The sequence below is a fragment of the Triticum aestivum genome, chromosome 4B (assembly GCF_018294505.1).
Source record: "Triticum aestivum cultivar Chinese Spring chromosome 4B, IWGSC CS RefSeq v2.1, whole genome shotgun sequence".
Taxonomy (NCBI): domain Eukaryota; kingdom Viridiplantae; phylum Streptophyta; class Magnoliopsida; order Poales; family Poaceae; genus Triticum; species Triticum aestivum.
Window position 1 is genome coordinate 59,410,576 of NC_057804.1, and position 72,089 is coordinate 59,482,664.

Consider the following 72,089-nt stretch of genomic DNA (forward strand, 5'->3'; position numbering starts at 1 on the left):
CCACGAGATCGATGAGGCTAACCCTAGAAGCTAGCCTATGATTATGATTGTTGTTCTTGGTCCTACGGACTAAACCCTCCAGTTTATATAGACACCGGAGGGTGCTAGGGTTACACAGAGTCGGTTACAAATAAGGAAATCTGTATATCCGAATCGCCATGATTGCCTTCCACGCAAAGGAAAGTCCCATCCGGACACGGGACGAAGTCTTCTATCTTGTATCTTCATAGTCCAACAGTCCGTCCAAAGTATATAATCCGGCTGTCCGAGGACCCCTTAATCCAGGACTCCCTCAGTAGCCCCTGAACCAGGCTTCAATGACGACTGAGTCCGGCGCGCAGATTGTCTTCGTCATTGCAAGGAGGGTTCCTTCTCCGAATACTCCAAAGTAGATCTTGAACACAAGAATCGTGTTCGGCTCTGCAAAAACAAATTCCACATACCACCATAGAGAGTATAATTTTTCACGAATCTAATCTGCTGACAGTTTATTCACAGCATGACATCACAACATGACCCAGTTTTTATCCGAACCATTTTATCAGCCTGCCACGACATGTTTCACGAGGCGGCTTTATTGGCACGTCTTGTCGAAGCAGAGATTGTGTCCCTTTATTATGAGATTCTCATCAATACAGGCGTGGGTAACCCAACAGTTCCACGAATAGGATTCCTTGGGAATAGGCATGTTCCGAAGAGGCCATGCGGGGGACGTTTGGTATTCATCCTCTTTATAAAGAGATCAAGGCCTGTCTTTTCCCTCTACGCTTAACCCCCTCCTTCTCCTACCTCGAGTTCCAACACCCAAGGCTTCAGCCAAAACGCTCCAAACTTCCGACCATGTCCGGATCCAGCCTTCAAGGTCGGTGGACGGCCTCCTCCACCACAGAGGAGGATATCAAGAAGCTTAGGGGGGTGAGGTACTTGACAGCGGAAATTCCCCATAGGCTTCCTGCTCAAGGTCAGGTCATCCCTACTCCCAAGTCCGACGAGAGTGTCGTGTTCATCTCTCACTTCCTCCAAGGGCTAGGCCTCAGTCTTCATCCCTTCATTAGAGGGCTCATGTTTTATTACGGGCTAGATTTTCATGATCTAGCTCCGGATTCCTTCCTTCACATCTCGTCCTTCATCATAGTGTGTGAGGCCTTCCTCCACATTGTTCCGCACTTCGGCCTATGGTAAAAACCTTTAATGTAACACCGAAGATGATCAACGAGAAACACGCGGAGTGTAGAGGGGTTAGAATAAGCAAATGCGCCAATGCTTTATGGCCAAAGGGTTCCTTCCCAGAGGTTTTCGACATGTGGCAATGGGAGTGGTATTACATCACAGCTCCCCGAGGAAAAAGGTGGGCGGCTGCTCCTGCCTTCCACTCCGGCCCTCCGCCACAGCTTGCGTCATGGGTCAACAAGGGGCTGGACTAGGGGTCGGCTGACGATGTACGGACGCTGCAAAGCCGCATCCGAGATCTTATCAAGAAGGATATTGGTCTTGTAAAGGTAATTCAGGTAATGCTAGTTCGATGAGTCCTGCCATGCCAACGCGACCTCTCTGTATGTGGGAGTTCAATCCGGAAGGACCCGAACCGTTCAACACTTCTTCGGCATGACGCTCGAAGGGATGTACAAATCATTCTTCGGATCACGAATAAAGTGTGTGGACACCACGAAAGACGCAGGCCTTGACTGCAACCATCCAGATACCCAGTGAGCACCCCGTAATCGAACATGTTATCATTATATTTATCATGACATTATCCTGAGAAAATTGTCCTCGGCCAGGGTTGGATACGGAAGACAAAGAGGATCAGGTGTTCGGTGCCTCTTCCCGAAGACTCAGCGGATCCGGTGTTAACCAGGATGCTGGCTCGTGTGCCACGTCAAGTGCCATCGGGGGAAGACAAGGAGGGGAGCGGGAAGGTCAAAAGTGGCCTCCACTTAGGTGGTACATTGCGTACTGTATCCGGAGAAATTGGAACTCCCGTGTCGGAGAGTAATCGGAGAGGAGAATCAAATATTCCCTCCCCCCGCGGGAAGAAAAGGGTCGCCCCCAAAGACTTGAAGGCGGAGGCCTCCAAGCAAGGGAAGAAATCCCTGTCAAGGGATCCCATCTCGGGGAGCGACGTCGTTGAACAGCGCCCTCAAGGGGACCAGCCGCTAGCCAATATGTAAGTGAACAAGAGTGTTTTGTGAGCCTACCATGTTCTTCTCCTATTTATTATAGTAATATATGAAACGTATGTTTTGGCAGTCCGGCCTATAACCTTCCGCAGCAATCTTCGTCCTCGGGGGATCTTCTTTCGGAGATGATGGAGAGCGAGCTGCCTCCTCATACTTCCCTGCCCCATAAGGAGGGCGACCCCGAAGTGTCGTCTCGGAGGATCTCTCCCGATCCCCGAAGGAGGACGGGGCCAGAAGGTGAATCTTCGGCCACCCGAAGTCCGGGGTGTTCGACTCCTAAAGAGACCATAGACAAAAACCCCGGACTGTCCGACGTACAACCAGACACATTAATGAGTCTTCTGCGGCAGGCGCCCATTTCAGAGGAACGTCGTACCTTAATGGGTACGGTGATCAAAAGAATTTCGTCCGTGAAAAGCCGACTGGATGAAGCCTTTATGAGCCTGTTAAGAGGCTTCGAGGTACGTAATATGACAATTTTTGTTATTTTTGAATTTGCAGAATGCAAGGTGCACTGTGTGTAGATAGTAGCCCCTGAGACTCTGGTTGCTCTCCGAACGGAGCGATCAGAGGATCAAAAATATCAGTAATCTCAGGAAAGGATTTTGCCAATTTTGTACACAGGCGGCTGCAAGCCCGACAACTGCGCGGCCTGCCGAATTTGCCGAATTGAAGCGGCAACTTGATGTGGCGGATGAGGACATCGCGCTCGTGAATAAGCGTCTTGATGAGGTGGAAGGTATGTCTTCTGGGCGGTCAGTAATTTTTATTACAGTATGACCCTGGGACTTACAATATGCTTTGTCTGCAGATGGTGCAGCCGCCGCGGAGACTCTTCGGGCTGAGCTTGCGCGTGCTAAGGAGCAAGCCAGAGTAAGCGACGCGGCTGCCGAAAAGGCAGCGAGTGAATTGAAAGCCGAACAGGCTGCTCATCACCGAAGTGAGGAAAAAATAGCCAATATGGCTCTTGAGCTGAAGGATGCGGCTAACCGTTATGAGCTGCTCAAGAAGGAGAGCCAAGAAAAAATGGAGGACCTGAAAAGGGCCTTGCAGACGGAAGTTCAGCGATCCGAAGTATGCCCCTCTTGATCAAATGTGGAGTTCTCACGACGCGTATTTAGACTTGTCAAAGAGTGTCGCTGATGCGATGCAGTTCTCCCAGGACCAAGAAGATCATGAAGTGGAAAGACTATTTTGGTCATAGTTCAGCATGCCAAAGCGTCTGCTGCTGTTAAACGAGCAGATGGCCAAATGGGCAGAGCTCCATAGGCTATCCAGACTTGCCATGAAGGCTGTCGTGGACTCCTTGTGGCCGGGGCAACCAAGCCCGAGTAGTTATTTTGGTTTGGTGAAATGATTTATTCGTGCTGTGCCGCGCCACTATCAAGCGGTCGACATGCATAGAGGGTGCGCGGATGGCCCTCGCCCGCGTTAAAATGTACTGGGCGGGAATGGAGGCCACCGGTGTTGCAACACGTGGTCCGACCGGAGGCCAAGACCTGCCGGAGCACTATTTTGAAGAGGTCTTAGAAGGTGCCCGCCTGATAGAGGCTCGGTGCTCGAAGACTATCATGTTCGAATGACATGTGTCTGAATTTGTAAAGACAATGCTTTTGATAATAAAGTCTATATTTATACTTTTGCCCGTAAAGTATTTTAGTGCCTCCTGTGCGGCCGTTTATGTATATATATATATAACATGAAAGATTGCTGTCGTCGGCTTCAACCCCTTTGCGGAGAACGCGTGGGTGTTCGAAAAAATGCACATAGTCACACTTGATCCAACGTCTTGGTCCATTTGAGGAGGTGATAGTGCGGCGAACAAGGCAATCAGACTATAAAGCTTTAACACTTTCACTTAGCCATAGGAGTTTGATGGTGGGGCTACTACATAGCCCCTGGTATGTTCGCGTTTTATCCGAAAATGGTGCATTTACATATGTGACCGGAAAATGGTCCTTCGTTAATGCGGAGGGATCTCAAGGATTCCATTGAGTCATCGAGTGGTTGACCAGTCTCTCGCTGTATCATGACAGTCAGTTTTCGGCTTTCTCTACTAAGGTGCTCGTCCGGATGAACCAGGGCACAATCGCAGTAGTTCTCCCCATGCTTCCTTAGCCGATGGTGCGGAACGTAAGGTAGCAAAACGCGGGAGCCGGGCAAACCCAACATTTGACCAAAGACATGATTCGGAGCTGATGCATATAAGGCCAAACTCGCGACGCCGAACACTCCCGAAGGTATTAGGTCTTTACAAATATACCGGGCTGAATGACAGCCCTTGGTAATAACCCTGGATTTCAAGGTACAGGTCTATTCGGCATGACGATAAAGCCGACATCCTTGTGGGTCATTTTAAGAGCCAGGAGGATATGAAAACAACAAAAGATAGTAAAAAAAGGTTTACGGAGGGGCTTAATCTAAAAAGAAACCTTAGAACAGGGCCCTGCTGCATGTCTACGCCTTTATCTCCATTGCGCCTGTGTCCTTGAGGGTAAAGAGTGATGGTCACCTGAAATAGAGAAAGAACTAGGTGACCGGATCTGGTGTTATCGTTAGTAGGATTCGTTTGTTTTAAAGAACCATGAAGATATATTTTTTGAGTCCGAATAGGGTCAAGCCGAACTATGGACCCTTTATATGCGTGCGGCCCCACACACCAAACAGGGAGTTGTGAAGCCCTATTTTATATACACGGAGACATGTATATTCTTCTTGTTTTTTTGGGGGTATAGCCACTAATCTAGCTCAGGTTTATCAGAGCTGCTACACCTAGGTGTGCGCCGAACACGTCTAACTGTGTCCGTGGTTTCGAGAACCGATGAGTTGCTTGTTTTGCAGAGGTCACTCCATGATTCGGCTGCTAGAGCCGCGACGTATTCTTCCGTTTGAAGGGAACGCTCCGTGTTTCCGTTGATTGTGATGACGCCACGTGGACCGGGCATCTTATGTTTAAGATAAGCGTAATGCGGGACTGCATTGAAGCGGGCGAATGCCGTTCTTCCCAGTAGTGCATGGTAACCGCTACGGAATGGAGCAATATCGAAGATTAGTTCTTCGCTTCAAAAGTTATCGGGAGAACCGAATACAACTTGCAATGTCAGGGAGCCACTGCTGCGGCCTCTACGCCTGGTATCACTCCTTTAAAGGTAGTGCTGCTTTGCTTAATTCTTGATGGGTCTATCCCCATCTTGTGGACAGTGTCCTGATATATCAGATTGAGGACTCGGGTGAGGTGATATCCGTCGATTATCGGGTCGAGCACTAAGGCGGCCGAGCCCCCGTGACGGATACTATTCGGATGATCCCTGCGATCAAAGGTGATCGGACAGGCCGACCATGGGTTGAGTTTGGGGATGGCGGGCTTTATAGCGTATACGTCTCGGAGTGCGCGTTTGCGCTCCCTTTTTGTGATATGAGTGACGTAAATCATGTTCACTTTTTTAACCTCCGGTGGGAATTTTTTCTGTCCACCTGTGTTCGGCTGGCGGGATTCGTCCTCGTCGTCGCTTAGCGACCCCTTCCACTTGTGTTCGGCGTTGACCTTGCCGGCATGTTTAAAGACCCAACATTCTTTGTTGGTGTGGTTAGATGGCTTATCGGGGGTGCCATGCATCTGGTAGGGCCTGTCGAGAATTTTGTCTAAGCTGGATGGACCTTCTCGGCTGCCTTTGAATGTCTTTTTCTGTTGACCGGGTTTGGAGCCCCTGAATCTGGTGTTTACCGCAGTATTTTCTGGGTTGTCTTCATTGTTTCGACGTTTGTTTTTATTGCGTCATGGTTTTCCGTTGCCATCCCTGATTTCGGATGTGCCTGGGTCGCTGGTGCTGCTACGGGCCAACTAGCTATCCTCGCCTGCGCAAAAGTGGGTCATGAGGGTGGTTAGGGATGCCATTGTCCTGTGATTTTCTGGGCCGAGGTGTCTGGTAAGCCATTCATCCCGGATACTGTGTTTGAAAGCTGCTAAGGCTTCGGTATCCGGACAGTTGATGATTTGGTTTTTCTTGGTCAGAAATCTGTTCCAAAGCTTACGGGCGGACTCTGCAGGTTGTTGGGTTATATGGCTGAGATCGTCTGCATCCGGAGGTCGGACATAAGTCCCTTGAAAATTTTCCCTGAAAGCATCCTCGAGCTCCTCCCAGCTTCCGATAGAATTTTCGGGGATGCTTTTCAACCAGTGCCGAGTTGGTCCCTTGTGCTTGAGGGGTAAGTATTTGATGGTGTGGAGGTCATCTCCGCGTGCCATATGGATGTGAAGAATAAAGTCCTCTATCCAGACCGCAGGGTCTGTCATTCCGTCGTATGCCTCGATATTTACGGGTTTAAACCCTGCTGGAAATTCATGATCCAGCACCTCATCGGTGAAGCACAGGGGGTGCACCGTGCCCCTGTATTTGGTTATGCCATGGAGTGAGTCCGATGGTTGTAGTGTTCGGTGTTGGTTCCGAACTGGAGAGCGGCCGGCGTATTTGTTTTGGTGGTCTCAAGATCCATAAATGGACCTTGTTATGCCAGCCCTTCTATCCAAGTCTTCACGTAAATCGTGTTGCTGGTTCTGGGTCGCTACCCTTTCTTTATGGAGCAGGGGTGCAGATTTGTGTGCAGCGTTATTAGATGCTTTGTATCGTCCACGAGGTGGTCGGTCCTGTTGGTCATTTGTACGATTATTCGGCGGTATGGGCGCTATAGCCTCATCGTCGAATTCGGGCAGCAGTTTATGTTTGGGATAGCTCTTTGTTTGGCGATTACCACCGTATTTTTCCTTAGTGTTGAGCACTTCATTCCATTTGTCATCGAGCATATCCTGTGCGGCTTTAAGCCATTGCGTCTGCTTATTCAAGCTCCTAGCAGTGGCGATAAGTCTTTGCTGGAGGCGTTCTCGCTCCACTTGTGTATCAGGGATGATGAATGTGTCGTCATCCGAATTGTCCTCTTCTTTGGAGACAGGTTGATAAGTGGCGTCTTCGGCATCGCTGTGGTCAGACAACGGCCCCGGACTGTGTTTGCCGTCTCCCTGCTCGTCCTGCTTCATGAATGGGTCTTCGGGGTCTTCATTGTTTTCAGCGTTGTCCGGGGTATTATCTCCTGTGCCTGTATTGCTATTTTTACCATGGCGTAGTTTAGAGCGGCGCCGCTGACGTCGGCGCTTCGGCTGCTTCTCAGGAGGCCTATCCTCAACTTGGTCCTTTTTGTCCTCACCATTGTCTTCTTTGGGGGTATCCACCATGTAAATGTCATATGACGAGGTGTCTGTCCAGCGCCCTGTGGGCGGTGATTCCTCTTCTTCTCCCGCATCGTCGTCCATACCGTCGATGTCTTCAGAGTCGAAGTCGAGCATGTCGGTCAAGTCATCAACAGTGGCTATGAAGTGGGTGGTGGGTGGGCAGCAGAATTCTTCGTCGTCCGTTTCCCACTCAAGCCGGACATAGTTTGGCCAAGAATCTCCTGACAAGGAGAGAGATCTTAATGAATTTAACACGTCGCCCAAGGGCGAGTGCTGAAAGATATCCGTGGAGGTAAACTCCAATATCGGCGCCCAATCCGTCTCGACGGGCGCGAACACACGCGGTTCGGAACCCGTATCCGGAGACGCGTCCGGGGGTCCGACGACACATGCCTCGATAGAGGCTAAATCTATGTTCGGCTCCAACGTCGTAGAGTATGCGACCTCCATGGTGCGGTCCATCCCCCCGTCCTCGGATGGTACGATCTGCTTTGGATTTAGAGCCGGGGCAGCCACAGGTGTGATCTCCTGATCGCCGTCTGACGACAGATCTAAGTCATGCTCGTCGCGGCTGTAGGGCGCACGTGTCATGGGCTCGAATTCGTCGAAGATCAAGTCTCCACGGATGTCAGCAGTGTAGTTCAAACTTTCAAACCTGACCTGATGGCCAGGGGAGTAGCTATCGATCTGCTCCAGATGGTCAAGCGAGTTGGCCCACAGTGCAAAGCCGCTGAATATGAAGATCTGTCTGGGGAGGAAAGTCTCACCCTGGACTACATCGTTGTAGATGATCGAGGGAGCCATCAAGCCTTACGATGACGACACAGTGGAACTCTCAATGAAAGCACAATTGTCGGTGTCGAAACCGGCGGATCTCGGGTAGGGGGTGTCGAACTGTGCGTCTAAGGCAAATGGTAACAGGAGGTGGGGGACACGATGTTTACCCAGGTTCGGTCCCTCTCTATGGAGGTATACCCTACTTCCTGCTAGATTGATCTTGATGATATGAGTATTACAAGAGTTTATCTACCACGAGATCGATGAGGCTAACCCTAGAAGCTAGCCTATGATTATGATTGTTGTTCTTGGTCCTACGGACTAAACCCTCCGGTTTATATAGACACCGGAGGGTGCTAGGGTTACACAGAGTCGGTTACAGATAAGGAAATCTGTATATCCGAATCGCCAAGGTTGCCTTCCACGCAAAGGAAAGTCCCATCCAGACACGGGACGAAGTCTTCTATCTTGTATCTTCATAGTCCAACAGTCCGGCCAAAGTATATAATCCGGCTATCCGAGGACCTCTTAATCTAGGACTCCCTCAATGATGGCCTCCTTCTCCTCGACCTCGTCCTTGCACCGCGCGGCCTCAGTCGCAGCACGGTCGGCGACTCTCTTGGCCGCGAAGATGTTGTCCTTGGCGACCGCCCTCGGGTTCCTCCTCTTCACCGATTCCACGTCCAACTTGGCGATCTCCTCCGGCGGCACTCCGACCGCGGTTTCCTTGGCGCCTTGCCCTTCTTCTTCTTGGCCATTCCAGGCGTGGCGACGGCCGGCCGCCGGAGTTCGGCTGGGCATCGGCCATGGATGGGGGAGGGAGTGGGCCGGCGGGACGTGGGAGGGTTTGGGGGAAATGGCGCGAAAGGGGCCGCGGGGGGGTTTTGCTTTGTGTCACCGACAGGTGGGCCAGGGGCGGACAAGCACGCGTGCCCCGCCTGTCCGTGTGATGTCCGTTCCACCCCAAAACCGGCGCAAACTTGGGCCGGGGATGGGTCGAAAGCGGACACAAAACGGATAAAAGTTTGTTTGCTCCCGCGCGCTGGATGATACGTCTCCAACGTATCTACTTTTCCAAAGACTTTTGCCCTTGTTTTGGACTCTAACTTGCATGATTTGAATGAAACTAACCCGGACTGACGCTGTTTTTAGCAGAACTGACATGATGTTGTTTTATGTGTAGAAAACGGAAGTGGAATGACCTGCAAATCCACGGAGGCAAGTTTTGGAAAATATAAAAAATACTGGCGAAAGAATCAAGACCAGGGGGCCCACACCCTGTCCACGAGGGTGGGGGGCGCGCCCACCCCCTCTAGGCACGCCCCCTGTCTCATGGGCCCCCTGAGGCTCCACCGACCTCAACTCCAACTCCATATATTCCGTTTTGCGGAGAGAAAAATAAGTGAGGAAGTTTCATCGCGTTTTACGATATGGAGCCGCTGCCAAGCCCTAATCACTCTCAGGAGGGCTGATCTAGAGTCCGTTCGGGGCTCCGGAGAGGGGGATTCATCGCTGTCGTCATCATCAACCATCCTCCATCACCAATTTCATGATGCTCACCATCGTGCATGAGTAATTCCATCGTAGACTTGCTGGACGGTGATGGGTTGGATGAGATTTATCATGTAATCAAGTTAGTTTTGTTAGGGTTTGATCCCTAGTATCCACTATGTTCTGAGATTGTTGTTGCTACAACTTTGCTATGCTTAATGCTTGTCAGTAGGGCCCGAGTGCCATGATTTCAGATCTGAATCTATTATGTTTTCATGAATATATGTGTGTTGTTGATCCTATCTTGCAAGTCTATAGTCGCCTATTATGTGTTATGATCCGACAATCTCGAAGTGACAATAATCGGGATACTTCTCGGTGATGACCGTAGTTTGAGGAGTTCATGTATTCACTATGTGTTAATGCTTTGGTCCGGTTCTCTATTAAAAGGAGGCCTTAATATCCCTTAGTTTCCGCTAGGACCCCGCTGCCACGGGAGGGTAGGACAAAAGATGTCATGCAAGTTCTTTTCCATAAGCACATATGACTATATTCGGAATACATGCCTACATTACATTGATGAATTGGAGCTAGTTCTATGTCACCCTATGTTATAGCTATTACATGAGGAATCACATCCGACATAATTATCCATCACTGATCCAATGCCTACGAACTTTTCATATATTGTGCTTTGCTTATTTACTTTTCCGTTGCTACTGTTACAATTACTACAAAACTATTATCTTTACTCTTGCCACTGCTACCATTACTATCATACTACTTTGCTACTAAATACTTTGCTGCAGATACTAAGTTATCCAGGTGTGGTTGAATTGACAACTCAACTGCTAATACTTAAGAATATTCTTTGGCTCCCCTTGTGTCGAATCAATAAATTTGGGTTGAATACTCTACCCTCGAAAGTTGTTGCAATCCCCTACACTTGTGGGTTATCATTGGGCCACCCGGTTTGTCCCTTTTACCCCAAACGGACGGGGCCGGACAGGATGGGGTCGTGCGGTGGAGATGGCCTAATGCATGGATGATACCAATGTAGAATCACCCTCGGCGGTTGCAGCATCAGTTGACGCTACCTGCCCGGACGTCACCACGGTACGTCCGGCAACTCTCTGGCTCCGCCTTGCGCTCTATGTGTCTGACACATTGTGTGACCGATTTTTTTTGTGATTTTATTAGGGAAAATTGTGAAATTTGATGCTTTGTTGGACGAGGGGTATGGATCGGTAGAGCTTGATCAAATGATTCAAGATGAGTTCTTCGATTCCTCTGATTTGGACAAAGAAGTGGACATGATCATAGTCATGAGCATGCAAGAGGTAATAGACCGGCAGGGGGAGCATATTCTGAACTTCAAGGGCTCAATCGATGGGAGAAGAGTGATCAGTCGAGATAGGGTGTCTGGAGCACGACTATTGCAGAAGGACTACTTTGCTCCGAACCCAACTTTCATGAATGATCCATGATTTCGTCGCCATCTCCGCATGCGGAGACCAATGTTCTTGTGTATTGTGGAGGGAGTGGAGTCACATGATGACTACTTCAAGCTAAAAAATGATGTTTGTGGCCAACTTTTTTTCTCTGCTGTGAGGATTATAACACCCCGAGAATCATGCTATAGTAATCTCCCCTCTAATCTTGCCAAGTCATCATGTTTCTCAAGCTTAAGTGCCACTTGCTCAAAATCAAACTTAAATTGAAAAGAAAATTTCTATTTCTTTAATTTGTCCAACAAAAATGTTCGCTGGGTTGCAAATACTGAATACTCACTAAGTAATTGTCATGTAGAAACCAATATTATTTGAAATATTAAATTGCCGCTAACCTATTTAAAACTGTGCCCAAATAGCAACATTTAACCCAGTTCTATTTGACAAAATCAAATGGATTCAAACCAGCCTCACACTTTTGACCCAACTCTATATATTGCCAAGTAATTATGTGTCAAGTTCCATCATTTACAAAAATCATTAGTAGCTCAAAATAATGCAAAGCAGTGACTGAAATGTTTGGTAGAAAAGAAAAAGGGAAATGCCAACGCTCTATTGTGCACTTTAGCCGTTGGAGCAGTACAAGGCTTAGCCCACCACATGCCTTTTCCTTCCACTGTACACAGAAGGAAAAAGAGCCATGGCGTTGTCGGCCATCCATGGTGCCTGGGACACCGATGCTCGACGTCTGGCGCTACAGAGTCCTTCTGGGAGCGGACAAGGCCGTCCTCAACCCTAGGGACAAACCCTAGCCTCTCCACACTCTCTCTCCCATTCGCCCCATTCATTTGTTCGCCACACAAAGCATGTAGTCGCCGCTCGTCGATTCATGGGCCACGAGCCTCCCCACAACATGAGAAGATGTCCAGGGGCTCCGCCATCCTCGTCTCCTTCATCTACATCTATAGAATCAAGTTGGGCCTCGCCATATGCTCTGAATCTAGATGGTTTCTCCACCATGGTCGCAGTATCTCGTCGTCGATCTACACCATCACGCCACCTCGGTCGTCGCAAGAATGTCCCCGGCCTTCCTATCGGTGAGCCGCGCCAATTCCCACCTTTCCCAGCTTGATCCACCACCGTAGCCGAGCGCCCCACCTTGCTGCGTGGAAGCGTTCACTGCACCCATGCTGCCGCTGGCTACATGGCCCAGCTGCCCCGTGCACGCTCTGGGCTCCCCTGCCACATTGTGGTCGTGCCCCCGTACGACACTCGCACCCGTCCGCACCTCTACATGCACTGGCCGCGACCCCCGCAGCCACACGCGGGCGACGCCCACCTAATTTCCGCCCCTGCCCTCGCCTCTGCCTGTTGCTACTTCAGATGCTACCATTGCTGTCCGGCGCATGCTGCTGCCCGCGTGATGACCCACAAGTATAGTGGATCAATTGTAGTCCTTCCAATAAGTAAGAGTGTCGAACCCAACAAGGAGCAGAAGGAAATGACAAGTGATTTTCAGCAAGGTATTTCCTCCCGACACTGAAATTATCGGTAACATATAGTTTGATAGCAAGATAATCTGGAACAAGTAACAAGTATTAGTAGTAACAATAGGTGCAGTAAGGTAGCCCAATGCTTTTTGTAGCAAAGGACAGGCCAGAATAGTCTGCTATAATAGGTAAAATATTCTTGAGGACACACGGGAATTTCATCTACTCACTTTCATCATGTTGGTTTGATTTGCGTTCACTACTTTGATAATTTGATATGTGGATGGACCGGTGCTTGGGTGATGTTCTTACTTGAACAAGCCTCGCCCACTTATGATTAACCCCTCTTGCAAACATCTGCAACTATGAACGAAGAATTAAGATAACATTGAACCATAACATTAAACATATGGATCCAAATCAGCCCCTTACGGAATAGCGCATAGATTAGGGTTTAAGCTTCTATCACTCTAGCAACCCATCATCTAATAACTACTCCACAATGCATTCGCTTAGGCAAAAAGATGGTGAAGTGTCATGTAGTCGATGTTCACATAACACCACTAAGGGAATCACAACATACACATCATCGAAATATCGAACGAATATCAAATTCACATGAGTAGTTATGATAAGACTTCTTGCATGTCCTCAAGAACAAAAGCAACTACTAACAAATCATATTCATGTCAATATCAGAGGAGTAATAAATAGCATAATGGATCTGAACATATAGTCTTCCACCAAATAAACCATCTAGCGTCAACTACAAGATGTAATCAACGCTACTAGTCACCCATAGGTACCAATCTGAGGTTTTGATACAAATATTGAACACAAGAGATGAACTAGGGTTGGAGATGACATGGTGCTTGTCATAACCATAGATTAGTCTTTGCTTGCCATTGCCTAATAATTCATGCATCATGTTCAATTTCAGTGAAATTTGAAATGGGGTTGACTAAACCCTAGCACCAAACGCAACTCAAATGGTTCAACTCAAAACATTCTCAATGAAACCAAAATGTCCTTGAAAATGTTCATGATTTATGGATAAAGGTGAGAAACTTAACCAGAGAATATCTACATTTTCCATGGCATTTAAGGACTTTGAATTAACCCATAAGTAGTGGCCCAGTAGGCCCAGCCCATCTGGCCGTTGCCAGTCGTCTTCCTCCTTCGCCTACTGCGCGCGGGCGCCACACCACCTGCTCGCCTGCCTGCCTCCCCCAGGCCATGTTGACGCCGTGGACGTACTCCTCGTTGCCGTCTGGCTCAGGAGGACCTCTCCCTTTCTCCCCCTTCCCTCTCCATCGCTCACCCATTGCCATAGCCGAAGCCTCGAGCTTGCACCACCATGCACTCTCGCGGCTACGGCCACCACCTCGCCTCCCCAACACGTCCACGAGGTCCGCCTCCGTGCCTACACTTTCTCCACCGAGTCAAGCAACGCCAGACACCCTCGAAAACTGCTGACGATGTCATCTTCAACCCTTGGATCTACCATCAGCCGTCGTCGCAGAAGCTTCCCCGAGCCTGCTGAGATGCTGCTCCGACCCCTTGTGAGCCCCCGGTCATTTTCCATCCAGCCCTGCAGCCATTTTCTTCCTCTACCCGTGCTAACCGCTTTAGCTGTGAGCTCCTCGTCACCGGCCTTGATGCCATCATGGCCACAGACGCCGTAGCTCACGGGCGAGCACACCAGCATGCTTAGTGCCTCTCCACGAGACCGTAGCCACCAATAGCTATTGACCCACAAGTATAGGGGATCAATCGTAGTCCTTTCAATAAGTAAGAGTGTTGAACCCAACGAGGAGCAGAAGGAAATGACAAGCGATTTTTAGCAAGGTAATTTCTGCAAGCACTGAAATTGCAGGTAATAATAGTTTGATAGAAAGATAAAATGTAACGAGCAAGAAATAGTAACTATAACAAAAGTGCAGCAAGGTATCCCAATCCTTTTGTGGTAAAGGATGGGCCAAAACTATCTCTTATGATAAGCAAAGCGTTCTTGAGGGCACACATGAATTTCATATAGTCACTTTCATCATGTTGGTTTGATTTGCATTCGCTACTTTGATAATTTGATATGTGGTGGACCGGTGCTTGGGTGCTATTCTTACTTGAACAAACCTCCCACTTATGATTAACCCCCTCGCAAGCATCCGCAACTATAAGAAAAGTATTAAGATAAAATCGAACCATAGCATTAAACATATGGATCCAAATCAGCCCCTTACAGAATAGCACATAAACTAGGGTTTAAGCTTCTGTCACTCTAGCAACCCATCATCTAATAACTAAACCACGATGCATTCGCTTAGGCCCAAAGTAAAGAAAATATGCCCTAGAGGCAACAATAAAGTTATTATTTATTTCCATAATTCATGATAATTTTTTATTATTCATGCTAGAATTGTATTAACCAGAAACTTAGTACATGTTGAATACATAGACAAAACTTATAGTCCCTAGTATGCCTCTACTTGACTAGCTCATTTATCAAAGATGTTTATGTTTCCTAACCATAGACATGTGTTGTCATTTTATGAACGGGATCACATCATTAGGAGAATGATGTGATGGACATGACCCATCCGTTAGCTTAGCATTATGATCGTGTTAGTTTCATTGCTACTTCTTTATTCACGACTTATACAAGTTCCTCAGACTATGAGATTATGCAACTCCCAAATACCAGAGGAACACTTTGGGTGCTACCAAACATCACAACGTAAAAGGGTGATTATAAAGGTGCTCTACAGGTGTCTCCGAAGGTGTTTGTTGGGTTGGCATAGATCGAGATTAGGATTTGTCACTCCATGTTTCAGAGAGGTATCTCTGGGCCCTCTTGGTAATACTCATCACTATAAGCCTTGCAAGTATTGTGACTAATGAGTTAGTTGCCGGATGAAGTATTATTGAATGAGTAAAGAGATTTGCTGCTAACGAAATTGATCTAGGTATTGAGATACCGACGATCGAATCTCGGGCAAGTAACATACCGATTACAAAGGGAACAACGTATGTTGTTATGCGGTTTGACCAATAAAGATCTTCACAAAATATATAGGAACCAATATGAGCATCCAAGTTCCGCTATTGGTTATTGACCGGAGACATGTCTCGGTCATGTCTACATAGTTCTCGAACCCGTAGGGTCCGCACGCTTAACGTTCGATGACGATCGGTATTATGAGTTTATGTGTTTTGATGTACCAAAGGTAGTTTGGAGTCCCGGATATGATCACGGACATGACGAGGAGTCTCGAAATGGTGGAGACATAAAGATGGAAGTCTATGGTTGGACATCGGAGTGGTTCCGGGTGAGTTCAGGCATTTACCGGAGTACCGGGGGGTTACCGGAACCCCCCGAGGAGTGTATGGGCCTTATTGGGCCTTAGTGGGAGAAAGGAGGAGGCGGCCAGGTGGTGGGCGCGCCCCCCAAGCCCAATCCAAATTGGGTTGGGGCGGCCCCCCCATCCTTCCCTCTCTCCCCCCTTCCTTCCTCTCCTACTCCAACTAGGGAAGGGGGAATCCTACACCCACCGGGAGTAGGACTCCCCCCTTGGGCGCGCCATGAGAGGGAAGCCCTCCCCCTCCTCCACTCCTTTATATATGGTGGAGGGGGGCACCCCACACACAAGTTGATTGTTTAGTCGTGTGTTGTGCCCCCCTCCACAGTATATCATTGTAGTCCTTAGGCGAAGCCCTGCGCCGGTAACTTCATCATCATCGTCACCACGCCATCGTGCTGACGGAACTCTCCCTCGACCTCAGATGGATCTAGAATTCGCGGGACGCCACCGAGCTGAATGTGTGCAGATCATGGAGGTGTCATACCTTCGGTGCTAAGATCGGTCGGATCATGAAGACGTACGACTACATCAACCATATTATCATAACGCTTCCGCTTTCGGTCTACGAGGGTATGTAGACAACACTCTCCCCTCTCGTTGCTATGCATCACCTAGTGATAAATCTTGGGTGATCGTAGGAATTTTTTTGAAATTACCGCGTTCTTCAACAGTGGCATCCGAGCCAGGTCTATGCGTAGATGTTATATGCACGAGTAGAACACAAAGAGTTGTGGGCGATAATAGTCATACTACTTACCAGCATGTCATACTTTGCTTCGGCGGTATTGTTGGATGAAGCGGCTCAGACCGACAATATGCGTATGCTTACGCGAGACTGGTTCTACCGATGTGCTTTGCACATAGGTGGCTGGTGAGTGTCTGTTTCTCCAACTTTAGTTGAATCGAGTGTGGCTACGCCCGATCCTTGTTGAAGGTTAGAAAATCATTGTGGTTTTGATGCGTAGAAGCCCTTAGCAGCCACGTAAAACTTGCAACAATAAAGTAGAGGACGTCTAACTTGTTTTTGCAGGGCTTGCTACGATGTGATATGGCCATGGCATGATATGATATAAATTATTGTATGAGATGATCATGTTTTGTAACAAAGTTATCGGCAACTGGCAGGAGGCATATGGTTGTCGCTTTATTGTATGCAATGCAATGACCATGTAATTGTTTTACTTTATCACTAAGCGGTAGCGATAGTCGTAGTAACAATAGTTGGCGAGACGACAACGATGCTACGTTGGAGATCAAGGTGTCGCGCCGGTGACGTTGGAGATCATGATGATGCCTCGATGATGGAGATCATGAGCACAAGATGATGATGGACATATCATGTCACATATTTTGATTGCATGTGATGTTTATCCTTTATGCATCTTATTTTGGTTAGAACATCGGTAGCATTATAAGATGATCCCGTACTAAATTTCAAGGTACAAGTGTTCTCCCTGAGTATGCACCATTTCTACATTTCGTCGTGCCGAGACACCGCGTGATGATCGGGTGTGATAAGCTCTACGTTCACATACAACGGGTGCATGCCAGTTTTATACATGCAGAATACTCAGGTTAAACTTGACGAGCATAGCATATGCAGATATGGCCTCGGAACACTAAGATCGAAAGGTCGAGCATGAATCATATAGTAGATATGATCAACATAGTGATGTTCACCATTGAAAACTACTCCATCTCACGTGATGATCGGACATGGTTTAGTTGATTTGGATCACGTGATCACTTAGATGATTAGAGGGATGTCTATCTAAGTGGGAGTTCTTAAGTAATATGATTAATTGAACTTTAATTTATCATGAACTTAGTACCTAATAGTATTTTGCATGTCTATGTTGTTGTAGATCAATGGCCCGTGCTACTGTTCCTTTGAATTTTAATGCGTTCCTAGAGAAAGCTAAGTTGAAAGATGATGGCAGCAGCTACACAGACTGGGTCCATAACTTGAGGATTATCCTCATTGCTGCACAGAAGAATTACGTCCTGGAAGCACCGTTGGGTGCCAGGCCTGCTGCAGATGCTACTGATGACATTAAAAATGTCTAGCATAGCAAAGCTGATGATAGTTCAGTGTGCCATGCTTTACGGCTTAGAATCGGGACTTCAAAGACGTTTTGAAGGTCATAGAGCATATGAGATGTTCGAAGAGTTGAAGTTAATATTTCAAGCAAATGCTCGAGTTGAGAGATATGAAGTCTCCAACAAGTTCTACAGCTGCAAAATGGACGAGAATAGTTTTGCCAGTTAACACATACTTAAAATGTCTGGGTATCATAATCACTTGACTCAGCTGGGAGTTGATCTTCAAGTTGATTGTGTCATTGACAGAGTTCTTAAATCACCACCACCAAGCTATAAAGGCTTCGTGATGAACTATAATATGCAAGGGATGAACAAGACTATTCCCGAGCTCTTCGCGATGCTAAAGGCCGCAGAGGTAGAAATCAAAAAGGAGCATCAAGTGTTGATGATCAATAAGACCACTAGTTTCAACAAAAAGGGCAAAGGGTAGAAAGGGAACTTCAAGAAGAACGGCAAAAGGTTGCTGCTCACGAGAAGAAACCCAAGTCTGGACCTAAGCCTGAAACTGAGTGCTTCTACTGCAAAGGGACTGGTCACTGGAAGCAGAACTGCCCGAAGTATTTGGCGGATAAGAAGGATGGCAAAGTGAAAGGTATATTTGATATACATGTTATTGATGTGTACTTAACTAATGCTCGCCGTAGCGCCTGGGTATTTGATACTGGTTCTGTTGCTCATATTTGCAACTCAAAATAGGGGCTATAGATTAAGCGAAGATTGGCTCAGGACGAGGTGACGATGCACGTGGGAAATGGTTCCAAAGTCGATGTGATCGCAGTCGGCACGCTACCTCTACATCTACCATCGGGATTAGTTTTAGACCTGAATAATTGTTATTTGGTGCCAGCGTTGAGCATGAACATTATATCTGGATCTTGTTTAATGCGAGATGGTTATTCATTTAAATCAGAGAATAATGGTTGTTCTATTTATATGAGTAATATCTTTTATGGTCATGCACCCCTGCTGAGCAGTCTATTTTTGTTGAATCTCGATAGTAGTAATACACATATTCATAGTGTTGAAGCCAAAAGATTGAAGTTTAATAATGATAGTGCAACTTATTTGTGGCACTGCCATTTGGGTCATATCGGTATAAAGCGCATGAAGAAACTCCATGCTGATGGACTTTTGGAATCACTTGATTATGAATCACTTGGTGCTTGCGAAGCATGCCATATGGGCAAGATGACTAAAACTCTGTTGTCCGAAACAATGGAAAGAGCTACTGACTTGTTGGAAATAATACATACCGATGTATGCGGTCCAATGAGTATTGATGCTCGTGGTGGGTATCGTTATTTTGTTACATTCACAGATGATTTAAGCAGATATGGTTATATCTACTGAATGAAGCATAAGTCTGGAACATTTGAAAAGTTCAAAGAATTTCAGAGTGAAGTGGAAAATCATCATAACAAGAAAATAAAGTTTCTACGATCTGATCGTGGAGGCGAATATTTGAGTTACGAGTTTGGTCTTCATTTGAAACAACATGGGATAGTTTCACAATTAACGCCACCTGGAACACCACAGCAAAATGGTGTGTCCGAATGTCATAACCGTACTTTATTAGATATTTTGCAATCTATGATGTCTCTTACTGATTTACCGCTACCGTTTTGGGGTTATGCTTTAGAGACGGCTGCATTCACTTTAAATAGGGCACCATCAAAATCCGTTGAGACGACGCCTTATGAACTATGGTTTGGCAAGAAACAAAAGTTGTCATTTCTTAAAGTTTGGGGCTGCAATGCTTATGTGAAAAAGCTTCAACCTGATAAGCTCGAACCCAAATCGGAGAAGTGCGTCTTCATACGATACCCATAGGAAATTGTTGGGTACACCTTCTATCACAGATCCGAAGGCAAAATCTTTGTTGCTATGAATGGATCCTTTCTAGAGAAGGAGTTTCTCTCGAAAGAAGTGAGTGGGAGGAAAGTAGATCTTGATGAGGTAATTGTACCTTCTCCCTTATTGGAAAGTAGTTCATCACAAAAATCAGTTCCCGTGATTCCTACACCAATTAGTGAGGAAGTTAATGATGACGATCTTGAAACTTTAGATCAAGTTACTACAGAACCTCGTAGATCTTCCAGAGTAAGATCTGCACCAGAGTGGTACAGTAATCCTATTCTGGAAGTCATGTTACTAGACCATGATGAACCTATGAACTATGAGGAAGCAATGATGAGCCCAGATTCTGCGAAATGGCTAGAGGCCATGAAATCTGAGATGGGATCCATGTATGAGAACAAAGTGTGTACTTTGGTGGACTTGCCCGACGATTGGAAAGCCATAGAAAATAAATGGATCTTTAAGAAGAAGACCAACGCAGACGGTAATGTTACCGTTTACAAAGCTCTACTTATTGCGAAAGGTTTTCGACAAGTTCAAGGAGTTGGCTATGTTGACACTTTCTCACCCGTAGCGATGCTTAAGTCTGTCCAAATCATGTTAGCAATTGCTGCATTTTATGATTATGAAATTTGGCAAATGGATGTCAAAACTGCATTCCTGAATGGATTTCTGGAAGAAGAGTTATATATGATGCCACCAGAAGGTTTTGTTGATCTAAAGGGTGCTAACAAAGTGTGCAAGCTCCAACGATCCATTTATGGACTGGTGCAAGCCTCTCGGAGTTGGAATAAACACTTTGATAGTGTGATCAAAGCATATGGTTTTATATAGAGTTTTGAAGAAGCCTGTATTTACAAGAAAGTGAGTGGGAGCTCTATAGCATTTCTAATCTTATATGTAGATGACATATTGTTGATTGGAAATGATATAGAATTTCTGGATAGCATAAAGGGATACCTGAATAAGAGTTTTTCTACGAAAGACCTCGGAGGAGATGCTTACATATTGGGCATCAAGATCTATAGAGATAGATCAAGACGCTTAATTGGACTTTCACAAAGCACATACCTTGATAAAGTTTGGAAGAAGTTCAAAATAGATCTGTCAAATAAAGGGTTCTTGCCTGTGTTACAAGGTGTGAAGTTGAGTCACACTCAATCCCCGACCACTACAGAAGATAGAGAGAAAATTAAAGTCATTCCCTATGCTTCAGCCATAGGTTCTATCACGTATGCAATGATGTGTACTAGACCTGATGTATGTCTTGCTATAAGCATAGCAGGGAGGTACCAAAGTAATCCCGGAGTGGAACACCAGACATCGGTCAAGAACATCCTGAAATACCTGAAAAGGACTAAGGAGATGTTTCTCGTTTATGGAGGTGAAAAAGAGTTCGTCGTAAATGGTTACGTCGATGCAAGCTTTGACACTGATCCGGATGACTCTAAGTCGCAAACCGGATACGTATTTTTATTGAATGGAGGAGCTGTCAGTTGGTGCAGTTCCAAGCAGAGCGTCGTGGCGGGATCTATGTGTGAAGCGGAGTACATTGCTGCTTCGGAAGCAACAAGTGAAGGAGTTTGGATGAAGGAGTACATATCCGATCTAGGTGTCATACCTAGTGCATCGGGTCCAATGAAAATCTTTTGTGACAATACTGGTGCAATTGCCTTGGCAAAGGAATCCAGATTTCACAAGAGAACCAAGCACATCAAGAGACGCGTCAATTCCATCCGTCATCAAGTGTAGGAAGGGGACATAGATTTTTGCAAGATACACATAGATCTAAATGTTGCAGACCCGTTAACTAAGCCTCTTTGACGAGCAAAACATGATCAGCGCCAAAGCTCCATGGGTGTTAGAATTATTACAGTGTAATCTAGATTATTGACTCTAGTGCAAGTGGGAGACTGAAGGAAATATGCCCTAGAGGCAATAATAAAGTTGTTATTTATTTCCTTGATTCATGATAAATGTTTATTATTCATGCTAGAATTGTATTAACCGAAAACTTAGTACATGTGTGAATACATAGACAAAACTTATAGTCCCTAGTATGCCTCTACTTGACTAGCTCATTTATCAAAGATGTTTATGTTTCCTAACCATAGACATGTGTTGTCATTTTATGAACGGGATCACATCATTAGGAGAATGATGTGATGGACATGACCCATCCATTAGCTTAGCATTATGATCGTGTTAGTTTCATTGCTACTGCTTCCTTCATGACTTATACAAGTTCCTCAGACTATGAGATTATGCAACTCCCGAATACCAGAGGAACACTTTGTGTGCTACCAAACGTCACAACGTAAAGGGTGATTATAAAGGTGCTCTACAAGTGTCTCTGAAGGTGTTTGTTGGGTTGGCATAGATCGAGATTAGGATTTATCGCTCCGTGTCTCGGAGAGGTATCTCTAGGCCCTCTCGGTAATACTCATCACTATAAGCCTTGCAAGCATTGTGACTAATGAGTTAGTTGCGGGATGAAGTATTACGGAACGAGTAAAGAGACTTGACGGTAACGAGATTGAGCTAGGTATTGAGATACCAACGATCGAATCTCGGACAAGTAACATACCGATGACAAAGGGAACAACATATGTTGTTATGCGGTTTGACCGATAAAGATCTTCGTAGGATATATAGGAACCAATATGAGCATCCAGGTTCCGCTATTGGTTATTGACTGGAGACATGTCTTGGTCATGTCTACATAGTTCTCGAACCCGTAGGGTCCGCACGCTTAATGTTCGATGATGATCGGTATTATGAGTTTATGTGTTTGGATGTACCAAAGGTAGTTCGGAGTCCCGGATATGATCACGGACATGACAGGGAGTCTCAAAATGGTCGAGACATAAAAATCGATATATTGGAAGACTATGTTTGGATATCGGAATGGTTTCGGGTGAGTTCGGGCATTTACCGGAGTACCGGGGGGTTACCGAACCCCCCCGGGGAGTGTATGGGTCCTATTGGGCCTTAGTGGGAGAGAGGAGGAGGCGGCCAGGTGGAGGGCGCCCCCCAAGGCTAATCAAAATTGGGTGCCCCCCTTTCCTTCCCTCTCTCTCCCCCTTCCTTCCTCTCCTACTCCAACAAGGGAAGGGGGAATCCTACTCCCACTGGAGTAGGACTCCCCCCTTGGGCGCGCCATGAGAGGGCCGACCCTCCCCCTCCTCCACTCCTTTATATACGGGGGAGGGGGTACCCCATAGACATACAAGTTGATTGTTTAGCCGTGTGCGGTGCCCCCCTCCAGAGTTACACACCTCGGCCATATCATCGTAGTGCTTAGGCGAAGCCCTGCGCCGGTAATTTCATCATCACCGTCACCACGCCATCGTTCTTACAAAACTCTCCCTCAACCTCAGCTGGATCTAGAGTTCGCGGTACATCATCGAACTGAACGTGTGCAGATCGCGGAGGTGCCATACCTTCGGTGCTAGGATCGGTCGGATCGTCGACGTACGACTACATCAACCACGTTGTCATAACGCTTTCGCTTTCGGTCTACAAGGGTACGTAGACAACACTCTCCCCTCTCGTTGCTATGCATCACCTAGTGATAGATCTTGTGTGTTCGTAGGATTTTTTTTTTGAAATTTCCGCGTTCCCCAACACAAAGATGGTGAAGTGTCTTGTAGTCGACGTTCACATAACACCACTAAGGGAATCTTAACATACATATCATCAAAATAACGAACACATATCAAATTCACATGATTACTTGCAACATGACTTCTCCCGTGGCCTGAAGAACAAAGGTAACTACTCACAAATGATATTCATGCTCAAGATAAGAGGGGTATTAAATAGCATAATGGATCTGAACATATAATTTTCCACCAAATAAACCATATAGCAATCAGATGTAATCAACACTACTTGTCACCCACAAGTACCAGTCTGAGGTTCAAGTACAAAGATTGAACACGGGAGATGAACTAGGGTTTGAGATGAGATGGTGTTGTTGAAGATGTTGATGAATATTGGCCTCCTAAAGATGAGCGGGTTGTTGGTGATGCCTATGGCTTCAATTTCCTGCTCCGGGAGGGAACTTCCCATGGCGGAATCGCTCCGCTAGAGGGCAAAAGTGCTCCTGCCCAAGTTCCACCTCGAAATGGCGGCGTTCCATGCCGAAAGTCCTCTCCTTATTTTTTTCTAGGTCAAAAGAGCTTATATACTAGAAGATAGGCACCGAAGGTGGGCTGGGCTGCCCACAACCCACCAGGGCACGCCTGGGGGGCCTGGCGCACCCTGGTGTCATGTGGGCACCAGGTAACCCCCCCTCTGGTGGTTATTTCCTACAATATTTATTATATATTCCAAAATAATTCTCCCTAAAATTTCAGGTTATTTGGAGATGTGCAGAATAGGTATCTCTGACATAGCTTTTTAAGGTCCAGAATTCCAGCTGCCGGCATTCTCCCTCTTGGTGTAAACCTTGCATATTATGATAGAAGAGGAATTAGAATTACTCCAAAAGGTGTTATTATGCATTAAAACATTTTGAATAACAATAGGAAAACATGATGCAGAATGAACGTATCAACTCCCCCAAGCTTAGACCTCGCTTGTACCCAAGTGAAAGCCGATATTGATAATCATGTCCACATGTTTAGAGAGAGAGGTGTCGATAAAAACAAAATACAGACATAGTAGCATCATATTATTATAACAGAAACAAACCTTATCATAAAACCTTATCATAAAACTTCTCATGAACAAGTAACAATTCATCACAACATCGAAGTAGAAGGAATAAACTTTACTGAAAGCCAACAAACCATGTTCAGTCAACTTTGTAACTACAATTCATCATATTTTCAGGAAGGGTCTTGTATCAGAGCCTTTTGGCAAGTCCACATACTCAACCATGATTTAATATTCTATGATTTCTAACACTCACATCATACATATGAGCAAAAAGTTTTAACCAGACACATAGAAAGATAGGGGCTTGTAGTTTCGCCTCCCAACTCATTCACCTCAAAGGTGATGTCAACAATAATAACTCATGATCACTCAGATTGAACTAGATATATGTGCTTGGATCTTTCCTCAGCACATGATGCTTGCAAAAGAGAAAAATAAAAAGGAATAGAGAAGAATACTTTGACTCTCGCATAAAAAGTAAATACATAAAAGAAAAAGATAGGCCCTTCGCAGAGGGAAGTAGAAGTTGTCATGCGCTTTTTGGTTTGTATGCACAATCTCTTAATGCAAAATAACATGACATTATATTGCCCCTTATGGTAGCAACCTTTATTATGGAGTCCGTCGCTTTTATTACTTTGCCATCACAAGTTCGTCCAACGCTTATTTTCCCTTACACTAAAAGATCAAACATGTTTAGGAGCAACTTTTATTGCCTTTTTGCACCAATGACAACTTACTTGAAGGATCTTACTCAATCCATATGTAGGTTGTTCGGGAACGTAGTAATTCAAAATTTTCCTACAATCACGCAAGATCTATCTAGGAGATGCATATCAATGAGACGGGAGAGTGTGTCCACGTACCCTCGTAGACCGAAAGTGGAAGCGTTTAGTAACACGATTAATGTAGTCGAACATCTTCGATCTAATCGATCCAAGTAATGAACGTACGGCACCTCCGTGTTCAGCACACGTTCAACATGATGATGTCCCTCGAGCTCTTGATCCAGTTGAGGACGAGGGAGAGTTCCGTCAGCACGACAGCGTGGCAACGGTGTTGATGATGTTACCGACGCAGGGCTTCGCCTAAGCACTACGATGATATGACCGAGGTGTTAAACTATGGAGGGAGGCACCGCACACAGCTAAGAGATTGTCTATTGTGCTTTGGGGTGCCCCCTGCCCCCGTATATTAAGGAGGGAGGAGGAGGAGGCCAGTCAAGGGGGAGGAGCGCCAAGGGGGCAGTCCTACTAGGACTCCAAGCCTAGCAGGATTCGGCCCCCGTCTTTTCCTATTCCAAGAGGGGGAAGGAGGGAAGGAGAGGGATAGGGGAAGGTGTTGGGGAACGTAGTAATTTAAAGAAAATTCCTGCGCACACGCAAGATCATGGTGATGCATAGCAATGAGAGGGGGAATGTATCTTCATACTCTTGAAGATCGCTAAGCGGAAGCGTTTATTAACGCGGTTGATGTAGTCGTACGTCTTCACGATCCGACCGATCCAAGTACCAAACACACGGCACCTCCGAGTTCTACACACGTTCAGCTCGATGACGTCCTCGCCTTCTCGATCTAGCAAGACGGGCGAAGTAGTAGATGAGTTCCGGCAGCATGACGGCGTGTTGACGGTGTTGGTGAAGAACAATCTCTGCAGGGCTTCGCCTGAGCACTACGGAAACTATGACAGATGATAAACTAGATGGGACGGGGTTTCCGGCACATGGCTTGGTGTTTCTTGATGTGTATTTGGTGCTAGCCCCACCCCTCTATTTATATGTTGAGCCCTGGGTCGAAACTTGGAGCAAAAGCCTCCTCAAAGTCGGTTTTGCCCGAAAGGCAAGAGTCCCACTCGGACTCCAGGACCAAACGCCACAATCCTTGGCGTCTGGCCCAGACGCCATGGGCCTCGGCATCTGGCCCGGGGCCAGACGCCAGGGTCTCCGGTTTGGCCCCCTGGCCTCCGCAAAACTCCTTTTGCACCGACTTATAGCCCCGTGGGCTTGACCCCTTGGCCTAACCATATCATGCAATATATGAATCTTTACCTCCAGACCATTCCGAAGCTCCTCGTCATGTCCGTGATCTCATCCGGGATTCCGAACAACATTCGGTCACCAACATACATAACTCATATAGTACTATATCGTCAACGAAACCTTAAGCGTGCGGACCCTACGAGTTCGAGAACTATGTTGACATGACCGAGACACGTTTCCGGTCAATAACCAATAGCGGAACCTGGATGCTCATATTGGCTCCTACATATTCTACGAAGATCTTTATCGCTCAAACCGCATAACAACATACGTTCGTTCCCTTTGTCATCGGTATGTTACTTGCCCGAGATTCGATCGTCGGTATCTCAATACCTAGTTCAATCTCGTTATCGGAAAGTCTCTTTACTCGTTCGGTAATACATCATCTTGCAACTAACTCATTAGTTGCAATGCTTGCAAAGCTTAAGTGATGTGCATTACCGAGAGGGCCCAGAGACACCTCTTCGACAATCGGAGTGACAAATCCTAATCTTGAAATACGCCAACCCAACAAGTACCTTCGGAGACACCTGTAGAGCACCTTTATAATCACCCAGTTATGTTGTGACGTTTGGTAGCACACAAAGTGTTCCTCCGGTAAACGGGAGTTGCATAATCTCATAGTCATAGGAACATGTATAAGTCATGAAGAAAGCAATAGCAACATACTAAACGATCGATTGCTAAGATAACATAATGGGTCAAGTCAATCACATCATTCTCCTAATGATGTGATCCCGTTAATCAAATGACAACTCATGTCTATGGCTAGGAAACTTAACCATCTTTGATCAACGAGCTAGTCAAGTAGAGGCATACTAGTGACACTCTGCTTGTCTATGTATTCACACATGTATTATGTTTCCGGTTAATACAATTCTAGCATGAATAATAAACATTTATCATGATATAAGGAAATAAATAATAACTTTATTATTGCCTCTAGGGCATATTTCCTTCAGTCTCCCACTTGCACTAGAGTCAATAATCTAGTTCACATCGCCATGTGATTTAACATCAATAGTTCACATCTTTATGTGGTTAACACCCATAGTTCACATCGACATGTGACCAACACCCAAAGGGTTTACTAGAGTCAGTAATCTAGTTCACATCGCTATGTGATTAACACCCAAAGAGTACTAAGGTGTGATCATGTTTTGCTTGTGAGATAATTTTAGTCAATGGGTCTGTCACATTCACATCCGTAAGTATTTTGCAAATTTCTATGTCTACAATGCTCTGCACGGAGCTACTCTAGCTAATTGCTCCCACTTTCAATATGTATCTAGACCGAGATTTAGAGTCATCTAGATTAGTGTCAAAATTTGCATCGATGTAACCCTTTACGACGAACCTTTTGTCACTTCCATAATCGAGAAACATATCCTTATTCCACTAAGGATAATTTTGACCACTGTCCAGTGATCTACTCCTAGATCAAAATTGTACTCCCTTGCCAAAATCAGTGTATGGTATACAATAGATCTGGTACACAGCATGGCATACTTTATAGAACCTATGGCCAAGGCATAGGGAATGACTTTCATTCTCTTTCTATCTTCTGTCGTGGCCGGGCTTTGAGTCTTACTCAATTTCACACCTTGTAACACATGCAAGAACCCTTTCTTTTACTGTTCCATTTTGAACTACTTCAAAATCTTGTCAAGGTATGTACTCATTGAAAAAACTTATCAAGCGTCTTGATCTATAGATCTTGATGCTCAATATGTAAGCAGCTTCACCGAGGTCTTTCTCTGAAAAACTCCTTTGAAACACTCCTTTATGCTTTCCAAAATATTCTACATCATTTCCGATCAACAATATGTCATTCACATATACTTATCAGAAAGGCTGTAGTGCTCCCACTCACTTTCTTGTAAATACAGGCTTCTCCAAAAGTCTGTATAAAACCATATGCTTTGATCAACTCATCAAAGCGTATATTCCAACTCCGAGATGCTTGCACCAGTCCATAGATGGATCGCTGGAGCTTGCACATTTTGTTAGCACCTTTAGGATTGACAAAACTTTCTGGTTGCATCATATACAACTCTTCTTTAAGAAAACCATTAAGGAATGCAATTTTTACATCCATTTGCCAGATTTCATAAAATGTGGCAATTGCTAACATGATTCGGACAGACTTTAAGCATCGCTACAGTTGAGAAAATCTCATTGTAGTCAACACCTTGAACTTGTCGAAAAACTTTTTTGTGACAAGTCAAGCTTTGTAGATAGTAACACTACTATTAACGTCTGTCTTCCTCTTGAAGATCCATTTATTTTCTATGGCTTGCCGATCATCGGTCAAGTCCACCAAAGTCCACACTTTGTTCTCATACATGGATCCTATCTCAGATTTCATGGCCTCCAGCCATTTTGTGGAATCTGGGCTCATCATCGCTTACACATAGTTCATAGGTCCATCATGGTCTAGTAACATGACTTCCAGAATAGGATTACCGTACCACTCTGGTGCGGACTGTACTTTGGAAGACCTACGAGGTTCTGTAGTAACTTAATCTGAAGTTTCATGATCATAATCATTAGCTTCCTCACTAATTGGTGTAGGAATCACTAGAACCAATTTCTGTGATTAACTACTTTCCAATTCGGGAGAAGGTACAATTACCTTATCAAGCTCTACTTTCCTCCCACTCACTTCTTTCGAGAGAAAACTCCTTCTCTAGAAAGGATCCATCTTAGCAAATAATATATTGCTTTCGGATCAGTGATAGAAGGTGTACCCAATAATTTCCTTTGGGTATTCTATGAAGACGCACTTCTCCGATTTGGGTTCGAGCTTACCAGGTTGAAACTTTTTCACATAAGCATTGTAGCCCCAAACTTTAAGAAACGACAACTTTGGTTTCTTGCTAAACCACAGTTCATAAGGCGTCGTCTCAATGGATGTTGATGGTGCCCTATTTAAAGTGAATGCAGCTGTCTCAAATGCATAACCCCAAAATGATGGTGGTAAATCGCTAAGATACATCATAGATCACACCATATCCAATAAAGTGCGGTTTACAACGTTCGGACACACCATAACGTTGTGGTGTTCCAGGTGGCGTGAGCTGTGAAACTATTCCACATTGTTTTAATTGAAGACCAAACTCGTAACTCAAATATTCATCTCCACGATCAGATCGCAGAAACTTTATTTTCTTGTTACGATGATTTTCCACTTCACTCTGAAATTCTTTGAACTTTTCAAATGTTTCAGACTTATGTTTCATCAAGTAGATATACCTATATCTACTCAAACCATCTGTGAAGGTCAGAAAATAATGATACTCGCCATGAGCCTTAATACTCATTGGCCTGCATACATCAGTATGTATTATTTCCAACAAGTCAGTAGCTCGTTCCTTTGTTCCGGAGAATGGAGTTTTAGTCTTCTTGCCCAAAAGGCACGGTTCGCAAGCATCAAATGATTCATAATCAAGTGATTCCAAAATTCCATCAGCATGGAGTTTCTTCATGCGCTTTACACCAATATGACCCAAATGGCAGTGCCACAAATAATTTGCAATATCATTATTAACTTTGCATCTTTTGGCTTCAATATTACGAATATGTGTATCACTACGATCGAGATCCAACAAACTATTTTCGTTGGGTGTATGACCATAAAAGGTTTTATTCATGTAAACAGAACAACAATTATTCTCTAACTTAAATGAATAACCGTATTGCAATAAACATGATCAAATCATATTCATGCTCAATGCAAACACCAAATAACACTTATTTAGGTTCAACACTAATCCCGAAAGTATAGGGAGTGTGCGATGATGATCATATCAATCTTGGAACTACTTCCAACACACATGGTCACCTCGCCCTTAACTAGTTTATGTTCATTCTGCAACTCCCGTTTCGTGTTACTACTCTTAGCAACTGAACCAGTATCAAATACCGAGGGGTTGCTAAAAACACTAGTAAAGTACACATCAATAATATGAATATCAAATATAGCTTTGTTTACTTTGCCATCCTTCTTATCCACCAAATACTTGGGGTAGTTCCGCTTCCAGTGACCAGTCCCTTTGAAGTAGAATCACTTAGTATTAGGCTTAGGTCCAGACTTGGGCTTCTTCACTTGAGTAGCAACTTGCTTGCCGTTCTTCTTGAAGTTCCCCTTCTTCCCTTTGCCATTTTCTTGAAACTAGTGGTCTCGTCAACCATCAACACTTTATGTTTTTCTTGATTTCCGCCTTCATCGATTTTAGCATCACAAAGAGCTTGGGAATTGTTTCTGTTATCCCTTGCATATTATAATTCATCACGAAGTTCTACTAACTTGGTGATGGTGACTAGAGAATTCTGTCAATCACTATCTTATCTGGAAGATTAACTCCCACTTGATTCAAGCGATTGTAGTACCCAGACAATTTGAGCACGTGCTCACAGCTTGAGCTATTCTCCTCCATTTTTTAGCTATAAAACTTGTTGGAGACTTCATATCTATCAACTCGGGTATTTGCTTGAAACATTAACTTCAACTCCTAGAACATCTCATATGGTCCATGATGTTCAAAACATCTTTGAAGTCCCGATTCTACGCTGTTAAGCATGGTGCACTAAACTATCAAGTAGTCATCGTATTGAGCTAGCCAAACGTTCATAACGTCTGCATATGCTCCTGCAATAGGTCCATCACCTAGCGGTGCATCAAGGACATAATTCTTCTATGCAGCAATGAGGATAATCCTCAGATCACAGACCAAGTCCGCCATTGCTACTAACATCTTTCAACATAGTTTTTCTCTAGGAACATATCAAAAATAAAATAGTGGAGCTAAACGTGAGCTATTGATCTATAACATAGACATGCTAATACTACCAGGACTAAGTTCATGATAAATTTAAGTTCAATTAATCATATTACTTAAGAACTCCCACTTAGATAGACATCCCTCTAATCCTCTAAGTGATCACGTGATCCATATCAACTAAACCATAACCGATCATCACGTGAAATGGAGTAGCTTTCAATGGTGAACATCATTATGTTGATCATATCTACTATATGATTCACGCTCGACCTTTCGGTCTCAGTGTTCCGAGGCCATATCTGCATATGCTAGGCTCGTCAAGTTTAACCCGAGTATTCCGCGTGTGCAAAACTGGCTTGCACCCATTGTAGATGGACATAGAGCTTATCACACCCGATAATCACGTTGTGTCTAGGCACGACGAACTTTGGCAACGGTGCATACTCAGGGAGAACACTTTTATATTGAAATTTAGTGAGAGATCATCTTATAATGCTACCGTCAATCAAAGCAAGATAAGATGCATAAAAGATAAACATCACATGCAATCAATATAAGTGATATGATATGGCCATCATAATCTTGTGCTTGTGATCTCCATCTGCGAAGCACCGTCATGATCACCATCGTCACCGGCGTGACACCTTGATCTCCATCGTAGCATCGTTGTTGTCTCGCCAATCTTAAGCTTCTACAAATATTGCTACCGCTTAGTGATAAAGTAAAGCATTACAGGGCGATTGCATTGCATACAATAAAGCGACAACCATATGGCTCCTGCCAGTTGCCGATAACTCGGTTACAAAACATGATCATCTCATACAATAAAATATAGCATCACGTCTTGACCATATCACATCACAACATGCCCTGCAAAAACAAGTTAGACGTCCTCTACTTTGTTGCTGCAAGTTTTACGTGGCTGCTATGGGCTTAGCAAGAACCGTTCTAACCTACGAATCAAAACCACAACGATAGTTTGTCAAGTTGGTGCTGTTTTAACCTTCACAAGGACCGAGCGTAGCCACACTCGGTTCAACTAAAGTTGGAGAAACTGATACCGGCTAGTCACCTGTGTGCAAAGCACGGCGGTAAAACCAGTCTCGCGTAAGCGTACACGTAATGTCGGTCCGGGCCGCTTCATCCAACAATACCGCTGATACAAAGTATGACATGCTGGTAAGCAGTATGACTTATATCGCTTACAACTCACTTGTGTTCTACTCGTGCATATGACATCTACGCATAAAACCAGGCTCTGATATCACTATTGGGGAACATAGTAATTTCAAAAAAAACCCTACGCACACGCAAGATCATGGTGATGCATAGCAACGAGAGGGGGAATGTATCTTCATACCCTTGAAGATCACTAAGCGGAAGCGTTTATCAATGCTGTTGATGTAGTCGTACATCTTCATGATCCGACCGATCCAAGTACCGAACGCACGGCACCTCCGAGTTCTGCACACGTTCATCTCGATGACGTCCTCGCCTTCTCGATCCAGCAAGACGGGCGAAGTAGTAGATGAGTTCTGGCAGCACGATGATGTGGTGACGCTGTTGGTGAAGAAAAATCTCCGCAGGGCTTCGCCTGAGCACTATGATGGAGGACTATGATGGAGGATAAACTAGATGGGACGGGGTTGCCGACACACGGCTTGGTGGTTATTGATGTGTCTTTGGTGCTAGCCCCGCCCCTCTATTTATATGTTGAGCCCTGGGGTCGAAACTTGGAGCAAAAGCCTCCTCAAAGTCGGTTTTGCCCGAAAGGCAAGAGTCCCACTTGGACTCCAGGACCAAATGCCACAATCTTTGGCGTCTGGCCCAGACGCCATGGGCCTCGGCGTCTGGCCCAGGGCCAGACGCCAGGGTCTCCGACGTTTGGCCCCCTGGCCTCCGCAAAACTCCTTTTGCACCGACTTATAGCCCCATGGGCCTGACCCCTTGGCCTAACCATATCATCCAATATATGAATCTTTACCTCTGGACCATTCCGGAGCTCCTCGTCATGTCCGTGATCTCATCCGGGACTCCGAACAACATTCGGTCACCAACATACATAACTCATATAATACTATATCGTCAATGAAACCTTAAGCGTGCGGACCCTACGGGTTCGAGAACTATTTAGACATGACCGAGACACGTTTCCGGTCAATAACCAATAGCGGAACCTGGATGCTCATATTGGATCCTACATATTCTACGAAGATCTTTATCGGTCAAACCGCATAACAACATACGTTCATTCCCTTTGTCATCGGTATGTTACTTGCCCGATATTCGATCGTCCGTATCTCAATACCTAGTTCAATCTCGTTATCGGCAAGTCTCTTTACTCGTTCCGTAATACATCATCTCGCAACTAACTCATTAGTTGCAATGCTTGCAAGGATTAAGTGACATGCATTACCGAGAGGGCCCAGAGATACATCTCCGACAATCGGAGTGACAAATCCTAATCTTGAAATACGCCAACCCAACAAGTACCTTCAGAGACACCTGTAGAGCACCTTTATAATCACCCAGTTACGTTGTGATGTTTGGTAGCACACAAAGTGTTCCTCCGGTAAATTGGAGTTGCATAATCTCATAGTCATAGGAACATGTATTAGTCATGAAGAAAGCAATAGCAACATACTAAACGATCGATTGCTAGGCTAACAGAATGGGTCAAGTGATTCACGTCATTCTCCTAATGACGTGATCCCGTTAATCAAATGACAACTCATGTCTACGGCTAGGAAACTTAACCATCTTTGATCAACGAGCTAGTCAAGTAGAGGCATACTAGTGACACGTTGTTTGTCTATGTATTCACACATGTATTATGTTTCCAGTTAATACAATTCTATCATGAATAATAAACATTTATCATGATATAAGGAAATACATAATAACTTTATTATTGCCTCTAGGGCATATTTCCTTCAGTAGGAAAGAGGGGGCCGCGCCCCCTCTCCCTAATCCAATTCGGACTGCTAAGGGGAGGGGGGCGCGTCACCTTGTGGCCTTCCCTCTCCTACTCCCTCATGGCCCATCTAGTCCCATAACTTCCCTGGAGGGTTCCAGTAACCCCTCGGTTCCCTGAAACATGTCCGAACTCTTGCGAAACATTTCTGGTGTCCGAACATAGTCTTCCGATGTATCAATCTTTATGTCTCGACCATTTCAAGACTCCTTGTCACGTCCGTGATGTCATCCGAGACTCCGAACAAACTTCAGTCATCAAAAACACATAACTCTTATTACAAATCATCATCGAATGTTAAGCGTGCGGACCCTACGGGTTCGAGAACGATGTAGACATGATCGAGACACATATCCAATCAATAACCAATAGCAGAACCTGGATGCTCATATTGTCTACCACATATTCTATGAAGATATTTATCGGTCAAACCGCACAGCAACATACCTTGTTCCCTTTGTCATCGGTATGTTACTTGCCCGAGATTCGATCGTCGGTATCATCATACCTAGTTCAATATCGTTACCGGAAAGTCTCTTTACTCGTTCCGTAATGCTTCATCCCGTAACTAACTCATTAGTTACATTTCTTGCAAGGCTTATAGTGATGAGCATTAACGAGATGGCCCAGAGATACATCTCAGAAACACGGAGTGAGAAATCCTAATATTGATCTATGCCAACCCAACAAATACCTTTGGAGACACCTGTAGAGCATCTGTATAATCACCCAGTTAAGTTGTGACGTTTGATAGGACACAAGGTGTTCCTCCGGTATTAGGGAGTTGAATAATCTCATAGTCTAAGGAACATGTATAAGTCATGAAGAAAGCAATAGCAATGAAACTGTAACGATCATAATGCTAAGCTAACGGATGGGTCTTGTCCATCGCATCATTATCCTCATGATGTGATCCCGTTCATCAAATGACAACACATCTCTATGGTTAGGAAACATAACCATCTTTGATTAACGAGCTAGTCTAGTAGAGGCGTGCTAGGGACAATATGTTTTGTCTATGTATTCACACAAGTACTAAGTTTCTGGTTAATACAATTCTAGCATGAATAATAAACATTTATCATGATATAAGGAAATATAAATAACAACTTTATTATTTCCTCTAGGTCATATTTGCTTCATAGGAATGGTGGACTCTCAAAACATGAATTTGGGTTTAAGGTTTTGGATGCACAAGTAGTATCTCTACTTAGTGTGGAGTTTTGGCTAGCATATATATATATATATATATATATATATATATATATATATATATATATATATATATATATATATATATATATATAGCAAGCACCACATGTTTAAGGATCTATGACAATATAACTTCTATGAGAATATGAACAACCATAAATCATTACGTTGTCTTCCTTGTCCAATGTCAACAGTTTGGCATATAATATTTAATGGGGGCTCACAACCATAAAAGATGTCCAAGATAGTATATTTGCATGTGAATCTTCTTTTCCCTTATTAATTCTTTCATGAATTACATCATTTACCAATGCTATGTTTGTCAACCTTCTATAAATTTTACCTCTTATACTTTTCCTTATGTGATGTAATTACCTACCATAAGATTAGTGTATGATCTTTTTCATTTTTCCCATTTATTTTGGTTGAAGCAAAAAAGTAAAGAAGAAAAACTCAAATTGAACTTTATTAAATAACTCTCACTTGATTACATAGATAGATAGATCACGAAACTAGCACTCGAAAATAGATCATACTAAAGTTTTATTCAACTAAATCATGAAATATCTAAGGACTGAACTAAGATAGGTAAAGATAATGAAGGTGATGGTGATACGATACCGGGGCACCTCTGATACCGCACAAGTATAGAAGATTGTTTGTAGCCTTCTTCGATAAATAAGAGTGTCGAACCCAACGACGAGCTAAAGGTAGAACAAATATTCCCTCAAGTTCTATCGACCACCGATACAACTCTACGCACACTTTAACGTTTGCTTTACCTAAAACAATTATGCAAATATTTTGCAAGAATAGAACTACGAGTACTTTGCGAGAATAAAACTATGAATAAATTGTAAGACAATAAAAGTAGATAGCTTTTGTCAACAGGAAAGTCAATTGTCCCTAGGCAATCGATAACAAGTACCAGTAATCATTCTTGTAATTTTATATGAGGGAGGGGCATGAGCTAACATACTTTCTCTACTTGGATTATATGCACTTATGATTTGACCCCTAGCAAGCATCCGCAACTACTAAAGATCACTAAGGCCGTGAAACCCAACCATAGCATTAGGTATCAAGTCCTCTTTATCATGGTTGTGAGCCGAAGCCTTCTATGCCCCCACGTGGGGCCCATGAGGCATCTACGCACACTTTAGTTTCTATTTTTTATTTTATGCACCATGCTGCTCGGAACCCGTATCCGGAGACGAGTCCGGGGGTCCGACGACACAGGCCTCGATAGAGGCTAAATCTGTGTTCGGCCCCAACGCCGTAGAGTATGAGGCCTCCGTGGTGGGGTCCAGCCCCCCCCCCCCCCCGTCCGCGGACGGCGCGATCTTTTCTGGATCTAGGGCCAGGGCAGTCACATGCGCGGTTTCCTGAGCGTACTTCAATGACCGATCTAATTCGTGATCATCGTGGCTGTAGGGAGCGGCTGTCATGGGTTCGAATCCGTCGAAGATCAAGTCTCCACGGATGTCGGCGATGTAATTCAAACTTCCAAACCTGACCTGATGGCCAGGGGTGTAGCTATCGATCTGCTCCAGATGGCCAAGCGAGTTGGCCCGCAGTGCGAAGCCACCAAATACGAAGATATATCCAGGGAGAAAAGTCTCGCCCTGGACTTCATCATTGTAGATGATTGAGGGAGCCATCAAGCCTTACACCAAAGACACAGTGGAACTCTCAATGAAAGCACCAATGTCGGTGTCAAAACCGGCGGATCTCGGGTAGGGGGTCCCGAACTGTGCGTCTAAGGCTAATGGTAAGAGGAGGCGGGGGACACGATGTTTACCTAGGTTCGGGCCCTCTCTATGGAGGTAATACCCTACTTCCTACTTGATTGATCTTGATGATATGAGTATTACAAGAGTTGATCTACCATGAGATCGATGAGGCTAACCCTAGAAGCTAGCCTATGATTATGATTGTTGTCCTTGTCATACGGACTAAACCCTCCGATTTATATAGACACTTGAGGGGGCTAGGGTTACACAGAGTTGGTTACATAGAAGGGAATCTACATATGCGAATCGCCAAGCTTGCCTTCCACGCAAAGGAGAGTCCCATCCGGACACGGGACGAAGTCTTCTATCTTGTATCTTCATAGTCCAACAGTCCGGCCAAAGTATATAGTCCGGCTGTCCAAGGACCCCTTAATCCAGGACTCCCTCACCCACCACTTCGTCTGGACGCATAAGGGGCATGAAGTGTCATATATGCAAAGGTGGCGGGCACTTGATGAAGGACTGCCCAAATAAATGTACATTATTGTGCGGGAAGATGGTGAGTACTCTTCTGCTAGTGATTTGGATGAAGATACACGAGCTATGCTTGCCACTAATAATGCAGGTGACACTAAGGAGGATGACACGGAGAAGATACATGTTAATGCTGCAATGGCAGATTGATAACCCACAAGTGTAGGGGATCGCAACAGCTTTCGAGGGTGAAGTACAACCCAAATTTATTGATTCGACACAAGGGGAGCCGAAGAATATTCTTGAGTATTAGCAGTTGAGTTGTCAATTCAACCACACCTGGATAACTTAGTATCTGCAGCAAAGTATTTAGTAGCAAAAGTGGTATGATAATAAAGGTAACGTAAGCAACAGTAAAGATAATTGTTTTTGGGTTTTTGTAGTAGTTGTAACAGTAGCAACGGAAAAGTAAATAAGCGGAGAACAATATGCGAAAAGTTCATCGGCAATGGATGAATGATGGATAATTATGCCGGATGCGTTTCCTCATGCAATAGTTATAACATAGGGTGATATAGAACTAGCTCCAATTCATCAATGTAATGTAGGCATGTATTCCATAAATAGTCATACGTGCTTATGGAAAAGAACTTGCATGACATCTTTTGTCCTACCCTCCCGTTGCAGCGGGGTCCTTACGGAAACTAAGGGATATTAAGGCCTCCATTTAATAGAGAACCGGACCAAAGCATTAACACATGGTGAATACATGAACTCCTCAAACTACGGTCATCACCGAGAAGTATCCCGATTATTGTCACTTCGGGGTTGTCGGATCATAACACATAATAGGTGACTATAGACTTGCAAGATAGGATCAAGTACACACATATATTCATGAAAACATAATAGGTTCGGATCTGAAATCATGGCACTCGGGCCCCAGTGAAAAGCATTAACATAGCAAAGTCATAGCAACATCAATCTCAGAACATAGTGGATACTAGGGATCAAACGCTAACAAAACTAACTTGATTACATGGTAAATCTCATCCAACCCATCACCGTCCAGCAAGCCTACAATGGAATTACTCATGCACGGCGGTGAGCATCATGAAATTGGTGATGGAGGATGGTTGATGATGACGACGGCGACGTATCTCCCTCTCCGGAGCCCTGAATGGACTCCAGATCAGCCCCCCGAGAGAGATTAGGGCTTGGCAACGGCTTCGTGTCGCAAAACGCGATGAAACTTTCTCTCTGATTTTTTCTCCCTGAGACGGAATATATGGAGTTGGAGTTGAGGTCGGAGGAGGTCCAGGGGGACCACGAGATAGGAGGCCGCGCCCTAGGGGGAAGGGGCACCCCCCTGTCTCGTGGACAGGCTATGGGCCCCCTGACATTAGTTCTTTCGCCAAAAATTCTTATTAATTCCAAAAAGTGCCTCCGTAGATTTCCAGGACATTCCGAGGACTTTTCTTTTCTACACATAAAACAACATCATGGCAGTTCTGCTGAAAACAGCGTCAGTCCAGGTTAGTTTCATTCAAATCATGCAAGTTAGAGTCCAAAACAAGGGCAAAAGTGTTTGTAAAAGTAGATACGTTCAGTACAAATAAGAGACACATCTGTGACATTTTGGGCCGAACGAATTTTTTTTCTGTCATACATATGACACTTCTATGACGATAATTGTAACAAAACCCGGTACCATCATAGATGTTGTGGGATCCTACTTCTATGACAAAAAATCATGACAGAATATGGGCTTTTCGTCCTGGGCGGGCCGGAGACAGGACCTGCATGACATTCTTTGGGCCATCGATGACGGAAAAAACCATGGTAGAAGCAAGGGGAGGAAAAATTCGGGGAGTTGCCGGTTACGGTGGGAGGTCGGGGGCTGAGCGATGCGCGTTTCTCTTGTACACGTGCGAGGTGTTGGCTCTAACTGAACCCGAGAGAGGCGTTGGGCTCTAACCGAACCCGAGCAATTGCACTGCAGGCTACGTGTTACTGAACCCGAGCGATCGATCGATGGCTGCTGACTAAACCCGATGGAGCGATTACTTTGCTATTGCTGCTAACGGAAGCTGATCGATTGGATGAACAGTGAGTGTTGCGGGGGGGGGGGGGGTGGATGAACAGTGAGCGGTGGCGTTGCCTCTGGATGAACAGGACCCCGTGGTGTGGAGGGCTGGATGAACAGTAGACGGTGGAGGGGTGGCCGTGGAGGGGTGGTTGAACAGGACCCCGTGGTGTGGAGGGCTGGATGAACAGTAGACGGTGGAGGGGTGGTTGAACAGTAGCCGGTGGAGTAGCGCGCGGTGGAGGCTGGATGAACAAGAGCCCGTGGAGGCTGGAGGAGGTCGACGATAGCCCGTGGAGGCTGGAGGAGGTTGACGGTGGAGATGAACAGTATCCCGTGGAGTCCCGTTTTGTGCTACGCCACACCCCTCCCGATGAACAGGACCCCCGTTTCGACCGTAGCCCATCAACACAAGTCCGTTTCGTCCGTTTTGTGGTACGCCACACCCCTCCTGATGAACAGGACCCCCGTTTCGACCGTAGCACTCCAACTCAAGTCCGTTTTGTCTGTTTTGCGGTACGCCACACCCCTCCCGATCAACAGGACCCCCATTTCGACCGCAGGAGGTCCGTTTCCTCCGTTTTGCGGTACGCCACACCCCTCCCGATCAACAGGACCCCGTTCCGAACATAGGAGGTCCGTTTCCTCCGTTGTGCGGTACGCCAGGCCTCATTTCCATCGCCTGTTCCGTCCAATCCCTCCCGATGAACACGACCACACATTCCATTTCAACCCAGACGGTTGGCTCCCCATGAACACGACGACGACGCTGTTTCTCCGTTCCGACCCAGCCATGTACGTATGCACGAGTAGGCGTTCGAGACCCTGCCCGTATGTACGTACGTGGCCGTATTTTCTTTCTTGCACCCTCGCCGCTATACGTACGTGTACATGCTACGTGTGCGCCTCTACTACGACACGTGCGCGCCTCTACATGGACCAGTATGTACATACACGTTCGCGACCAGAATGACAACGCTACGTACGCTTCGACTAGGTGGGTGCCGACTATCAGGCACTTCCTTGCCTGCGAAGATGTAGCTGGTGGGTCCCAGCAGTCAGGGGGGCGAATTGTTTTTCTATTTGCCCGGACGCACTTCCTTGCATGCGAAGATTTAGCTGGTGGGTCCTAGCAGTCAGGGGGGCGAATCGTTTTTTTTGCCCGGACGCACTTCCTTGCATGCGAAGATGTAGCTGGTGGGTCCCAGCAGTCAGGGGGTGAATCGTTTTTTTTCGGACGCACTTCCTTGCGTGCGAAGATGTAGCTGGTGGGTCCCAGCAGACAGGGGGAACGTTTTTTTCACGAAATACGGTGGCCCGTCCGGTGGGTCCCCGTAGTCAGGTGGAGGAATAATTATTTTGCGCGTAATAAGGAGGCACTTCCTTGCTGCGGCCGTGGACCCAGCTGTCAGCCTCTCCACGTACAGTCCACGTCCGATGGAAGCCATTCCTTGACCATGTTGACCACGTCGCGTCGAGAGCACCAGGGCGGTGGACGACGGCGAGGCCTAGGAAGGGGACGACATGGAGCCAGGGAAGATGCAGCAGTAGATGCCCAGGTGTAGAGGAATATGAGGGTTCACTCATTCGGCTGCGGTGTGAGGCTGCCGTCACCGCAGAATAACAGGGGGTGTGGGTGCGTAGAGGGATGGCCTGGCCAGCGGTGGGAGTAGTAGGGGGCGGTGAGGCCTCCGCGGCATCACAGCCGGCCATGGGCGGCAGGAGCAGGCGGCACGACCGGTGCTGCTTTGGGCGGCTGGAGCAAGAAGACCAGAGGTTGAAGAAGCACTACGACCGTTGGATGGACACCGTATGGTCACTGGAGCTAGAATCATTCATATATTGACTAAAATTGACAAAGGCCTCCGTCCCAGTCAACTTAGTAGGCCCACAAGTCAGCCTCCCACCAAGGTTGGTCCCAGCTAGCAGGGGGTATTCATTTTTTTGTGCGTAATAAGGAGGCACTTTCGGTGGGTCCGAGCAGCGGGGGGAACATTTTTTTTGCAAAATACGGTGGCCCATCCTGTGGGTCCCAGCAGTCAGGGGGAAACGTTTTTTTCACGAAATACTGGTGGCCCATCCGGTGGGTCCCTGCTGTCAGGTGGAGGAATAATTATTTTATGCGTAATAAGGAGGCACTTCTTTGCGGCTGTCATGGACCCAGCTGTCAACCTCTCCACAGACAGTACTCTTCCGATGGAAGTCAGTCGTTGACCACATTGACCACGCCGCGCCGAGAGCACCATGGCGGTGGATGACGGTGAGGCCTAGGAAGGGGACGACACAGTGTCGGGGAAGACGCGACAGTGGAAGCCTGCGCGGAGAGGAGTACGAGGGTTCACCGGTTCGTCTACAGTGTGAGGCTGCCATCGCCGTAGAATAACAGGGGGTGTGGGTGAGCAGAGGGATGCCCTGGCCAGCGGTGGGAGTAGTAGGGGGTGCAGAAGCCTGCGTGGCAGCACAGCCGGCCACAGGAGGCGGGAGGCGGTCCCGCCGGCGCTGCTTTGGCGGCTGGAGCAAGAAGATCAGAGATTGAAGAAACACGACGGCCGTTGGATTGACATACAATGGTTACGTCTGCTAGAATCGTTTGTTGACGTAGTATATAATAACTAAAAAAATCTTGCATACGCGTCAACTAAACAGGCCAACAAGTCAGACCACTCCCTCTTTTTTTAATAATTTATATATAGCTCATGGCAACTTCTTATGCAATTTATTGCAGTCATATTTTTTGGTTGGCCAGGGCCAATTTCGCATATTTCTGTGGGTTCCAAACTATTTTTAATAGCGAAATGTCGATCCAGATTTAAAGTACTTTGAAGATATATTTAAATTAGGTTAATGCCCAGTGAAATAGGAATCTGAAAATGTGAAAAAAAATCAGAAATATAAAGTAATTGCCAATTTGTCATCTGTTTTTATATTTACAACCCATTTCATATTACTTTCAAGATTTGCAGGCGTCTTGAAAGAGTTGCAGCCCATTAGGGCGTAGAAAAATAAGTAGGCCTGGATTGGGTATTCTTCAGAAAAAATAAACTCGGCTCATTTTCACAAAGAAAAAATAGCTGGGGTGGTCACATGGTGAACATAAAATGTAAGCCTGGGCTAGATGGGCCACAGCCAAGTTCAAACCCTGCTCCGTCTCAACAATACCAAACAAAAAAAATTACTGCTCGAGTAGCTACGTCCTAGGTGTCAGCCGATCTTGTGTTGTTCTCTTGTCTATTGACTATATACGCTCACAATGTCGTGGGTCCCAGATGTCAGGAAAACACTAGGAGGAAGCATTTTATTTTCCCATACGCTGACATGGTGGGCCCCTACTGTCATCTCTCCATGTACTTCAGCCGATTCCTATTGTTTGATGACCATGTTGACAACGCGAGAGGGCGGCGCCGCGGCGAGCGCACCAAAGCGCGCGGAGGACGTCGGCGTTAATGATTTAGGAGACGGTGGGGCGGTGATGTGTGCGCTGAGGCGCAGCCAGCCATGGGAGGCGGAAGCAGGCGGCCCCGCCGGCGCTGGTTTGGTTTTGGCGGCTGGAGGAAGACAAGACTGAAGAAACACGACAGACTATAAAAGCAGCAGGAGTACTTAATAACCTTAACTGAAACCAACAGGGGCACTTAAGAAAAGCTGAAAGCAGTATGAGTACTTATACAGGTTCAACCGTACAAAGCACGCCTCGAACAGTGCTACTTTGCCTACAGTTAACCAAGGGTGAGGCCGCCAAGCCCCAGGACAAGGCCCAGGTGCCACCCCGCGCATCCACAACCTTCTGAAAGCGGCTTCATCTCGCAACGTGGTCAATAAACAGGATATTCGCTTTAGAGCCATGGAAAAGAATGAACATAATCTTCTGTCCTATTCTCCAAGATGGACGGGCCTTCATTATTTGAGACCACCCACGAATAAGTATATTTTCACCTCCAAGGGGATTTGAGTAGGTTGACATAAACATCATGTTGTGACCAAGCGCAAGTCTGACCCGACCATGGTCAGGCATCTGTATAGGAACAATAGAACTCGATAGTTCCTGTTTCAAGAAGATCACAACTGTAAAACTGTGTATAAGCAATAGTTTATGAACAACATATATAACAGAAAACAGCTCGTACCATAAGTTTCTCGACACAGTTGGACCTGTTCAACGAGTGTAGCAGTGGCACACATATCCCACGTGGCCTTCCACCATTGAAACGCCCCACAAGGACCTCAAGACGATCAATAAAGTGTAGGAACATGTGGATGTCATCCCAGTCAACTTCAGTGCCATCAGTAACAGCCGAGTTACTACAGAATAACAAACGAGCAGCCTGCTTAACTCTGAAAAAACCTACATGTGCCACCAATTATAAGAAAATATTAGTTAGAAGTAGCATCTTCGTGAGAGATTCGTTGCTACTTCTAAAGTTAAATTGCGATTAGTTAGACAGAATAGGTGGATTAAGAAGTAATCAAGGCAACAAGCAAGAACCAGATACAAAACTAACATGGATGAACAATTGGAATGACGTCGGGGTGGAAGATCGTAGTGAAGATGAGACCAGGTTCTGCTATTTCCATCAACATTCGTGCGCAAACTTTCAGTCCGTAACACTTGAGAAAGTTTATCCAAGTTCGGCCATAAAAAAGCAGCGATCTCCTTGGTTCATGAACCCAACTCGGAAGTAATATCCATGGATTGTCTTCATTGTGACCATTAAACTAGTGTATTCAGTTATGGCAATGCCGAGCATCTTGAGTACATGTGTTCTGGCAGAGCAAATAATACATTGCAGGAAAAGTAATATGAGAACACAACATGTTCAAAAAAAACCCACCCTCCCGGATAGAGAAGAGGATTCTAGGAACATACTGTGCGTGTTTCAAAATGTTGTGGTAGGATGAGAAGGAACAAGTGTGGCGTCTCGCCGAAGGCGCAGAAATCTGTAGGGTACTCGCACTTTGGTCACTGCAACTGAAACACGCTAGATTCAGTACGAAGAAAAATGCATCAACGGCGGCGGCTGCCATCCTAGGATTACCTGCAACCAAGGGACTTTGATTTATCGGGGATGGATGAAGAATTTGTACCTGGTTCTCCATGAGAAAACCCTATGCAATCGCTGAGCGGGGTTTTTCTCTGAACAAGCAGACGAGGGAGAAGGGGATTCAGGCCCAGTGAAATATTGCGGCTTCGTCCGTCCAGCTTACTGCTAAAGCTGGAAAGTGGGGGGGGGGGGTTGTGATTGGACGGCTCATTGGGCATTACTGCGGCGCTACGACCGGGGTGTGTCTACCGTGAAGTTGTGCACTCTAATTTGTGCATATGGCACGTGGACTCCGTAGCCGGTTGCCCCACATATCAGCAAAAGGAAGTAGAAAGACAGGAGTAACTAGTTACACATAAATATATTTTTTGACAGAGAGATACTCCCTGTGTAAAGAAATATACAAATCTTTTATATCCAAACAATATACTCCCTCTGCAATGCACGGGCATTATGGGGGTTCAGCTTTTTTTTATGGGGGTTCAGCTGAGAATATAATACTCAGATAGGCTCACGGTTCTGGACTTTGGGCCGCAGGCCGACCCTGCATGTTTGGGGGGCCATGTGTTCTACCTCAGCGCTTTTCATATTGCAAGCGATCGGTACTGCGCTGGTTTTAGATGCTGTCGCAAGGTGAATACACAAAATTGAATAAAGCACGACAACTGTTTGAATGAAATCAAACGACAGTTCCTAACCAGCAATCAGAGTTGCAATTTTTTCAACGATATACCATGTGATAAATAATACTATCGTACTACTTATACACACATGACACTTGTTTCACCATGCTAGATTATTACATCAAAATCTCTCGAAGGATAGATCAGTTCGGCAGTTGCGTGCTGCTACTGAAGAATTTCAAAGTTGATTTGGACCAGCTCTCCTTGCCAAGAAAATTCGATTTTGACATCATCCCCTACCACAAGATATGATTTAGATTTGAACCTTGACCATCCTTTACCATCAATCATCATGCGACCATCCTTTGTACTTACAGTATATTGAGAAGGTTCATTCATACCAAGGTTACGCATGGTAAGAGAAACTTGGCCGCGGTTGCCCGGATTGTTGAACGACTCCCTTGTTGCTCTAGGAATTCTCTGTTTGCAAACAAGAAGACATGCCCAAACAGTTAGATCAACATAGTGAATCATGTGAAACAACATGGAAAGATAAAAGAACGAAGCACTTGGGCGGCCAATGCTTACCAAGAAGGTGGGCATGTCGATTTTTGTAAGGACTTTGGTATATGAAGTGCGAACTGCAGCCCAGTCTGTTGCCGGTGCAACTGCACGGGCCGGACCAAATGCAAGTGCAAGTGTTTGTCACATCCCCAGTCCTGGCATGCATTAGGCTAGCCCTTTATGTGTGCATCATGTTTAATTTTTTCAAATAAACTTGAAATGGGGATGACAGAACCCCCAACACCCCCCTGAAGACAACTAGGGTTTACTAAAATCTTTTTCAATGAACCTGAAATGCCCTTCTAAAATGTTCATCATCTTTGCCTTGGGTTAGAACCTCTGACAAAAATGGTGCACACTTTTCTAGGACATCATAAGGTCACTGAATTAAATCATATAGTATTTGCATTTGGGAATTTAAATGCTATAAAATATTTTAAGTGCACAAATAATCCCAAACTGAAATGTTTACTGTAGGATATATTTCCAACAGTGGTCAGGAGTAGTTGCATGATTTTTGGGATTGATTTAGTATTTTTAATAAAGCCACAAAGCTGCAGAAAAATAGAAAATAGGAAAAGAGAGATAGAGAGAGAAGTACCTGGCGCTCACCTCGCAGCCCACCTGGCCCAACTCTAGCGGCCCAGCCCACCGCAGCTGCCACTGTCTTCAACCTCCTGCCAGTAGGCAGGAGGGCGTGTGGCCACCGCGCGCCGGCACGCGCCCGAGCCACCTCCTGCTTCCGCCGCTTCTGGAGCCAGCCCCGAGTGCCACGCACTCCCCCTCGCCCCCCTGCACCTCTCCTTTCTCCCCCTGGACCCCATCCCTTCTTCTGCTCCCCTCTCGCGCGCACCACCGAGCGGAGCTCGTCGTCATCGTCGCCGTACCCGTGGCCACCGGCCACCCCTCGCCCTGCCGCTGCGCCCAGATGCCCCGCCTCGTCCCCCTCTTCCTCCTCACCAAGACGGAAGGCGCCGAAAGCTCTAGGTGCCGCCAGCTCCGCCGTTCCCCTCCTCGGCCACGGAGAATCGCCGCCGTCGATATGCCGCCGTCTCCGCCTCCCCGAGCTCGCTGAGACCGTCTCCGACCCCGCTGTGAGCTCCGCCTTCTTCTCCCCTGTTCCCCGTGCACGTACGCACCCTCTAGCCGCCCTAGTCACCGGAGCCGATTGCTCCTTGCTGCCGGCCATGGCATAGCCATGGCCACAGCCGTGCAAGCTCGCTTCCGAGCACACCACCGCCCTCACCGCACTCGCAGGAGTCCAAAACGCCACCCCACGCGCCTCGCCGTGCCCACTAGCACCGTGTTCGACCTCGGCCGAACTCCAGTGACCGCCAGGGTCGTCGCCGGCGAAGATTCCGGCCACCCCAGCTGCCGCCACCTGTTGCTTTGGATGCGCGAGAGCCCGGGCTACGCGTAAATGTCCTCCGCCGGCCATTTGGTCGTCGGAGGAGGAATCCCGATGCCCTCCGCCGTCTCTGCCTCGCCGGCGACTCAACGCCGGTGGTTTAGCCCCGGTTGACCAGGGGATTTGACCTCCCCTGGGTCTATGACATGCGGGCCCCGCCCGGCTAATTAATCCAGTTCAGGTTTAAATTTAATTAAGTGTAAACTAGGTTAGTGCTAATTAAACTAGGTTAGTTTAGTTAGTCACTGACACTTGGGTCCCACAGTTCAGGTTTGACCTGGACCAGCCGTGTTGACTTTGCTGACGTCACCACGACGCGCTGCTGACGCAATTAATCATTTTCTGGAAGAAAAATAATTCAGGAAATTCCAGAAAATGTCCTAAACTTCTAAAAATCATATAAAATCAACCGTAACTCCAAATGAAACAAATTATATATCAAAAATGATCAGAAAAATCCAATCTATCCATCTGTACCATTTTCATGCATGTTAGAACAACTTATGACTACTGTTTAGGACAATTCAATTAAAGGGCATTTAAATCTTCACATATGGAGTTTGAATTTGAATCTTGGATTCAAACCAACTTCATTTAACTTGTTGCTAGTTGCATTAGCTCAAACCACAGCATATTCCCGTGTCACATTCATGCATCATATTGTTGCATTGCATTGATTGTGTTTCTTCTTTGTTTGTCGGTGCTTGTCCCCTCTCAGTAGACGTGTACCGACGATGTGATCGATGACACCGATGAAGAACTATACTATCTTCAGAAGTGCCAGGCAAGCAAAACCCCCTTGTTCATTCCGATACAATCCTACTCTCTCACCCCTGCTCTCTTTTACTGCATTAGGACAACACCGATTCATCTGTTACTTGCTACGGTAGCTGAACCCCTTTATCCTTTGCATGACCTGTCATTGCCACAGTAAATAGATGAAACCCACTAGCATGAGTAGGAGTTGTTTGAGCCCTGATGTGCCTACTCATTCATGCTTGTTTGTCATGCCTGCTACTGCTTAGAGTTGAGTCAGGTCTGATTCACCGGGGATGAATCAGAGGTGTGTGAACATGTCCTACTGTTGAGAGCTAAGTGTGTGAACACGATTTGGTAAAGGTAGCGGTGAGAGGCCATGTAGGAGTACATGGTGGGTTGTCTCATTGAAGCCGTCCTCAGGAACTGAGTTCTGTGTTTGTGATCCATGAACAGCTACTACCACGCATTGGAATGCTTAAGTGCCCCTCTCGACTTATTAATCAACCTGATCTCTGTCCAGGAGTTGCAACTAGTTTCTGGTGTTTGTAGGTAGTGTTAGTAGTCTACCAAGTGGCACCCGGTACAGGTGGGCTTGGGACAGACTAGGCACAATGGCCCGGTGTACCAAGTGGCACCCGGATGGTGGACTTGGGAACCCTGCACACATCGTTTGGGGCCGTGAGCGACACCCCGGCTGGATCTCCTTGCAGATGGAACCCGAATAGGCGATAAACCTGGACGAGAGACTTGTGTGGTTAGTCAGGTCATGGCCGACACCCTCGCTGGGCTTCCGCTTGAAGGTTGCCAAGTACATGTCGTGTAAATGGCGGTAAGTGGTGAGAGCGTGTGTGAAGAAGTACACCCCTGCAGGGTTAATATGATCTATTCAAATAGCCGTGTCCGCGGTAAAGGACTTCTGGGTTGCTTGTACAGTTCATAGACAAGTGAAAATGGATACTCTAAAATACGCAAGATAAGCGTGAGTGCTATGGATGGCGTTCTCGTAGGGAGACGGGAGCGGATCCATAGTGGTGTATTGATATGGTGAATATGTGGACTCGTGTGCGCCACCTCAAAAGAGTTACTTGCAGTCATAGTTCAGGATAGCCACCGAGTCCAAGCTGGCTTGCTGCAGTTAAACCCCACCATCCCCTTTGTTGATAATGATGCATATGTAGTTAGTTCTGATGTAAGTCTTGCTGGGTACATTTGTACTCACGTTTGCCTATTTTATGTTTTTGCAGAGAGACTTCGGTCTCGCTAGTAGTTCCGCGTGGACTTCGACGTTTAGCTTGATACCTCAGCTACGATCTTGTGCCCTCGGCAGGATCTGGTATATAGTCAGGCTTCTAAGCCTTTTTCATTTGTAGATGTCTGTACTCAGACATGTTAGTTTCCGCTTGTGCTTGACTTGTATGCTCTGAATGTTGGGTCGTGAGACCCATGTTTGTAATATCTCGCTCCTTGGAGCCTAATGAGTAAATGCTTGAGTTGTAGAGTCATGTTGTGATGCCATGTTGTATTTGCACATATCGAGCATATTGTGTGTATGTTATTGAAATGCTTGGTATGTGTGGGATCTGACTATCTAGTTGTTTATCTTTAGTAGCCTCTCTTACCGGGAAATGTCTCCTAGTGTTTCCACTGAGCCATGGTAGCTTGCTACTGCTCCAGAACACTTAGGCTGGCCGGCATGTGTCCTTCTTCGTTCCTGTGTCTGTCCCCTCGGGGAAATGTCACGCGATGAATTCCAGAGTCCTGTTAGCCCGCTACAGCCCGGTTCACCGGAGTCCTGCTAGCCCAGTGCTACAGCCTAGATTCACTCGCTGATGGCCGACACGTTCGTTGTTGGGTCATGTATGCCTGTCCCTGTAAGTTTGTGCCACTTTGGGTTTACGACTAGCCATGTCAGCCCGGGCTCCTTATCATATGGATGCTAGCAACACTATCATATACGTGTGCCAAAAGGCGCAAACGGTCCCGGGCAAAGGTAAGGCGACACCCGTGGGGATACCGTGCGTGAGGCCGCAAAGTGATATGAGGTGTTACATGCTAGATCGATGTGGCATTGAGTCGGGGTCCTGACAGCTTAGGTATCAGAGCTTGAGTGCCTGTAGGATTACCAAGCCAAACTCGTCGAAGTTGAGTCTAGAAATTCTTTAGTTATATAAGGGAATTGATTGTGGGATGGGAACTTAAGGCTCTTTTTACTCCTTTACCTCATGCCCTTCTGATCTGAGTCATCTTATCTTTCCTACGGGGTTAAGGAACTTGGCCTTCTCTTCTTTCTATCAGGATCACGTGTTGCTAATCCGTAGACTTATAGGATTGATGGATTTAAGCTTCGGTTCAGTTCCTACTACTTCCGTATGTTAACTGTTGATCTCGAAACCTTGATGTTGTGATCTTGAGTGGTTATGCCACCATTTTTGTAGCATGTCTCCAATCTTTTTGAGCATTTACAGCCGTTATACTGTCCGAGTCATCCCAGGTTTCTAATTAGTCTGATGCATTTGCAAATCCCTTCCTCCCGTTTCGATGTTCCTTTGGGCCAGATTAACCACACTAATCGGTGAGTTGAGGTACTCTGTTGCCTTGGCATTTATGTTGGAGCTATTATTATGACCCTAGGTGTTTAGGGAGTCACCTAGAAATTTAGCAATGCTTTTGTATCCTCAGTGTGATGGTTCTGGCCATTATTCTTGAAAGCATCCCGCGATGTTATTAGTTAGTAGGCATTCTACTCCTAGGTTCTTGAACCCGAGATTCACCCCACTTACCTCATATTGATAGTGTTTGTTAGCTCCCTTAGGTTATTAGTAAGCTTTGCGTTAGTCCTCGAGGTCCGTGGTATTTCCTTCTTCCAAATACCATGAACTGTTTATGGCAGAAGTTCTTTGAACCAAAAGATCACAACCAGAGCTCTTGATGAGTTCTCGATTCTATGTTGTGACTCTGCCAGTTCTACCTTTCCGCATGGGTTGTCCGGAAGAAATATGTTGAACTCGTTTGACATGCTAATCCATGCATCCATAACTCAGAAAATCATATGTTCCTTTGACTTGTCCCCCTTTAGTTGTATCCTGACCCCCGTCTATCAATTGATAGTCAAGAGTATGCGTGCATTCGTTCATCGATGCCTATTACTCTTGTGGTCCGTCAAGCCATTCTATCCCGGAATGACTGGGAGAAACAAACTGCAGTACCTCATCCACATCCAGGATTGGGTCAAAGTAGTTGTACCTCGCAGATCAAAATGCAATCCAGCTTCTGGTCTGTTCTACCTTGGAGTATTACCATCTTTATATTAAGAATATCATGGGAATTGCACACCATCCTATGAACTCGTGATACAGTGATACTTCTCGCACTCATTATTCGTTTCTCAGTCCCTGTGTTCTTGTAACAAGAATGCCGACAAGTGAATCGTGGCGTGTGAAATCAATACTCCTAGCAACCTTGTTGCTTGGTAGTTAAAGGACAATAATTTCATTCTTAGTGTGTTGGTTCTTGAATCATCATTCTAAGATAGATCGTGCTACCTAGTCCTTAATTTGCGGTGCACCTTTCGATCAATGAGTTGGGGCTATGCCAATCCCTTGCTTATTTGATCATCTCGTCTTGCCCTGAAAAGCAAGATCGTTCTCGAGTTTATAGCATATCCGTGGTTCGTGATTTTCCGAATATCTTCTCGGAAGTATCACTAGGTTGTCACCTGACCGCTATGTTGAGTTGTGAGCTAGTTGGTTTTCTGTAACCACCCCTTCTCCAAGAATCCGTGTTGGATACCCCTAAGCTAGTTAGTCACACCAAACAACAACTTGGAGAGTTGTATGATAAAAGCTTGTCTAACCTAGTTCATTTCCAAAGGGATATCTTGTGTTTGTATGTTTGTTGTAGAAAGATGATTTCTTCACCAATTGGTCCCTGTGATCAGTTAATGGACCTATCATCTTATCCAATCTTTGATTTGAGTGTGGGCTATCCTCAAATCAAATCAGAACCAACGATGTTCGTAATGTTGTCTTACTCGTGGTTGATTCCTCGAGCATACACCATTATGTCTTTTGGGTCTGACCAATACTATCAACTTGTTCACATAGTTATGGAATTCCATCTCCATGGGAATCTGGATGACATGTTGTGGAGCCCATCGACAACATTTTTTTCCTTCCCCATGATTCTTGTTAAACATCCACCTAGTATTGGAAACTTTTATAATCTTTATATTCATGACTCGTTCGTGAATCATATGTTTGGACGAAAGAAGTGAGTCCCTCTAATTCATGTGCACTTGATGCAAGTTGCCGCCATGAATTTGAGAAGGCTTGTTTTACCTCCTTTGGAATCATCCCAAGTCAGTCATGCACGTGCAAAGTATTTTGTGGTCTGTTAGACTGATCATCTTCGTTCCATATGAACTCCATAGCACACTAAGCCACTGACTGATTTGTTCAGGAAAAGGAGTTAAGTGCTAATCCATGGTAATGCACAATACTTCGACATCCTCAATGATGGTTCCCCACCTGAACTCGGTAGTGTTTTATTGTAAGACTACCTTGTGATCATGTTTGTCTGGGACAGCGTGTTCACACGTGTGTAGCAGAACCAACTCATGTTTTGGAGCTTGCTATCGTAGTTCATTTCCCGAGAATCTCGCAACGTCATCTCATCGATTTGTGTTGCAAACTTTCATTTTTCTTTCTAGACTTGATGAGTCTGGAATATCCTGTCACCAACCAGATCTGAATCTCAGGCAGATATGATGGTTGGAACATTTCCTAAGAATTATAATAATGGTCTCTCTGTAACCGGTAAAGTGGATGTCGTGGCCAACACACCTAGCCGGAAGGCCTATTATTATAGTATCTTGGTTGAGGAAGTTGGTCACCTCCCCATAAGGACTTCGTAGGATTTACTCCTTAGTTGTTCCTTATGGATTTTCTATTGTGCTTCCGAAGTCCGACCTTTTACTTGATGTTCTAGATACCAAACCATATCTATGAATGGATTACGCTAGCACATCAAGGAGAACATTAGAAGCGGAGTGCTAAATGTCTCTTGGTCAATCATCCAGATTTTGTCCCCTTGGTCTCGCCAAGGTGAAATCTGAGAAGGTGTTATCTTCCTTTGCATCTGCATCGTCCATCGCTGTTCATCATGGTAGTACGTTGTGTTGCCAGGATCCTTGACACGGATGTTGGTAAAACCTTGATGAATATGGAAATGCTCAAGTTCTGGAGAGCACGCGCAAGCAAAATCATCCCTTGAGTTGTTTTCAACAAAGTAATCCACATCATCTATTCTAATCCGGGTATGCCATTCTACCGAACACCTCCAAATAATCGTTTGTGATTTGCCTTAAGCTGGTATAAAGAGTTTCGATGATCTTTAAATCAAAGGTGATTCTTTTTGCCACTTGAGGGATGATTCCACGAGTCACCTTCCCTAAGGTGCCCCGTTATGGTATCATGGCAACTCAACTCCTCGCTATGTTGACAACCGACCACCACATTCTTAAGTCTGGAATTGTTGTCTACCTAGCGAGCCCTCGTCATCTGTCTCACTCCATTTCTTCAGATGTATGCTTCATGTCTCAGCTCGAGAGATGTGTTAATGTCTCATCCCATGAATTGATCCTGAGTTGTTCGGTCTTCGAGAAGATCGATTCTTCTAGAGTTTTCCTTTCCTCTTTTTGTCATGTTAGTTGGAGTTCTCAGAACCAGACGACGAGACAAGATGGTGATCAATTCAACGTTCTGATGAAGTGCCACCTGGATCATGAAGATTATGTTAGTTTGCGTTCCCCCTTCATCTTACCCTACGCTTGAATCTCGGGACGAGATTCTTGTTTAGTGGGGGCGAGTTGTCACATCCCTAGTCCTGGCATGCCTTAGGCTAGCCCTTTATGTGTGCATCATGTTTAATTTTTTCAAATAAACTTGAAATGGGGATGACAGAACCCCCAACACCCCCCCTGAAGACAACTAGGGTTTACTAAAATCTTTTTCAATGAACCTGAAATGCCCTTCTAGAATGTTCATCCTCTTTGCCTTGGGTTAGAACCTCTAACAAAAATGGTGCACACTTTTCTAGGACATCATAAGGTCACTGAATTAAATCATATAGTATTTGCATTTGGGCATTTAAATGCTATAAAATATTTTAAGTGCTCAAATAATCCCAAACTGAAATGTTTACCGTAGGATATATTTCCAACAGTGGTCAGGAGTAGTTGCATGATTTTTGGGATTGATTTAGTATTTTTAATAAAGCCACAAAGCTGCAGAAAAATAGAAAACAGGAAAAGAGAGAAAGAGAGAGAAGTACCTGGCGCTCACCTCGCAGCCCACCTGGCCCAACTCCAGCGGGCCAGCCCACCGCAGCCGCCACCGTCTTCAACCTCCTGCCAGTAGGCAGGAGGGCGTGTGGCCACCGTGCGCCGGCACGCGCCCGAGCCACCTCCTGCTTCCGCCGCTTCTGGAGCCAGCCCCGAGTGCCACGCACTCCCCCTCGCCCCCCTGCACCACTCCTTTCTCCCCCTGGACCCCATCCCTTCTTCTGCTCCCCTCTCGCGCGCACCACCGAGCGGAGCTCGTCGTCATCGTTGCCGTACCCGTGGCCACCGGCCACCCCTCGCCCTGCCGCTGCGCCCGGACGCCCCGCCTCGTCCCCCTCTTCCTCCTCACCAAGACGGAAGGCGCCGGAAGCCCTAGGTGCCGCCAGCTCCGCCGTTCCCCTCCTCGGCCACGGAGAATCACCGCCGTCGATATGCCGCCAGCTCCGCCGTTCCCCTTCTCGGCCACGGAGAATCACCGCCGTCGATATGCCGCCATCTCCGCCTCCCCGAGCTTGCTAAGACCGTCTCCGACCTCCTCACCAAGACGGAAGGCGCCGGAAGCCCTAGGTGCCGCCAGCTCCGCCGTTCCCCTCCTCGGCCACGGAGAATCACCGCCGTCGATATGCCGCCATCTCCGCCTCCCCGAGCTTGCTAAGACCGTCTCCGACCCCGCTGTGAGCTCCGCCTTCTCCTTCCCTGTTCCCCGTGCACGTACGCACCCTCTAGACGCCCTAGTCACCGGAGCCGATTGCTCCTCGCCGCGGCCACAGCCGCGCAAGCTCGCTTCCGAGCACACCACCGCCCTCACCGCACTCGCAGGAGTCCAGAATGCCACCCCACGCGCCTCGCCATGCCCACTAGCACCGTGTTCGACCTCGGCCGAACTCCGGTGACCGCCAGGGTCGTCACCGGCGAAGATTCCGGCCACCCCAGCTGCCGCCACCTGTTGCTTTGGATGCGCGAGAGCCCGGGCTACGCGTAGATGTCCTCCGCCGGCCATTTGGTCGCCGGAGGAGGAATCCCGATGCCCTCCACCGTCTCGGCCTCGCCGGCGACTCAACGCCGGTGGTTTAGCCCCGGTTGACCAGGGGATTTGACCTCCCCTGGGTCTATGACATGCGGGCCCCGCCCGGCTAATTAATCCAGTTCAGGTTTAAATTTAATTCAGTTTAAACTAGGTTAGTGGTAATTAAACTAGGTTAGTTTAGTTAGTCACTGACACTTGGGTCCCACAGTTCAGGTTTGACCTGGACCAGCCGTGTTGACTTTGCTGACGTCACCACGACGCGCTGCTGACGCAATTAATCATTTTCTGGAATAAAAATAATTCAGGAAATTCCAGAAAATGTCCTAAACTTCTAAAAATCATATAAAATCAACCGTAACTCCAAATGAAACAAATTATATATCAAAATTGATCAGAAAAATCCAATCTATCCATCTGTACCATTTTCATGCATGTTAGAACAACTTATGACTACTGTTTAGGACAATTCAATTAAAGGGCATTTAAACATTCACATATGGAGTTTGAATTTGAATCTTGTATTCAAACCAACTTCATTTAACTTGTTGCTAGTTGAATTATCTCAAACCACAGCATATTGCCATGTCACATTCGTGCATCATATTGTTGCATTGCATTGATTGTGTTTCTTCTTTGTTTGTCGGTGCTTGTCCCCTCTCAGTAGACGTGTACCGACGATGTGATCGATGACACCGATGAAGAACTATACTATCTTCAGAAGTGCCAGGCAAGCAAAACCCCCGTGTTCGTTCCGATACAATCCTACTCTCTCGGCCCTGCTCTCTTTTACTGCATTAGGACAACACCGATTCATCTGTTAATTTTTGCGGTAGCTGAACCCTTTATCCTTTGCATGACCTGTCATTGCCAAAGTAAATAGATGAAACCCACTAGCATGAGTAGGAGTTGTCTGAGCCCTAATGTTCCTACTCATTCATGCTTGTTTGTCATGCCTGCTACTGCTTAGAGTTGAGTCAGGACTGATTCATCGGGGATGAATCAGAGGTGTGTGAAAATGTCCTACTGTTGAGAGCTAAGTGTGTGAACACGATTTGGTAAAGGTAGCGGTGAGAGGCCATGTAGGAGTACATGGTGGGTTGTCTCATTGAAGCCGTCCTCAGGAACTGAGTTCTGTGTTTGTGATCCATGAACAGCTACTACCACGCATTGGAATGCTTAAGTGCCCCTCTCGACTTATTAATCAACCTGATCTCTGTCCAGGAGTTGCAACTAGTTTCTGGTGTTTGTAGGTAGTGTTAGTAGTCTACCAAGTGGCACCCGGTACAGGTGGGCTTGGGACAGACTAGGCACAATGGCCCGGTGTACCAAGTGGCACCCGGATGGTGGACTTGGGAACCCTGCACACATCGTTTGGGGCCGTGAGCGACACCCCGGCCGGATCTCCTTGCAGATGGAACCCGAATAGGCGATAAACCTGGATGAGAGACTTGTGTGGTTAGTCAGGTCATGGCCGACACCCTCGCTGGGCTTCCGCTTGAAGTTTGCCAAGTACATGTCGTGAAGAAGTACACCCCTGCAGGGTTAATATGATCTATTCAAATAGCCGTGTCCGCGGTAAAGGACTTCTGGGTTGCCTGTACAGTTCATAGACAAGTGAAAATGGATATTCCAAAATACGCAAGATAAGCGTGAGTGCTATGGATGGCGTTCTCGTAGGGAGACGGGAGTGGATCCATAGTGGTGTATTGATATGGTGAATATGTGGACTCGTGTGCGCCACCTCAAAAGAGTTACTTGCAGTCGTAGTTCAGGATAGCCACCGAGTCCAAGCTGGCTTGATGCAGTTAAACCCCACCATCCCCTTTGTTGATAATGAGGCATATGTAGTTAGTTCTGATGTAAGTCTTGCTGGGTACATTTGTACTCACGTTTTCCTATTTTATGTTTTTGCAGAGAGACTTCGGTCTCGCTAGTAGTTCCGCGTGGACTTCGACGTTTAGCTTGATACCTCAGCTACGATCTTGTGCCCTCGGCAGGATCTGGTAGATAGTCAGGCTTCTAAGACCTTTTCATTTGTAGATGTCTGTACTCAGACATGTTAGTTTCCGCTTGTGCTTGACTTGTATGCTCTGAATGTTGGGTCGTGAGACCCATGTTTGTAATATCTCGCTCCTCAGAGCCTAATGATAAATGCTTGAGTTGTAGAGTCATGTTGTGATGCCATGTTGTATTTGCACATATCAAGCATATTGTGTGTATGTTATTGAAATGCTTGGTATGTGTGGGATCTGACTATCTAGTTGTTTATCCTTAGTAGCCTCTCTTACCGGTAAATGTCTCCTAGTGTTTCCACTGAGCCATGGTAGCTTGCTACTACTCCGGAACACTTAGGCTGGCCGGCATGTGTCCTTCTTCGTTCCTGTGTCTGTCCCCTCGGGGAAATGTCACGCGATGAATTCCAGAGTCCTGTTAGCCCGCTACAGCCCGGTTCACCGGAGTCCTGCTAGCCCAGTGCTACAGCCTGGATTCACTCGCTGATGGCCGACACGTTCGTTGTTGGGTCATGTATGACTGTCCCTGTAAGTTTGTGTCACTTTGGGTTTACGACTAGCCATGTCAGCCCGGGCTCCTTATCATATGGATGCTAGCGACACTATCATTTACGTGTGCCAAAAGGCACAAACGGTCCCGGGCAAAGGTAAGGCGACACCCGTGGGGATACCGTGCGTGAGGCCGCAAAGTGATATGAGGTGTTACATGCTAGATCGATGTGGCATTGAGTCAGGGTCCTAACAGTGTTGGTGCAGGTGCCGAAGCCGCTGCTGCTGCCGGAGATGGTGCTCCTTGTAGAGCTGGTATCGGTGTCGATGCCCGATCCTCCGGTAGATCAGACTGATGCGGTGACGCGATCGGGGCCCAATCCTCAGCTGGATCAGACTGAGCTGCTGCCGCTATCAGTGCTAGAGCAACTGCCGGTGCTCGATCTGTGCGAGACAGCGGCGATCGTGTCTGGTCTGCTATGATCAGCTTTCTAACTTGACTAGGATCCGTGACCGTGATCCAGTTTTTTCTACATTTCTTTTAAATGCGAGCAGGACTAATTGTGGCGTTTTTGTTAAACCGAACTGTAGTTCATCATGGGGATTCAACTTGTACTCAGACAGCAGACTGATCCAATTTTTTCCAGTAATATAAGTGATGGACAGTGCCTTCGTTACTGACACGACATAAGAAGTGAAACCTGCAAAAATAGTCATCGTAGAGCAAACCGAACAGTTTATTCTGTGATGAATGTCACATGGCAAAACCTGCATCGTAAAATTGCAGGAAAAGAAAGAAAACATCACATTAAATAAATAAGATTTAGACAGTAAATCAATAAGATTTACTTGATGTGACACGAGTGAATCCTTACCAGGAAATCACTATGTTGAAGTACTAAACAGAAGATTGATCGTCCAACTACGCGTGGCATGCAGGGGCCCTGACTACTCCCACAAGCAGGATAGTCCAAAGGTTGTGACATATCATATGGACCGAACATCCATGGGACTGGAAATCCTGGTGGGTGCGATAAACCCTGCAATGCATACAGATATTGTAGTGTAACCATAATTGATAAACCGTCCTTACAAAAAATATGATCTGGCTACTTCAAAATGTACAGACTGAATTGAGTGGACAGACATTAACATAGACCGTTCTTAGGAGTGACCACACACCAAAAGCGGCAGTACTAATAAACAATACAGGGTTCACAAACACAAATCAACTACTGAACAATAGTACGTACTACAGACAAGCAAAGTTGCACTAACTAAACTCTGCAGACTATTTCTTGCCACCGACCTACGGGATGAACCCCGCATAACTGACTAGGCCATGGACTTCGTGTGAGATGTCTACATGCACCATCACCATCTTGTCAACCTTGGAGAACCTAACAGAGTGGTCTTTCCACTCATAAACATGATGGTGAAGACATGCCGCATCAGATTTTTGGGAAGCTTTACAAGAACCACACCCTTCGTAATCGAAGGCACAGCCAGGAAATTGTTGTGGCCAAGTACAGCCTCGAGAACACGCCTGACAACAATGCTACAGGAAAACACTAGTTCAGGACACGTGGCGACAAGGACACAACAGCTGGATAGTTCAGCAGTAGAACTCATCATCAGGTCTTCCAGTTCACACGGCATGACTTTGAGAACTTCATCTCCACCGTGGACCTGGTTCTAATTCAAACAGAAACCATATTTTATTACTACCTCCGTTCAGAAATATAAGATGATTTTCGATATTATACTCCATATATGACTACATATACGTACAGAAATGAGTGAGCAAAGACACTAGAACATGTCTTCAAAGGCATGCGAGCAGAGGGATTACATGCAATATCCATAACACAAGTTACTGAGGCAAATATACCCTCTTAAAAGGTAGCATTGATGTTCATAAAGTACTCCCTCCGTCCCAAAATTCTTGTCTTAGATTTGTCTAGATACGGATGTATCAAGTCACATTTTAGTATTAGATACATCCGTATCTAGACAAATCTAAGACAAGAAATTTGGGACAGAGGGAGTAGTTGAAAGTAATCTATAAGAAATCAGTGTCAACCTCTCGCATGTTTTGGTCAAAAGAGGAATTTAGAACCGTCATTTGGCACAATAAAATCACATGCAAGATCACCCAGAAAGTTGTACTACCAGTACTAGTACTGCGTGTTAGATGAAAAAACACGATCAAGATCGAGAAAAAGATCATCAACAAGAGACATTACCTGGACTTGCTTAATGAGGGATCCCAGAGAGGGGGGCTTGGACAGGGCGATGGCTTTGAGCTTGTCTGCGGTAGTCCCGGTGGGGTGCTTGCGCTTCTTCGTACCATGAGCCTCGACGGTTTTGGCCAGAGCCATAGACATCACGTCGGCCGGTGCTCCGGCATCCATCCAAGAGAGGAAGCTGAGAGAGAAGAGTGAAAGGAGGAACGATATGAGGGAGAAGCGAAGTGAGTGGGGGTTTTCTTCAAGAGAGGAAGCTAAGAGAGAAGAGTGAAATGATGGTTGCTTCGTCCATCCAACTTTCTGCTGGAAAGGAGGGGGTTTTGTGATTTGACGGCTCATTGGGCATTACTGCGGCAGTTCGATCGGGGTAGTCTACCGTCACTCTACTACAGAGTAATTTAGTGCATGGCTGGTGGACCCAGGTGCTGGCTTTCCCACACATCGGCGAAAGTGAGTAATTTAGTGCATGGCTGGAGGAGGATCCGCATGGTAGAGCGTGTCCACTGTTTTTTATTCTGAAAAAAATGATTACAGCAAGCGTTTCCACTCTTACAACGGAGGAGTGCGAAACACGGCAGCCACTTGAATATACACAGTGCTCCTACTACTAGGCATGTGCAGTGGTTCATACGTCAGTACTACACAATCTTGTTGCTAGTGTAGTAAGATATGACGATAACAAATGATGTTGTGCGCATGTCAACTACTCCTATATGTAACATAGTACCGCTTTTTCGACTGTTCGGTCGAGAATGAATGGTGAGATCAATGTTAACATAACTAGGTCCACAGCGCACGGAGAGTACGGTGCTACAGTACTCCATGAAACATGAACCATATGAAGCACATCCTATAGTGTTAGATAGGGTGTATGAAGGGTGCACGGGATGGGAGCAAAAGTTCCCTTCTCGACCCACTTTTGGGTGTTTGGCAGAGTGCATGAACCATGAAGGGTGCATGAGTCCACACTAGTAGGTTGACAAAAATACATGAAGAGGAAACAACTATATTGACATGAGAATGCAACCAAACACACCCACACACTTTGTCCTACAGTGACTGATCTGCACCGTCTGAGTTTGATCCAACGGTCATGTTGCCCCGAGACATATGAACATGCCCATGCAGAGGGCGCCTAAACACCACCAAAGTCCCTCTGCTTCTCGAGGCGCACGATGTTGGTGATGCAGGGTGCAACCGCCCGCAGAGCCCGCTCCCAGTCGACGGGAGCTAGCTCGTCAAAGACGGCGTCCAATGGCACGAATGGATTCCAGTGACGGAGCGCTGAAAGGATTCACCCGGCAACAGCGACGGCAGCTCGCAACCCCTCCTTGTCCAGCTCAGCCCCACCATCGCGCGGAGACGGCTCAGCTCCTCGGAGATATAGGTGAAGAAGGAGACCAGGTCAGGAAGCCGCAGCTCATTGAAGTTGACCGGGTGGTCGAACTAGTTTAGCCCGACGGCCGGCATCGTCGCGCTATCATGATGGTAGGCATCACGTAGCTGCAACACGTGCGTGGCAACTTGGTTCACCAAGTGGCCGAGGCGATCCTGGACCTCGTCACGATCGGCCCGCTCGCGCTCCAGCTTGCTCCCCTGACGACCTATCGTATCTCCCGCTTTCTGCAGCAACGCCGCCGATGCCTCGGGCATCTTTGTGGTGGACGCCTGCCGCTTTTGAAGCTCCGTGAACTCCCGCACATAACGGAGGAGCATGGCACTCCTCTCCTCCTTGAGCTCACGGAGCTCCACGCCCAGAGCTCCGCATCCTTGGCATGGAGCTCCTATGTCAGGCGCCTCACCTCAGACTCCGTGATCTGCTACGCCGCCATGGCACCAGGTAGAAGCAATGGGGAGAGGAAGCAAAGGGGGCAAAACTACTGAAAGGCAATGCAATCTATGGGAAGGCGGAGAGAGCCAGCCGAGGAGCAGGGAATCTTTTGGTTTTCACCACGGTAAAACACCAGTCGACGACTTCTCACATCAGTTAGCAGTGGGTTTTTACAGGCGGAGTCATCATGACTAATTGTTGCCGCGCCTGCTCCCGTCAATCAAAAAATTAAAAATCCTGCCGCGCCTGCTCCCGTCAATCAAAAAATTAAAAATCCTGCCGCACCCAAACACCAGAGCAACGCCGCGGTGGATATTTAAATTTACCTTCCGGCAAGTAAATAAAAAAAGGGGTAAAAAAACAAATGTGGCGGCGGCCTAGCTAATCGGTCAAACTAGCCCAACTAGCTAGCCACCGTGCTTCACTGATGTACTCAGCGGGAAAGGTGGTCTTTCGTGATTTGATGACTCATTTACTTGCTTCGGCGCTACGACCGAGGAGGACCCAGAAAATGCGCGGTAGGGTATCCCACGTAAGGAAGAATATATGCGTGCACCACCTAGGAGGATCCGGAAACCGCGCGGTAGGGTGTGCCAGGTCTCGGCACGGAGGAAAAATGTGCGTGTAAAAATATACTGTATCAGATGTAGTACCTATGGTTCCACCTCGGGACATAGCCAGTCGGTGGAAAACACCCCACTAGCCACACAGCTTCATCATGCAAATGTGGCACGGTTAGCTCCGTCTCGACCAGCCACAACATCTCTTGTTCTAGGCGATTCTTCTATTTTCCAAGCTTTTTTTAGTTGTAATAACACCACGGCAAGCTAGCGCCGCTATTCGTGTGTGCCCGTGCAAAGGATAGACGATGGAGAGAATAGAGATTGAGATCGCAGACCTGGGACCCACCAGTAAGTGAGACAACGGTCATTCACGTGTTGACGAGGCACTCCCTCTACTCTACTCAATGCAAGTACTGTATAAAATCAAGTTATGGGACAAAGCCAACAACAGTTCGTTTTTTCAGGCTATCGACTTACGCTTTGTAGTCTAGTTTGCCAGTTCGAATCTCGTCTTTCAGATTTGTTAGTTTTAGGTCCAAATTTGATTAATGACAAGTGGGACTCCCGTGTGTTGTTCCGATATTTCAGTGTAGGATGGTTTGTTTGAACAAACACTTTGCGCGGTTAGACAAGTAACGGCACGAGTTACACGTATTTTGCAAGTTTACGAACAAGAATGATAGCGGCATAGAATATCACATACACCCCGCAGCTTAGATACTATGGTGATACGAATTTTTACACCGTTGGAAGTGAGATCCAATGGCTTGGGAGTAGTCTTTGTGATTATGCGCAATTTCCAAACTCTCCAAAGCTTTTTTTGCAAATAAAACATTCAAGCCTCGTGTGTGCCGCTACATCTTCGATCCAACGGCTCCCTGGTGCTCATATTAGGTGCTCCCCGTAGCTTAATTACCCGCTACGGTGATATGAGCATCTAGGTCGTATGATCAGTGATCAGATGGCACATGCATAGTACTTGTACTTTCTGCGCATTTCCCAAACTCTATCAGCCGTATATTGCAAAAACATTCAAACCTCCTAATGTGGGCCATTAGATCTCAGTGAACTCGTATCACCATAGAATCTACGGTGTGGGAGCACCTCATACTCTCCCATGCGAGAAAACATAAGGTGCTATCGCAGCTTGGATGCTATGATGATATGAGCTTGGAGGTCGTTTGATCTGAGATCCAATGGCATCTGAGCAGTCTTAGTGGCCGAACTCTTTTGGGGCTTTTCTACAAAAAAACCATTCGAACCACCGAGGAGGTGTTGGGTCACAAATCCAACGCCTCCGAAGAGCTTGTATCACCAAAGCATCTAAGGTGTGGTAGCACATGATATTCTTACATACAGGAGAATATGATGTCCTCCTTCATCTTAGATGCTACGGTGATACGAGCTTCGAGGTCGTTGGATATGGGATCGAAGGGCATCTAAGTAATTTTTGTACAAATTGTGTGCAATTCTCAAACTCATCAAGGTTTCCTGCAAAAAAATTAAGACACATCATGTGAGCTGCTATATCTCAGATCTACAAGCTCCAAGCAACTCGTATCGGCATATAGCATCTAAGGTATGGGGGCACATGATATTCTCCCGGGGAGGAGGGGTGGGGCGTGCACAACCAATCGGTGGTTGGGAGGGTGGGGACAAATATAATCTGAACAACCCTAAACAGAGCTCCACAATTTTATCTAAGGTCGAGGGGTTGACCCCCGACAATCATAGCTCCGCCTAAACACAACATTTGCATGTACTGTAGTACTAGACTTAATATTCATGTTTCAGTTTCATGTTCATTTTAAATATTGAACTGAGGACCATGGATGTCTTACATTTTACTCCCTTCGTTCCTAAATATTAGTCTTTTTAGAGGCTTCAAATGGACTAGCACATACGGATGTATATAGACATATGTAGTCATTTTAGAGTCTAGATTCACTCATTTTGCTCCATATGTAGTCACTTGTTGAACTCTCTAAAAGACTAATATTTAGGAATAGAAGGAGTATTTTTGAATTCGTGTCATACATGCATGGGTTGGAAAAATAGATGCACTATACTTATTGGATTGTTGTTGTGTTCGTGCATGTGTATCATTGTGCGTGCGTGCGCGCGCGCGCGCGCGCGTGTGTGTGTGTGTGGTCATATGCTTGATACATACAAAGTTTTCTCACCTCCATATTGTTCATCTTTTAAATTTGAATTTGCATTGGAAAACTTACTAGGGATACCATGAAATGTGAAATCCACGTTGAGATCACTATATCACAAACTCACTCTAATTCAACAACTCGTCATAAATCAATTACCACGTTGAGATTCGTATTTGCAAGGAAAATACGGGTATTGTAATACACACAGATTTGTTCGGCAATTTAAAAGGTTCCTTTCGTATTCTCGAATGGTAGGACCCAACGGCATACCAGCCAGACCTTGGCTCGTGTTGATCCTAAAAAACAGGCTCGTGTCCTTCGGTGGCGTGCGTGGTATGCACATTAGGAAACCCCAACCAGTCGAGCCTCAGCGTTTCAAGTCAAAATATCCGGCGGCCAGAATTCCAGCCCTAGGAAATTCCCCTCATGTCCCCGGTCCATAATGACTACCGATGAACAACAGAGGGATGCTTTAGTAACTAGACAATGTTACCTACCGTGCCGAGCATGGTTCAATTCCCTCGGTCGCCGGTCGTCAAGGTCACCCGTCAACTGCATTGCCTAGTACTACTACTACTACACCAGGATGAGCACAAAATTGAGCCCGTTTGTTCGTGCCTAGTACTTGAGTTAATATATCAACCAATGCACTGGTACGCAAGGATTATCCTTTTACGGTTTATAGGGCTTATCTCAAAATTTTAGTTTTCCCATTTTATAAGTCTCAATTTGGTTGTTCCCCATCACATGTTCAAATTTCAAGGTGCAATAAATCATTACATGCAAGAATTAAGAGAAAATTGACCAATGCATGTACTTTATGCATGCATGCATTGCAACTAATGCATTCGTAAACACAATTTTTGAGGAATACAAGCGCATTAATTGAGTGTTTTTGCAAACTACAACAATTGTTCCACCTCTCACCATCTAGCTTGGTTGGTGAGTTTTTTGAATTGATCCCTATAAACCGGAAAGGAGGTTTAACTAAACAAAATGTTTGACCAAATCCATTCTTAAGAAATACAACAGGACATATGTACGTATTGAAAATTTATTGCATGATGCAGGTTATGATATTGTTTTGAATCCTGGATCTTAAATTTCAAAAAATCCAAAAGTGAGCATAAATTCTTAAAACTGAGCATGGTCATGTGATATGGCACAAATATTACTTTGTAAGTTTTTCCTTCAATTCGAGACAAGCTGCTTATGACAAGTTGCACAAATGAAGAGCCAAGGTATTTTGGAACAAAGACCTGTCACGTTAAGGCGAACGCTTTCACTATTGAAACCGTGGGCATTTACATGCCGCCACGAGTCCCCGCTTCTCATCGGCAGGTGCCGTCCCAGAAAGCGTGTGAGTCGACGGGAGGCGTGCGAGCAGACCGCTGCGCCGGCTGTCAGGGAGGCGTGCGAGCAGACCGTTGTGCAGACTAACCGGGAGGCGAGCCCTTTGACCAGGCTCCGCCGCCCACCGTCGTCCCAACTGCTCCCACTTTTATTGTCACCGGCACCACAGTTTAAAATCAACCCTGCACTACCTGGTATCGCTACAATCCTCTCTCTTCCTCTCCGATTCTTCTGTCGTCTACCTCCAACTAGCCTGACCTATACGTACGCCATGCCGCATCACGATGGTCTGCCCTTAGTGTTCCAGTTTCATGAGGAAGACACCCAGCCGGAGTCTCAAGAACAAAAGGCGCTTTGGGACGAGCTTGAACTGGCCTTGCGTGAAGACGCCGCGCCTGTCCCCGCTCCCGTTCCGGCTCCCGTCGCCCTGACTGCGCCGGCGCCCATCCCCGTGGCATTGATGGGCTGGGAGCCGCACATTGTCACCGAGCTTGATGCCACGGGGTTCCACGAGGTCCCCGCCGACTTTCACGCGCCCGTGCACTTGCCAGCGCATGCGCCTGCACGTGCACTGATACGCACGCCCGTGCCGGTGCCCGTGCACCTGCCAGTGCATGCGCCTGCGCGTGCACTGACGTGCGCGCCTGTGCCGCTGCCCGTGCACATGAATGTCTCCCCCGCACCGTTGACAGCGCCTATCCCCGCGCGGGTGCCAGTGCCCCCCTCAGCGGCATGGATGGCCGCCGTCGACCGCTTCCTTGCACCAACGCCAGTCGCCTCCTCCCACCAGTTGACTCGCTCTGAAGTCCAGAACATTTTGGCCTTCCTTGAAGCTAGGCCAACGTCTAGGAGTATGCCAACAACGGCGCAAGACGCCACCATCGCCATCGGTCAGTGGCCCGACGACACACAGAGGACGGCAGAGGAGCCGCTTCCCACCGCGAGGCGCGGCCGCCACCGCCGCGTAATCTAAATTTGCCATGCAAAACGTTCGGATTGCCATGCTTAAAATCCGAACGTTTATCATTTCCGTTTATTTTATATCGATCGTCGTATAATTTAAAGTTGGAGTAAGACTGAACGAAATGTATGGTTCGATCGATTGAATGTTCTCCTAGAGCCGTATCAAATTAAATATAAAACGTCATCAAGCCACATGTATTCCTTGTCATGCAACAACCTAGACTACTTCAATGTCGAGCGCTCAACACGTTTAGCGTGCAGTTAATTTCATGCCAAAAATAGTGCTAATCACATGACAACACGCAAATAATATCCTAGTAGTTAATATCCGCATGCACTTAATATACTTCCAAATTAACATGCATTGTACGTACACACTGACCAGTGCTGCTAGTACGTGAAACTGGTGCCGTGACTTGTGAACGCGTCCAAATATGGTCAACGGCAACATCGCCCGCGAGTTCTTCCTATTTGCCCGTGCGTCTAAACGCAGAAGGGGAGGAGAGAGAGAGAGCACACATGGAACCCACCAGTAAGTGAAGTCGAATAGTACTAAAAATAATATTACATGTTATCCATTAATTAGGCTGTGGTAATATAAAAACATTATGTAAACAAAGGGGGTACAACAAACATTGCTATTCTACGTATGTTGCCTATTGACGTGCGCCTTGAAGGCCCGGTGGCATGTTCGATCCTCGTCCTTTATTTTTTAATTTGTATATGGGTCCAAATTTGTTTCATGACATGTGGGCCCCTCGGTGTGTAGTTTGTAGCACTTTAATTTGTGGGTCGAAATTTGTTCCATTCCAAGTGGACTATCGGTGTGTAGTTTTGTAGCTTATTTATAATAATTAAAGAGAACAACATAGTTTTTTTCAATAATACCATGGTGCGACGTTGAAGGCGAGAAAGGACGTGCGAGAGAGCGATGACCGAGCCAGAGGGAAATCAACTAGGGGAGTTGCGTGGGTTGCAACGGTGTTTGGAGTAGTTGTGGGCCGAATGCTACGAAAATATAATCTAAACCGACCGGAATAAATGCCTACACAAATTAATCCAAGGTTGGAGTGCCCCTCGCAATGTAAATAGCTTCGACTTTGCGAGGGATGGAGAGGTAGTAGCTTCAACGCGTGGAAGATACGGTTTGAGAAAGAGAGGTCAATCGAGAGACATATAGATAGAGATACAAAGTGAGTGTGGTCCGACATTCATTGAACAAATATATATGCTCCGGAGAGATATTGTCTGATTGAGCTTTTGGTAAGGGTGAGGGCTATAAGATAGAGCTTGAGAGATGATCCAGTCACAAACGTGTAGATATATTTTGTGCATGGTAGGAAGCAAGGTCAACCGATCACATAGGGGCCGTGCGATCGAAAGAGTGAGACGGGTTGGAGAGAGTGACCTAGATAGACGATGTGCGTGAGAGAGTATACAATGTGAATAGGTCGAATTGGGCTCAAACATGGTGATATATCGTTTTTGTCCGAGAAAGAGCGAGGTCAATCGAGACATACATATATATATATATATATATATATATATATATATAGAGAGAGAGAGAGAGAGATTGAGTGAACGTGGCCCACCATGAGGTCGAAAGAGTGGCAGCGGCTTGGATGGACTGACCTAGATAGACAATCTGCATGAGAGAGTATAGACTGTGTCGATCGAGGCCCGAACAGGGAGATATATCATTTGTGTGTGAAAGAAAATGTGGTTAAATGAGACTCAGATAAAGAGAGCAAGATTGAGCGAGTGTGGCCCACCGTGCGGAAGAAAGAGTGAGACAATCTCGAGGGAGTGACCTAGATATACAATGTGCGTGCATGCGCATGAGAGGTTGGGGGGCTAGATAGGCAATGCATGTATTTAGCGCGAGAGGGTGAGAGGGAGGGGGGGAGAGAGAGAGAGAGAGCTCGGCATGGGGTGCAATGGCGGGTGTGTGAGGTAACTACATTTGGTAACAGGAGTGGAAAAAGGGGTTGTGTAGTTGAGAGACTTAGAGATCGGAACATGGAAACAGATAGCTTGCTAAGGTGTTGGAAACCGATAGCTTGCTAAGGTGGTTAGGAGAGGAAGATTGACCGATACAGCAAGTATGTAGCGTTTGTGCGCGGGGGGGGGGGGAGGGGGGGCTAAAAACAACATTTGAATGTACATAGTACGAGACTTAATATCGATGTTTCAATTCGGTGTACATTGTAAGATTTGAACCGAGGACCAGGCCTACGGGTAATTATTTCGAATTTGTGCCATACTAAGTTTCGAAAAGTTGACATTGACTCAATTTGTTGTGCTATTTTGTAGGTCATATGCTTGAATCCATCCAAAAGTTTTCTCACTACCATGGTGTTCATCATATACATATGAATTTGTATTAAAAAAGTAGCGTGGATACAGTGAAATGTGAAATCCACGTTAGAATTGGAGATCGCTACGTGACACACACTCTAATTCAAATAACTAACTATGTGACACACACTCTAATTCAAATAACTAATTATGTGACACACTCTAATCCACGTTAGCGTGGGTACCGTTTCGATTTTTTTTCAAATAACTCCTCATTAATTAATTTATAGTACTCCCTCTGTTCACTTTTATAAGACCTTGAAGACATTTCAGACAATGTGCAAAACAGTTCATTTTAAGTTGTCTAAAACGACTTACAAAAGTGAACGGATGGAGTATCTCGTTTCGAGTGACTAATTATTGCAAGGAAAACATGGGCATGGTAATACATACAAATTCGTTTGCAAATGAAAGAAGTTTCGTTTCGTTTGCATTCTCAAATGTAGGCGCACGAGGCACACCAGGGTCGTGTCGGGGTGGACGCTGCTTTGGTGCCTTAAAGGCAACTGCCCTTGGGTGACTAACATGTGGGCCAGCCACCTATTGGGCCCACATGTCATGGACACAAAGGCAGGTGCCTTAAGGCACCGAAGCATAGTCCTGTCGGGGTGGTCGTTTGTGTCGGACGGATGCGTAGCACCCAGCCACCCACCCCCTCCCCCCCAAAAAAGGACGACGACAATATAAGTTCGCGCTTCCACGTTTCGGATTGAAATATCTTGTGGCCCCAATTCCAGCCCTGCAAAATCTCTCTTCTCCACCATCCCCTTCCGTACCCAGATTGCTCAAATCCCTAATTCACCTCCATCCCTCGAATCACCCCTCGTCTCATCTCTTTCCCCATCGTTCCCCACCTCTGTGCCGGACGACGACGACGAAGACGATGGTCACGCTTCACCACCGCACTGGAGCTACCTCATCTACGCCCTCGTCCACCGCACCGGGTGGTCCACCGACAGCGTCGACCGCCGCAACCGACGTGCCTCACAGACACCGAGTTCCACCGCATCAGGTGCGCTTCACCGACGCCGTCTCCCAGCTCACCGGGGCTACCTCACCGAGCACATCGTCGCACCTCCGCCCCCCGAGGCCGTTGGGGCTTCACCAACGGTCTCGTCCACCGCATCGTAGCACTTTACTGCCACTCAAGATCTGCATCCGTGCGCGGCCAGCCAACGCCAGCGCATCACCCTCAACGGCTCTGAAGTGACCCACACTCTAGCTAGGCGAGCATGCCCAAACGCGGGCCCGAACTAGGTATCCACACATCACTCCCTTGTGCACTGTTCCGACGATGTTTGGATATCCTTTCATTGCTCTCTTAGCTTACACGCCTATTCAACTCTAACTTTAACTCTTATTTCTTCTGGAGATATCATCTGAAACAAGCAAATCCATTTTTTAGCGAAGCATGACGGTGCTACGGGATCTGGTACACATCCTGCACACCCGTATAACCTTGCAAGTATCTGTCCTCCGGTACAACATCAAGGTCGATTCCTCTTATTTAATCAACCATTCACCATGTCAAAAATGTAGAGGGGTATGCAAGGAGCACAAGGCCTGCGCATCCAAGCAAGTGGTAACATGGACTTGTACATGGAACATCCCAAGCGCAAGCAGAGCTGCAGTGAGCCTGTACAACGAGCTAGCGTAAGTCCCTGCATTTCATTTAATTCGTACTGGCATTCGTGTATGATTTGTGTGCACTAGCTGATCCACGAATTCAAGTTACCAGGGCGAACATTTAACTTAAAAAATACGAAGGCACTTGCACTCCGGAGATCAACATAACTTGAGAAATGTGAAGCTACATGCACTTTGAAAAACCAGCTAATGATCCAAAGTAGCTCAGATTATAAACACTAAATGATGCAAGCACCAAAAAACACAAAATGTAACATGGTGTACAAGGACTACAAACATGGTCTGTACCTGCTTGAATTATTCGTTCTCTGGCTAAAAATTTCAAAGTGTAATTGCACGTATAACCAGTGCGCAAACTGCATATCAATATATCTATCCTGCACAAGTATGCCAATAGTTTCAAAAAACAGATTAGAAAAGTATTTATGCTATGTTTTCATGATACGGGGACTTTCTGGTAGATGGCCTCGACGTTTCCTCAAGCTATGAAAATGCACTATAATTTGCTTGTCATCAATGCGTGCAAATCTCTGTCTCTCTCAACATAGTAGATCATCATTAGGCACTAAATCCTTCAATGAGCTTGCAAAATTCTTGCATTAGATCCCTCATTAGACACTATATGTTCATCACGAGGAGCATGTAAAATGTTTGCATCAAAATCCTTCATTAGCAGTCTGTTCATTAGACACTTCAGGCTCAAGAGCAACATGAGCTTGTATATTTGCACCGGAAACTTGATTAGATACATCAGATTCAGTCAGTTCAGTATTGATTGGGGGAGTTATAAAACAAGTAGAAAT